We start from the raw sequence: 52,500 nt of genomic DNA on the forward strand, positions 1-52,500 counted from the left end.
TTATTCTGCCCCAGCAAGTTGTCTTGGGTGAGATCTGGGCTCAGACATGAAAATGTACTGCTCAGACACTACCCTGTTTCCCCAAAAATAAGACGTACCCCGAAAGTAAGGCATGTCAGAGGTTTTGCAGAATTTGCTAATATAACGCACCCCCCGAAAATAAGGCGTAGTCAAGTTTACATACGGTACAGTGGAAAAATATACGGTACCATTCAAAGCTGTTCATAGCGGTACCGTAATAATGTGGCGTCCCCTGCTGGCTCCTTCCATCGCTTTGTACCGTCCAGTACCGCAGACACAGTCTGCTGCTGTCTCACCGCCATTACAGTCTCCACTACAGTGCGTAGACTGTAGTTCCTCTGGTGGTTGGAAGCTGCAATAGCGGGAGTATACTGTTGTACCATATAAGTGCCGTCGTTTGTGTGTGTGGGTGCCATACTGACAGGTACCGTACTGTAATCAGTGTACCGTACGGTACACTTTCTTTGGGGGTGTCAGCTTTTCTGCCTGTGAATTTGTCTTATTTGAGAAATATAAGGCACCCCCCGAAAATAAGACGTAGCACAAGTTTTGGAGCAAAAATTAATATAAGACAGTGTCTTATTTTCGGGGAAACACGGTATACTTTTCCGCCCAAACCGAAAAAGAATTAAGGATCAATGAGGGAACACTGATCTTGGGAGAAGAGGATAACCAGTACAGAGAGTCCTGGAGTTGTGACCACAATAGAACCCAGTAGTGGATTCCTACCGGAATAGTAAAGGACGCCACAATGGTAGCAAAAACTGAGCTGTGCAGGCAGCTTCAGGGGACTTGCGTACACGCATATCCTCAGGTGTCTTGTGTGCCTGCGTGTCCCAGTGCATTTTTGGCTTCTGTGCATGTGCAAGAAGCGAAATCTGACAAGGGGATGTGCGCGCGCACTATTTCCGCATGTGCGCAAGCAAAAAAAACATAGAAATCTCACACGCACGCATCCCCACCCAAGATTTTGCTTCCCGCGCATGCGCTGAAGCAAAAAAATGCTGGGACACGCGGGCACACAAGACACCCGAGGATACACGCGGAACGCACCGCTACCGGTGATAGGAGAATCCACCCCAAATTTCCATTGTTAAAATTAAGATGGCTGTTCCGTGAGCTTTGTCCCCGTTGTATGACCTTTCTTGCCGCAGGTCTTAAAACGAATCACTGCGGGTGTTAAGTTAGTAACAAGGTTAGTAAGTGAATCTGGCTTCGGCGTTGGCTTTGTGTATCTGATCGTCACAAAAGGGGATCGGACGACCCCGGAGACATTGCAACCGTCATAAGTAATGAGTCGGTGACCAAACTGAATTTTGATCACGTGACCATGGGGGACGGCCGTAAAGTGCGAAAAACGTGCGTAAGTCATTTTTTTCAATGTCGTTGTAACTTGGGATGGCCGCTAAGTGAACCGGTTGTAAGTTGAGGGCTGCGTGTACACAACGCAAAGAAAAAAGTTGGAAATCACTGCCTATTTTTTCCCCTTTTTTGTTTCTTTATTTCCCCAGGAATAGGACCAGACTATTTCCGAGACCGCCTTCTGCTGCATGAATCCCAGCGACCAGTGAGGTCCCACGGTGTTGGTCTCCTTAGGGTCCCGTCAACCAAATGATGTCAGCTGGCAGGTCCAAGGGGAAGAGCCTTCTCTGTGGGGGGCCCGGCCCTCTAGAATCAGCTCCCTCTGGAGATTCACACTAAGAGTTTAAAAAGACATCTTTGTTGCCAAGCCTGGGATTACCAATTAGATCCCACAGAGTGGGCCTTCTCCGGGTCCCGTCAACTAAACAATGTTGGTTGGTGGGCCCCAGGGGAAGAGCCTTCTCTGTGGCGGCCCCGACTCTCTGGAACCAGCTCCCCCCAGAGATTAGAACTGCCCCTACCCTCCTTGCCTTTCGTAAACTCCTTAAAACCCACCTTTGTCGTCAGGCATGGGGGAACTGAGATATCTCCCCCAGGCCTATACAATTTGATTTATGTATGGTATGCTTGTATGTATGTTTGCTTAATAATGGGGTTTTTAATATTTTAAATTGTAAATTATTAGATTTGTCATGAACTGTTTTATTGTGTTGTGAGCCGCCCCGAGTCTACGGAAAGGGGCGGCATACAAATCTAATAAATAATAATAATAATAAAATAATAATAATAATATACTAGATCTTCCCTCTGACCAACAAATGTTTCCTAGTATGACTAATGGAAGTTTTCAAAATTAGAATTTTTAAAGGATTGTTTTTATGTATATTAATTGGAATGTTTTACTACTGTCTCTTTGTATATGCTGTGAGCCGCCCTGAGTCCTCGGAGAGGGGCGGCATACAAACCAAATTAAATAAATAAATATTTATATTTTCTCTATGCTGTTAAGCGAATCGGGTTTCCCCATGGACTTGGTTGCAAAAGGGGATCATGTGACCCCGGAACACTGCAACCATCATAATGAATTTACATGGGGTCACCCTTAAAAAGTATTCGGAGACTGCAATTAGTCCAGAACACCGCCACGCGAGTTGTAGTATATAGCACCTGTACTCTGCAAACTGCATTGGCTTCCAATTGGTCTCTGGGCGCAATTTAAGGTGTTAGTTATCACCTATAAAGACCTACATGCAGGGGTGGGCAAGAGGCAGAATGGCATGAAACACCGGCAGAAGTGGAGCTGAGCGTGCAGCTCCATCACCGCCGGCTGTGCATGCGCCGTGCATGAGATTCGTCTTCTGCACACGTGCAGCAGCCAAACCTCGCTGCCCCAGAGAGCAGCAACAGTGCTCCCGCTAAGTGTGCCCAGAGAGTATGGTGATCATCCAGCGGGCATGGGGCACTTCTGTCGCTCCTCTGCTGCCGCTGCTGGGTCCTGCCAACAGCCGCAGGGCTGGGTCCTGCTAGGCATGGTGGCGGTCAGTCCCAGCCGGGAGCTGCCAGGAAGGAAGAATTCATCCAGGGCGGGCTGGGTGGGTGGAGCGGGCAGCGGTAGAACGCCTTTCAGCACGAGAAGCTCCACATGCGATGCCTGGCCATCCGCTACTTCAGCCACCTCTCCGAGCAGTTCGGCCAGGAGACGTGCCCACCGCCCCGATGCAGCTGACAAGCTGGGAGACTCGTCGGCTGCGGCGGTGCATGTCTCCTGGCTGAGCAGCTCGGAGAGGTGGCTAATGTAGAAACATAGAAACATAGATGATTGACGGCAGAAAAAGACCTCATGGTCCATCTAGTCTGCCCTTATACTATTTCTTGTATTTTATCTTAGGATGGATAGATGTTTATCCCAGGCATGTTTCAATTCAGTCACTGTGGATTCACCAACCACGTCTGCTGGAAGTTTGTTCCAAGCATCTGGTACTCTTTCCGTCAAATAATATTTTCTCCCGTTGCTTCTGATCTTTCCCCCAACTAATGTAGCGGATGACCAGGCGCTACATGTGGAGCTTTTCCTGTTGGCTGGCATTCTGCCCCTGCCCAGCACCAGCCCTGCCTGCCCACAGGGTGCCCGCCAAGGAGCCACAGGTGTATAGGGAAGAGACCAGAAAAGTGTGGCTGGACCTCAGCCAGGCACAGGCAGCAGGAGGGTCACAGGAAAGCAGGGCCGAGGTCCGGGGAGGGGCAGTTGCTACGGGTGCCATAGACCATGGCTGGGGCGCTTCGGGTCCAGGCTCGGTGGAGAGCTGTGCGCCCAGCCAGGCCTCCAGTTCTGTGCTTCGGGCCACAATTCTGCCCACGTACAGGAATGTAAAGGGTGCACAAACACACGCACCCCACTGTTGCAACATAGAGTCCAGGCTACTGCTGTAAGACACTATTGTTGTCCTCAGCAGATGGAAATGCCTGAGTATAGCCGAAGGGCCATACACAGGTTTAGCCTATGCTCAAGTCCAAACCCCGATGTTTTTCCTTCCCTAAGCACATTCCACACAAGGCATAGTTCAGCAAATTCCTCACTCACTCACCTATAGTGTTGTACCTTTCCAATTGGATGAACTTTGCTGCAGTATTGTGCAATCATTTTGTATTGGGCCTGGCGTGTCACGTGTATCCCATCCTATGTATGCTATCCTCTAGATGTCTGTTTATAATAAAAGGAGGTCCCCTAACCTTGGTTAGGGTCATCTCACCTTGAACAAATTCTTGTCTGTGAGAACCCCGAGGCGACCCACTAGGAGTGGGGGATTGTCTGCACCCCCCCCCCCCCCGCAGAGCGTTGTAGTAGGGCCGTGAATGGCTGCCTTTTACTGCCTACATGGCTTAAAGGGCGGCTTATAACTCTAATAAAATAAAACAAATAAAAAGAATAAATGGGTGTTTACAATGGGGGGAACCGATTCTTGACACATTCTTGGTTTTGTTTTTGAACCTTAGGAAAACTGAGGTAAAAATAATAATAATATTAATATTAGAAAGGAACCACAACTTGAGGAAAAAAATTGACTTGCGGAAGGCCTGGAGTTCGATCTTCAGTGTTTCCAAATTCCAACTTGAGTGTCCCTGAAGAACCACCTGCTGAGCTGTGTTTTCCAAACTTGACAAATATAAGATTGTGGACTTCAACTCCCAGAATTCCTCAGTCCTCGTGGGAGTTGAAGTCCAGGTATCTTAAAGCATGCTGGCTGGGGAATTCTGGGAATTGAAGTCCAGCTGTCTTAAAGCATGCTGGCTGGGGAATTCTGGGAGTTGACGTCCAGCCATTTTAAAGCATGCCAGCTGGGGAATTCTGGGAGTTGACGTCCAGCCATTTTAAAGCATGCTGGCTGGGGAATTCTGGGAGTTGACGTCCAACCATCTTAAAGCATGCTGGCTGAGGAATTCTGGGAGTTGACGTCCAGCCATCTTAAAGCATGCTGGCTGAGGAATTCTGGGAGTTGAAGTCCAACCATTTTAAAGCATGCTGGCTGGGGAATTCCGGGAGTTGAAGCAACTTCAAACTGTCAAGTTTGAAAAACACTTCTGCAGAGGCTAACACTGACTCTTTGCCCCCTCTTGTTTCAATGGAGGGTTGGATATCTCAACCAGGACTCTCTGTTTCCTCAGACATCTAAATTTTATCTTCAGATGGGTTCAAGCCTCCTGAAGTGCAGATCAAAAGACTCCAAACCCTTAAGGTTGGGAGTGATATGAGTCTCCGAAGACTCCAAAAAAAAAAGCAGAACAGTACAGGATAAGGCAATTCCGTGAGCATCACCCAGCCCGCTTTTAAAATTACAGTATTATCATTTCTTATTATTGAGCATGATCTCTTGGGCCAGGATTATCAAAACATTAAAAAAAAATCACACATAACCCCAGTCCATATCTTCCTCTTTCCCTTGCTTTTTCCCCTCTCTCTGTTTTCTTTCATTTTTGCTCTACTGTCCAGACAGTGCAATGTCCATTTATTTGCCTCTGGGCTGAAAGTTGAAAGCTCATATTGGACATCACTCCGATTTCTGCAATTTCCCCTGAAGTCAAGCAGGGAGCAGGGAAGCTCTATCCAATCCCCCAAATCTTGCAAAACAGCCTTTTGGGGATAATTGCTGAATTATCGGAAGCTCCTCTTGGTCCAGCTCAGTCTCCTCGTCCACTTCCATCAGAAAACACAAGTTGGCCCCAGCTCCCAAGTCAGAAATTGAAAATTTGCCCCCACTTGGGAAGCGGGGACGTTTCCTAGGTGCGCGAAGCAAAGTGGTCAGGTCCCTTTCACAGAAGCCAACTGGGCTGTTTAGATCATCTTCATTGGTGGATTGTTTGTTACCAGTTCGCCCCGGTTCAGGCAAACTGGTAGCGGCAACTGCGGGAGGCTCCGCCCACACGCCCGGACGTCATTACGGACAATCTGCACATGCGCAGAAGCGGCACACGCACATCTCTGAACCAGTAGCATGGTGAGACCCGTTGCTGATCATCTCGCAACGGCTTGGCACTTGCTCCACAACGCGACAGAATCGAATGCAACCGGCATGCATCTTAAAAGGGATAATTTCTCAGATTCGTGGCATGCATTGGTGAGGAAGAGGCTTGAAACGTGGTGGAAACCTGGTTTATTTGTGTAGCCACCTCCTACGCTGAGGAAAACCCATCGGAAGGGAACTTCCAGCTTCCTTTGAAATTCCCAGGCCCTCTCCCGCTCTACCTCCAACACGGTAACGGTGAAAGAAGATCGGCTCGCAGTGACCGAGGGACATACCTTGGCCCAAGAGACAAAGAATATCCTGACCTTCTAAGAGGATAGGGTCACGCGGCAAGCTAGAGGTTTCATGCAAAAGATCCTGGGAAGCCCCCTCCACGGACCTCAAACATGCAACACCCATTTTACGGAAACACTGACTGACCTTGGAGGAATCTGCGCAAGCAGAGCAGACCTCCAACCCCTCCCAGTTTGCAGAACAGGAACCGGTACCGGAGAGAGGAAACTTTATGAAATGGGTAGCAAGGAAGTGAGGGGCAGTTCCTTCTCTCCCATCAGAGTGTCCCGCTTGAGACTGCTGCCTTTGTTCACCACTTTGACCTTGAGGGACATTTTCCTCATGTTGCTCAGGCCCAGGCCGTCGAAAAAGAAATCTTCGTTGTAGATGGGGTTGCGGCTGTTCTTGATGATCGTGCTCCGTTGCTTCTGCACCTTGCCGGGGTTTAAATAGAGAGACACACAGCAGTTGATGCTCCTGATGTCACAGTGCTTGTCGTAGAGGTCTTCGGCGGCTACGACGCGCACCCGTAGCCGGGCGTTGGACGGGTTGTACTGGACCACCAAGCGGATGCTGCCTCCTTTGCTAAAACTGAGCACGTGCTCCTTGTGGAATCTGTCTTGGGGGTCCATGGGGGCGAGGGGCTGTGGTTGCGCCCCACCGGTGGCTCCGCCGGTTGGAGGGGTCGCGCAGCGCATGCGGCGCTGGGAGCTGGGACTGGTGTCTGCAGAACTGTCGTCGGTGGACAGGGAACTGTTGCGCGCCACCGAGTGTTTGAGTTTGATGACCTTGGATTGACTCTCCTGGCTGAAGATCTTGAGCAGGGACACCGACCTCGACAACAGTGGGGAACCGAAGGGAGAGGACTCCGCGGAGGAGCAGGTGTCGCTCTCTCCTCCACTGAAGTAGCGGTAGGGATTCATGAGGGACATGCTGATGTCCGAGGGGTTCAGGTGGGCGCTCTCTCCATTGGTCTTGCTCCCTCCTGAGGCGGACCTCCGTTGAGAACTGGGCGAGGAAGACTGGGATGGGCACAGGCTTGTGTGCTCGCTGTGGAAAAGCGATTCCTTACGGCGTGTGTGAGGACTCTCCATCAGTGTCGCGAAGCCGTACGACGTCTGTGCTTTGGGGACGTACGGCAGCGACATGGCCGTCTGGGACTGTGGGTCTGCATTGGTACTGTAGTCCTCCTCAGACATCCATTCATCCGCGCTCTCGATCTGTATGATGTGCCGGCTGGCGGCTTTTAAAAGATTCTTGCTCTCTGAGATGGCCTTCACGGGCAAGCGAGGGCTGCGCGGGGTTTTGCGGGCAGATAAGTTCTGCTCGGAGGCCGAAGTGCCCAGGTTGGGTTTGGCGTTCCCTTCCTCTGCCTCAGGAGGCACCGTCGGCAACTTGGGGGGAATGAAAAAATCTGGGATTTTATCCGGCGTCAGGACATTGCTGTACAAGGGGCCTTTGGACTGCTTATCTGCCGAGTCGTTGCTGCGAGAACCGCTATTGTCCACTGAGCCCCGGATTTTCTCTAAAAGCCACATTCTTAGTCTTTTTCTACTCCTGGTTCAGGAGGAAACCAACAACTGCAAAGGCCTGGAAAATAAAAAAAATAAAAAAATCAGAGTTAATTTCTTACCCGGCCACTTCATCTTTTAATTTCCAAATTAGTAACCACCGAATAAAGAAATAATCTCCTGTTTTTTTTCTTTTTTTAAAAAAATAAATAAATCAGGTTTTATTTGCAGTTTTCTTTTCACACCCTACATATTTTGTGGGCAGTGTATTGACTGGGTCAAATCTTTTTTAAATAGCACTAACAATAATAATACAAACAATTAATCCTACTCTTCCAACTTCAACAATACTATTCTCTCTTTATAATTCTTTATTATTTTTCCCGTTAATTCATTTAAATACAGATAACATGTATTTGCGCCATGTATTTGTAATTCCCTACTAAATTACTAATATTTAATATTTTAAGAATTACTCATTACTCCATCATAACTTCAACATTCCAAATGTGTAGGATTACTAATAAAGGCAAATATTAACCATATGAAATTGATCCCGGGAATGTATCTCAAAATCCCCACAACTTCTAATCCATAATATTTTAAATTCACTGTATACTTTAGCACATTATTAATTAAATTTCCCAATCCTAAACTTCCATCTACTAAGCTTCATTTATTTATTGTTAGAGTTGAAAGGGACCCTGCAGGTCATCAAGTCCAACCCCCTGCCTGAGCAGGAAATCCTATAGCAACCTAGCCAAATGACAGTCCAATCTCCTCTTCAAAGTGTTCAGAGTTGGGGAGTTCACAACCTCCACTGTCAGGCCGTTCCTTATATCCAGGTTGAATCTCTCCTTGGTCAGTTTCCAGCTGTTGTTCCTCATCCGTCCCTCTGGTGCCCTGGTGCCTCCTTGCTGTGGCAACCCCTTAAGTACCTGTATACTGCTGTCACAAAGATAAATAGAGGACTGGAGGCTTAAACATATGAAGAACGGTTGCAGGAACTGGGCACGGCTAGTTTACTGAAAAGAAGGACCAGGGGAGACATCATAGCAGTGTTCCAATATCTCAGGGGTTGCCACAATGAAGGGTGGGGTCAAAGCTATTCCCTAAAGCACCTGACAGGTAGGACAACAAGCAATAGATAGAAACTAATCAAGGAGAGAAGCAACTTAGAACTAAGGATACATTTCCTGAGCAATTAATCCATGGAACTGTCCAGGATGCGAGGGGTCAGTAAATGTTTTCATAGCCCTCTTTTTGACTTGTGCAGTATACATGTGCTCAGTGGAAGGCAGGTTGGCAGTAATTGGTGGGGGGGTTTTTTCTGCAGTTCCGATTATCCTCCAAAGTCTGTGTTAAACCTCTCATCACGGGCTACAAGAATGGTGGAAGGTCTTAAGCATAAAACGTATCAGGAAAGACTTAATGAACTCAATCTGTATAGTCTGGTGGACAGAAGGAAAAGGGGGGGGACACGATCGAAACATTTAAATATTTAAAGGGTTAAATAAGGTCCAGGAGGGAAGTGTTTTTAATAGGAAAGTGAACACAAGAACAAGGGGACACAATCTGAAGTTAGTTGGGGAAAAGATCAAAAGCAACATGAGAAAATATTATTTTACTGAAAGAGTAGTAGATCCTTGGAACAAACTTCCAGCAGACGTGGTAGATAAATCCACAGGAACTGAATTTAAACATGCCTGGGATAAACATAGATCCATCCTAAGATAAAATACAGAAAATAGTATAAGGGCAGACTAGATGGACCATGAGGTCTTTTTCTGCCGTCAGACTTCTATGTTTCTATCCTTCGACGATACAGGAGCTTCTGTCTGCGCATGATGGAAGTCTCCCCGAATTGCATAACAGAACATCTGATTCTATTTGATGAACGCAGCCAAACTGGCATGCAAATACTGTACTACTGGAGGCAAAACACTGGTTGAAAAAAACAGCAGGCCTTTGGATGGCTCAGGCACACGAGCAGAAATTCAGAGGTTGCTTCAGCAATGCTTGGAAATAAACAGAGTTTTTCCCTGGCGGGTTTGCCTGACACACCAAGGGTGGGTTCTGCATTCTTCCACTGTCAGTTCGCTCAGGGATGTTAGCTGGTTTATTTTTCAAGTGTTTTTACATATCTGGCAAATCTTTATTTTTCTTTTTGGTGATGGTACACTTTTATGTTTTTGTTTTCTGTAAAATTATTAAAAAATCAATAAAAAATATATATATAAAAAAAAGCAAATCCAGCTTGATCAAAGGTTTTTTTTTAAAAAAAAGATTTATTTATTAGAGTTTGCAAATTAAATATATATACATAGAAACATAGAAACATAGAAACATAGAAGTCTGATGGCAGAAAAAGACCTCATGGTCCATCTAGTCTGCCCTTATACTATTTTCTGTATTTTATCTTAGGATGAATATATGTTTATCCCAGGCATGTTTAAATTCAGTTACTGTGGATTTATCTACCATGTCTGCTGGAAGTTTGTTCCAAGGATCTACTACTCTTTCAGTAAAATAATATTTTCTCATGTTGCTTTTGATCTTTCCCCCAACTAACTTCAGATTGTTCCCCCTTGTTCTTGTGTTCACTTTCCTATTAAAAACACTTCCATCCTGGACCTTATTTAACCCTTTAACATATTTAAATGTTTCGATCATGTCCCCCCTTTCACTTCTGTCCTCCAGACTATACAGATTGAGTTCATGAAGTCTTTCCTGATACGTTTTATGCTTAAGACCTTCCACCACTTTTGTAGCCCGTCTTTGGACCCGTTCAATTTTGTCAATATCTTTTTGGAGGTGAGGTCTCCAGAACTGAACACAGGATTCCAAATGGGGTCTCACCAGCACTCTATATAAGGGGATCACAATCTCCCTCTTCCTGCATATACATCATCATCATAATCCTTTAGAGATCTTTACCCATTTCCTTATATTTCTTCTTTTACAATTGTTATACCTCTAGCTATGCAGCCAAGCATTCTACTTGCTTTCCCTACCACTTGACTGCACTGTTCACCCATTTTGAGACTGTCAGAAATCACTACCCCTAAATCCTTCTCTTCTGAACATTTTGCTAACACAAAACTGCCAATACAATACTCAGAATTGAGGATTCCTTTTCCCCAAGTGCATTATTTTACATTTGGAAACATTAAACTGCAGTTTCCATTGCTTTGACCACTTATCTAGTGTAGCTAAATCATTTGCCATATTACAGACGCCTCCAGGAATTTCAACCCTATTGCACACTTTAGAGTCATCGGCAAATAGACAAACCTTCCCTACCAAACCTTCTTCTATGTCACTCACAAACATATTAAACATCTGCAAAAGAGTGAGAAGACCACCAAGATGTGACCCAATCAACGGCCCAGCCCATATTGTAGGCCAATATTTATCAACCTTGGCAATTTTAAGATATGTAGGTTTCAATTCCCAGAATTCCCATGCTGGCTGAGGAATTCTGGGAGTTGAAGTCCACACATCTTCAAGTTGTTGAAGTTGAGAAACACTGAACTATAGAAACAATATTGGTGACAACAGTTGGGAACAAAACCAGCAATGATGATGGCATTGGGACATGTCCTGCAAATCCTCATCGAAATAGCTTATGAAGACAATGAAAGATCAGCTTTCAAGGCCTTTAGATACAAGAAGGAATCAGAGATACGTCTGGGTAATCTGAACACAAAGGTTCCAAGGAGGACAAAAGAAATTGTAATTAAAGGAATCCAGAAAGCAACATAGAATATAATTTTAGAGAGGAAAAGTATTAGAAGAGAGGGAGGGAGGAAAAGGAGGGAGGGAAAGAGGAAGGAAAAGGAGAAAGGAGGGAGGGAGATAGGAAGAAAGGAAGGAAGGAGGGAGGGAGATTGGAAGGAAGGAAGGAAGGAAAAGGAGAACGGAGGGAGGGAGATAGATAGGAAGGAAGGAGGGAAGGAAGGAAAAGGAGGAAGGAGGAAGAGAGATAGGAAGAAAGGAAGGAAGGGGAGAAAGGAGGGAGGGATAAAGATAGGAAGGAAGAAAGGAAGGAAGAAAGGAAGAAAGGAAAGAGAGGAAGGATGGAGGGAGAGAGATGGGAAGGGAGGGAGGGAGGAAGCAAGGAACGAAGGGAGGAAAAGGGGAAAGGATGCAGGGAGAGAGATAGGGAGGGAGGGAGGAAGCAAGGAAGGAAGGAAAAGGAGAAAGGAGGGAGGGAGGGAGAGAGATAGGAAGGAAGCAAGGAAAGAAGAAAAAGGAGAAAGGAGGGAGAGAGATAGGAAGGAAGGAAGGAAGGGAGAAAGGATGGAGGGAGAGATAGGAAGGAAGCAAGGAAAGAAGAAAAAGGAGGGAGGAGGGAGGGAGAGAGGTAGGACAGAAGGGAGGGAGGAAAGAAGGAAGGGGATAAAGAAGGGAGGGAGAGAGATAGGAAGGGAGGGAGGGAGGAAAGAAGGAAAAGGAAGGAGGGAGGGAGATAGGAAGGAAGGAAAAAAGGAAGGAAGGAAATGGCGGGGAAGCAGGGAGGAAGGAAAAGAAGAAACGAGGGAGGGAGAAAGGAAGGAAGGAAGGAAAAAGGAAGGAGGGAGGGAGGAAGCAAAATGATCAGTAGGATGAGTATTTAAGAAGAACCCTCCCTGCTTATCAAATTCTTCCTCCTTGCCTTAACCCAAAGTTTTTCAACCTTGACAGCTTTAAGACATATGGACTTCAATTCTCAGAATTCTTCAATCAACCCTGCTGGCTGGGAGAATTCTGGGAATTGAAATCTAAGCATCTTCAAGCTGTCAAAGTTGAGAAAACACTGCCTTATCCTGTTGTACGAATCATCTCACGAAGCATGGGCTAGCAATTGGGTTTTTGAGTAAACACGGTCTTGCGGTGGTTGTTATTAAACAGCAAAATGCAAAAAAAAAAACCAAAACCAAAATCAAAAACCCCGAGACAAAAACTAGAGTACCAACAGGGACAAGGGAAAAAAAAATAAATAGAGTGATTATGTTGCACAGTTAAGAAGGAGGGTCTAGATATATTAGGGTGATATGACAAGAAAGAAAAAAGAAAGGTAATTAAGTGAGAAAAGAGATCCATATAGACTATATATAGCCATGGAAAATTAAGTCAAGCTTGTCATTAAATCTTGATACACATAGTAACACGCTGCTTCATCTTCTCATTTTTGGAAAACAGACTCTTCAGAAATAATTAAGAGGCTCATATCTTGGATGCGTTCCTCGTATCCATGCGGGTAAGTTTTATTCTGGTTATGTAAAATTATCCTCTTGGCAACGTCCCAGGCATAGTGTGTAGCCAAACTCTTCATGTGATGGCAAATGCCGTGTATTAGGAACATAGTTCTAAGATCACCTTGTGGCCCTTAATTATGTTCTCCTCCTCCCCCCAAAAATGATTGACATATGTCAATAGATTTGAAAGCCAGAAAGGCAAGAGCCGAGATAGACCAGATCATCACTGCTCATCTGTCTGGAACCCATACCACATCTCAGACATCAACACCCTTGAAAATGTCCAAAGATATTTCACCAGAAGAGTCCTTCACTCCTCCACTCGAAACAGAATATCCTACGAAAATAGACTAACAATCCTGGGCCTAGAAAGCCTAGAACTACGGCGCCTAAAACACGATTTGAGTATTGCCCACAAGATCATATGCTGCAACGTCCTACCGGTCAATGACTACTTCAGCTTCAACCGCAACAACACAAGAGCACGCAACAGATTCAAACTTAATACGAACCGCTCCAAACTTGACTGTAAAAACATATGATTTCAACAATCGAGTTATCGAAGCGTGGAACTCATTACCGGACTCAATTGTGTCAACCCCTAACCCCCAACATTTCTCCCTTAGACTCCCCACGATTGACCTCTCCAGGTTCCTAAGAGGCCAGTAAGGGGCGTACATAAGTGCACTGGTGTGCCTTTCGTCCCCTATCCAATTGTCTTTCCTTTCTTTCACCTATCATATATATTCTCTTCCTTTCATATCTAAGTTCTAAGTTCACTTTTACCCTTATATATATTACTACATGTCTATTTTTCTTCCTATGTATTTGTGTATTGGACAAATGAATAAATAAAAATAAATAAATAATATGAGTCAAAGAATATTCAGATTTCTGATGCTGACCCTCCAAAATTAAAAAAAAAATCTTTATTAATTATTTACATTAGAAAAAGAAACAATACGACACTGACAGAAGAAAGAAAAATAAAAAAGAAAAGAAAAAGAAAAAAGATACATACATACAATCAAAACAAAATAAAGCATTATGCTTTATACATAGATGAGTTTTGGTATCAGAACTTAATAAACATACCGGCTAGATTGCAGGATAATTGTTTTTTGCAGCTTATTCATTTGTAACAATTATGCTTTATACATAGATTAGTTTTGGTATCGGAACTTAATAAACATACCGGCTAGATTACAGGATAATTGTTTTTTGCAGCTTATTCATTTGTAACAATTTTGGTTCGTATTTGCTAATACACATAAATCTCCAAAATTAATGCCCATCCCTTTTTTTTTAAAAAAACATCCTTTTCAGAAAACAGAATACCGGGATTGGAAAGGACCTGATTATGAATGAGTGTTAGTTAAATGTTTTTTATTATGTGGGGTAAGTAAGTAACTAAGGAAGTAAGTAAATACATTATAAAGTAATAATAACAACAACGAGTTGAAAGGGACCTTGGAGGTCTTCTAGTCCAACCCCCTGCTTAGACAGGAAACCCTACACTACTTCAGACATATGGCTATCCAACACCTTATTAAAAACTTCCAGTGTTGGAGCATTCACAACTTCTGGAGGCAAGTAGTTCCATGGATTCATTGTTCTGTCAGGAAATTTCTCCTTAGTTTTAAGTTGCTTCTCTCCTTGTTTAGTTTCCACCCATTGCTTCTTGTCCTGCCCTCAGGTGCTTAGGTTGACTCCTTCTTCTTTGTGGCAGCCCCTGAGATATTGGAAGACTGCTATCTTGTCTCCTCTGGTCCTTATTTTCATTAAACTAGAGACATACCCAGTTCCTGCAACCGTTCTTCGTATGTTTTAGCTTCCAGTCCCCTAATCATCTTTGTTGCTCTTCTCTGCACTCTTTCGAGAGCAAGGATTCCCAACTCCGGTCCATAGACTGATACTAGTCTGTACACACAACACACAACACAACACACAACACAAGCCAACATCCTGGCTGCACAAACGCACAAAGCTTCATCTATGGAATGCAGGCAACACACAAAATAACACACCCTATAGTCACTGGTGCCTAAATAGTTGGGGGGGGGCACTGTTCTAGAGTCCCTGGTTGACATGATACCAAGAGAGAGAGAGAGAGAAAGAAATGGGGTTTTGGGGTGGGGTAAAAAAATTTTTAAACATTCTCCATACAAACTTTTTTAATACATTTCAAATTACCTTCATAATACAATAAAACAGTATTGAGTTTAGTAAGCCAATTATAAATACTCCTTTCCCCCCAAAAATTTATTAGTTCCCAATTAATTACTTCTGGTATCAATCCAGCCCCCCCCCCCCCCAAACCTTGACCTCAAATCTAATTTCTTTTAAATTATACTGGAATTTTAAAAAGTTTTCATAGTCATTGTAATTGGATTCCAGGTGTATTGTTATGTTTTTTGATACAGAAACCTAGAAACAGAAGATTGACGGCAGAAAAAGACCTCGTGATCCATCTAGTCTGCCCTTATACTGTTTCCTGTATTTTATCTTAGGATGGATAGATGTTTATCCCAGGCCTGTTTAAATTCAGTTCCTGTGGATTTACCAATCACGTCTGCTGGAAGTTTGTTCCAAGCATCTACCACTCTTTCAATAAAATAATATTTTCTCATGTTGCTTCTGATCTTTCCCCCAACTAACCTCAGATTGTGCCCCTTGTTCTTGTGTTCACTTTCCTATTTAAAAACTCTTCCCTCCTGAACCTTATTGAACCCTTTAATATATTTAAAGGTTTTGATCATGTCCCCCCTTTCCCTTCTGTCCTCCAGACTATACAGATGGAGTTCATGAAGTCTTTCCTGATACGTTTTATGCTGAAGAACTTCCCCTGTTTTTTGTAGCCCGTCTTTGGACCCATTCTGTTTTATCAATATCTTTTTGTAGGTGAGGCATCGGACCAGAATATCTCCAGGACCGCCTTCTGCCACACGAATCCCAGCGAACAGTTAGGTCCCACAGAGTTGGCCTTCTCCGGGTCCCGTCGACTAAACAATGTCGTCTGGCAGGACCCAGGGAAAGAGCCTCCTCTGTGGCGGCCCCAACCCTCTGGAACCAGCTCCCCCCAGAGATTAGGATTGCCCCAACCCTCCTTGCCTTTCGCAAACCTCTTAAAACCCACCTCTGCCGTCAGGCATGGGGGAACTGAGATAGCTTCCCCAGGCCTATATTGTTTATGTATGGTATGTTGTGTGCATGTTTTTTAAATTATGGGTTTTTAGTTTTAATTATTAGATTTGTATTATATATTGTTTTTCTATTACTGTTGTGAGCCGCCCCGAGTCTACGGAGAGGGGCAGCATACAAATTTAATAAATAATAATAATAACTGAACACAGTATTCCAAATGGGATCCCACCAGCGCTCTATACAGCGGGATCACAATCTCCCTCTTCCTGCTTGTTATACCTCTAGCTATGCAGCCAAGCATCCTACTTGCTGGTCTCACCACGCTCTGTACAGCAGGATCACAATATGTTGTGAGCTGCCCCGAGTCCTCGGCGAGGGGCGGCATACAAATCCAATTAATGAATAAATAAATAATAAATAAATATCCAGTTGGATCCAGTGAAATCTCTCTTGCTGTTTGTCAAAACATCTCCTTTACCTATCACTAAGCCATTTCTAATAGGCCTTTGCTTCTTCGGGGAGCTGAACGGATTCCTTCCACACTTTCGGTTACTCCCTTCCCACCTTCCTTCTCTCTCGTAGAAGGGGGGGGGCACGGAAAATCGTTGCTGCCTACAGAAGCTATTTGTCAAATGGACAGCCAAGCTGACTTAAAGCCGCTGTGCCCATCCAGCAACACCAGGTCAGAAGAAAAAATAGATATTTTGAGATTGGGGTAGGGGTTAGGAGAATGGAATCCCTTGAGGGGGGGTAGGTAGGATTTAATTTAATAATTTAATTTAAATTAAATTAGATTAAATTAGTCCTCTGAGTCCTCGGAGATGGGCGCCATACAAATCTAATTTTTTATTGTTGTTCGTTGTTGTTGTTGATATTATTATTATTATTATTATTATTATTATTATTATTATTATTATTATTATTATGTCAATGCAACACAGCAAACAAGATCACATAAGGAATAATACAGTGAGTCCCAAGCAGCTGACATTGACAAGTTCTAGCTTGTGTGTTGAGTACCAAACAAGCAAATACCAGAATGTCTGTAGAGATTCGTAGTCATCCAGGTCATGTTTTTCAAAAGTGCTTTTTTTGTAATTTCATTTTTATTTTTTCCTCCTCAATTTCTATTTTATGTCAACACATGTATCTTAAATGTCAAGAAGGAGAAGGAGAAGAAGGAGGAGGAGGAGGAAGGAGAAGGAGGAGGAGGAGGAAAAGAAGAAGAAGAAGAAGAAGATATCATCATCAACAATAACAGAGTTGGAAGGGACCATGGAGGTCTTCTAGTCCAACCCCCTGCTTAGGCAGGAAACCCTGCACTACTTCAGACAGATGGTTATCCAACAGCTACTTAAAAACTTCTATTGTTTGAGCATTCACAACTTCTGGAGGCAAGCTGTTCCACTGGTTAATTGTTCTAACTGTCAGGACATTTCTACTTAGTTCTAAGTTGCTTCTCTCCTTGTTTAGTTTCCACCCATTGCTTCTTGTTCTACCCTCAGGTGCTTTGGAGAATAGCTTGACTCCCTCTTCTTTGTGGTATCCCCTGAGATATTGGAAGACTGCTATCATGTCTCCCCTGCAACTTCTTTTCATTAAACTAGCTATGCCCAGTTCCTGCAACCGTTCTTCATATGTTTTAGCCTCCAGTCCTCTACTCATCTATGTGATAGCAGTATACAGGTACTTAAGGGGTTGCCACAGAGAGGAGGGGGTCACTCTATTCTCCAGGGCACCAGAGGGCCGGATGAGGAACAACAGCTGGAAACTGACCAAGGAGAGATTCAACCTGGATATAAGGAAGAACTTCCTGATGGTCAGAGCGATCAACCAGTGGAACGGCCTGCCAGTGGAGGTTGTGAACTCCCCAACTCTGGACACTTTCAAGAGGAGATTGGACTGTCATTTGGCTGGGGTGCTATAGGATTTCCTGCTCAGGCAGGGGGTTGGACTTGATGACCTGCAGGGTCCCTTTCAACTCTAACAATAAATAAATAAATAAATAATAAAATAAATAAATAAATGTTGCTCTTCTATGCACTCTTTCTAGAGTCTCAACATCATTTCCCTCTGGAACCAGCTCCCCCCAGAGATTAGGATTGCCCCCACCCTCCTTGCCTTTCGTAAACTCCCTAAAACCCACCTCTGCCATCAGGCATGGGGGAACTGAGACATCTCCCCTTGCCTATGTAGTTTTATGTATGGTATGTTGGGGTGTATGATTTTTAAATAATGGGGCTTTTAGACTTTTAATGTTAGATTTGTTATTTTAGACCTTTAATATTAGATTTGTTACTGTATATTGTTTTATCACTGCTGTGAGCCACCCCGAGTCTGCGGAGAGGGGCGGCATACAAATCTAATAAATAATGATAATAAATTGTTGTGGTTGGCTCTGGCCCAGCCCCTGCCCCAGGGAATGGGGAGGTGGATGCAGGGGGAAATTCAACATGTCACAGGACTGTGTTATTGCCGACAGAATCAGATCAGAGTTTAGTTTCCTCGGACAAAGAAGAAGGTGGGAATGACTCGGCAGAGGAGGGCTTGGCACACAGCCCAGGCAGTCAATCTCCCTTATCTTCCATTGATTCAGATGATGACGTTGTGGACCCACGCAAGCGCAGAATTATGCGTAGAAGAGACCAAGTAAGGACATATTACAGAAAATAAGGGAGGCCACCTGTGTTTGGGTGGGGCTCCAGTAATTAGGGCTGCTGCTATAAATAGAAGCATGTGGGTTTGGCCATTGTGGAAGAGTATCTGATTGGAGTTCGTCAGGAATCCTGTGTTTTCTGGACTTTGTTGCTTTTTTCACGCCTTGGAAAACAAAGCAGAGCAATGTGTGTGTGTGTGTGTGTGTGTCTCACTTGGTTGGAAGAAGAAGGGGTGTGAAGTTTCTTCACAGCTGCTAGCTAAGTACTTAATGACTGCTTAAGGGAAATTGTACAGACTACCCGGTTGTTTGGGGGAAGAGTGCTCTTTGCAATACAAAAAGAGTGCTTAGTTTATTTTGAATTTTGTGATAAAGAACATTGTTTTGAATTTTCAAACGGGTGTGTGTCTGAAATTTGTACCCTTGAATTTTCGGAAGGCTCCTATCAGAGAGCCCGGCAGAACAATAAATAATAATAATTTTTGCATTGTGGCGACCAAAACTGAATGCAGTATTCCAAGTGTGGCCTCACCAAGGCCTTATAAAGTGGTATTAACACTTTGTTTGATCTTGATTCTATCCCTCTGTTAATGCAGCCTAGAACTCTGTTGGCTTTTGGGGCAGCTGCTAGCTCAAATTTAAATGTTTGTCCACCAAGACTCCAAGATCTCTCTCACAGTTACTACTGTTGAGCAATGTACCACCTATACTGTTCCTGTGGATTTTTCTTGCCTAAATGTAGAACCTTACTTTTTTCACCACCACTGAATTTCATTTTGTTAGATAGCGCTCAATGTTCAATATTTATACATTTTTGTTCAATCAATCAAAAATCAATGTCAGCCTTTGCACCTATTTTTATCCTGTTCATCAGTCTGTTTTCCTTCCTTTCATTACGCTCCCTTCCTTCTATCTCAATCTCCTCCTTCTACCTTCCTACTCCTTCTCTCCCCCTCCTATTTCCCTCTATTCCTTCTTCCCTTCCTTCACCGTTTTAGTTCCTCATCCTCCCTTTTTACCTCTCCCTGAGTGCTTCTTATCCTAATTCATCTCATATTTAACAGACTGATGACATATGCTGTACATTTTTAAACTAGCAGTGCCTCTTCCATAGTCATTTTATTTATATTTTTTTTGTATATGTTTAACTCCTTCCTTCCTTCCATCCTTCCTTCCTTCCTCCTTCCTTCCTTCCATCCTACCATCCTTCCTCCTTCCATCCTTCCTCCTTCCTTCCATCCTTCCTTCCATCCTTCCTTCCATCCTTCCTTCCTCCTTCCATCCATCCATCCATCCTTCCTTCCTTCCTCCTTCCATCCATCCTTCCTTCCTTCCATCCTTCCTTCCTCCTTCCTTCCTTCCTCCTTCCATCCATCTATCCTTCCTTACTTCCTTCCATCCTTCCATCCTTCCTTCCTTCCATCCTTCCTTCCCCCTTCCTTCCTTCCCCCTTCCATCCTTCCTCCCTTCCTTCCCCCTTCCATCCTTCCTTCCTTCCTTCCTTCCTCCTTTCTTTTCTTTCTTTGATTTTTTTATGCTGCCCTTCTCCTTAGACTCAGGGCGGCTTACAACATGTTAGCAATAGCACTTTTTAACAGAGCCAGCCTATTGCCCCCACAATCCGGGTTCTCATTTTACCCACCTCGGAAGGACGGAAGGCTGAGTCAACCTTGAGCAGGTGATGAGATTTGAACCACTGACCTACAGATCTACAGTCAGCTTTAGTGGCCTGCAGTACAGTACTCTACCTGCTGCGCCACCCCGGCTCCTTGAAGTCCACAAGTCCTAAAGCTACCAAGATTAGACACCTCTGAGTTATGAATCTCAGGAACTGGCTGGAGAATTCTGGGAGTTGTAGTCCACAAGTCCTAAAGCTGCCAAGATTAGACACCCCTGAGTTATGAATCTCAGGAACTGGCTGTGGAATTCTGGGAGTTGAAGTCCATAAATCCTAAAGCTGCCAAGATTAGACACTGCTGAGTTAGATTATGAGACTCGGCAGCTGGCTGGAGAATTCTGGGAGTTGTAATCCAGAAGTCCTAAAGCTGCCAAGATTGGACACCTCTCAGTTATGAATCTCAGGAACTGGCTGGAGAATTCTGGGAGTTGTAGTCCACAAGTCTTAAAGCCGCCACCCTGATCTAACTTAACAGAACCACACAATATACCTACAAAAAACAAACCCTAATCTGCATTAAGACTTAACCAAGCTCAAATAAAAGCAGCCACAGATCCTTAACTAACTGATATTACACATTTCCTCCCGTGCAAATCCCACCGAAGAGGAGGCTGACTTTCTTTTAAAAATAAAATAAAACAAACAGCATTGAATTATAGTCAGAGCCCTGTCGACATGCATGAAAATAAAAGCCCAGTCAAAGCGAAGAAAAGAACAAAGCATCTTATCAATATTCGTTCTGATGAGAATTTGATTAACGGCAAAGCAGCACCAGCGCCCATTAGTAAAAGTCAACACACACATACAAAAACACATATACACACACCACAAAGAGGGAAATCTTAATGTCGTGATCATTCAGGTGGCCACATCTGGAGTGGGTTTGGGGTTTTTTGGCAATGTCTGACCGCCACACAAATCCAACTCGGAGCAGCAGCCAAACCCAGCATGAAATGATTTTTGATGCGAGGATGCAAAGATTTTGACCCCCCCAGACGGAGTTTCTGGAGGCTGCCGAACGCATTGCTAATCAGGCAATGAGGAAAATAGAAAGAGGAAGACGGGTTGAATATCTTCAACACAGTCAGGCGGTAGGGAAAGCAGGTAGAATGCTTGGCTGCATAGCTAGAGGTAGAACAAGCAGGGAGAGGGAGTTTGTGATCCCGCTGTACAGAGCGCTGGTGAGACCCCATTTGGAATACTGTGTTCAGTTCTATAGACCTCACCTACAAAAAGATATGGATAAAATTGAACGGGCTACAAAAATGGTGGAAGGTCTTAAGCATAAAACGTATCAGGAAAGACTTCATGAACTCAATCTGTATAGTCTGGAGGACAGAAGGGAAAGGGGGGACATGATCGAAACATTTCAATATCTTAAAGGGTTAAATAAGGTTCAGGAGGGAAGTGTTTTTAATAGGAAAGTGAACCCAAGAACAAGGGGGCACAATCTGAGGTTAGTTGGGGGAAAGATCAGAAGCAACGTGAGAAAATATTATTTGACTGAAAGAGTAGTAGATCCTTGGAACAAACTTCCAGCAGACATGGTTGGTAAATCCACAGTAATTGAATTTAAACATGCCTGGGATAAACATATATCCATCCTAAGATAGAATACATGAAATAGTATAAGGGCAGACTAGATGGACCAGGAGGTCTTTTTCTGCCGTCAATCTTCTATGTTTCTAAAATGGAAAAACAAGAGCAACAAAATTGGCTTTTGTAGAGACAAGATGTCAGAGTATTGGTTGCTGGCTGTGAAGGACTGTTACCAGGACAGTAAGGTGCTCCATTCTGGTAGCGATTTTGGGATGCGTGCACAGCTGTGTACTCACGACACACGCGTGTGTGCCCCCACGGGAGATTTCGCTTCTGCACACGTGTGAAGAAGCTCGTGCAAGCCATATTTCAGCAATTTTTGGTGATTTTTGCTTCTGCACCTGCATCTGTTATCCTACTGATTAAGGACAAAACCTTCAAATGTTACTGTGCTCCTATTTTTTTTAAAAAATTAAAACTTAAATTGATTTTTATAATAACAATAAAACATTCACACAACACATAACAATGTGCTCAGTGCCCACAACCAAACAACATTACCTATAAACGCTTTAACCATTCTAATCATTATCTAGAACTGAACTTATGTAGCAATTCAAGAAAATTGAGCTTCTTGCCTAATCTGTTATCATACCGAACCTTGTGGGTTCAGGTCAAAACCTTCAAATGTTGCTGCGCTCCTCAACAAATGATGTTGTCTCTCATTTGTCCTTTTTGTGGCTATAATATTGTTTTTTATTATTGTTGTGAGCCGCCCCGAGTCTTCGGAGAGGGGCGGCATACAAATCTAATAAATTATTATTAAATTATTATGCCAATAATGGGACTTAATCAACTGAAAAAGATGCCACATGACCTTTAAGCCACCATTCCTGGTCACATGATTGTCAAGCCATCCCACCTGGTCACATGGCTGGCAAGCCACTCCTGCCTGGTCACATGACCATCAAGCCACACCCACAAAATAAGCCATGTCCACAGGCTATGCTGTCCTATTTAATAACTCACATTTGCGAACCGGTAGGGAAGCGAAGGGAATACCATTCTAGCAACTTTAAGCTGTATGGACTTCAACTCCCAGAATTCTCTACCATGTATGCTGATAAAAATACAGTATATACATATATACTGTATATATATATATGTACACATTGCAAAACAATCAAGTAGCCTGCAAGCTCCAACTACTCAGGATATCATGCCTAATCTACAACCATTAACTAATCAGCATACCTCAGCTACATCAAAGACCCCAGATGTTACCTCACTGACTCACCAGGAAGTTTCTACGCAGCAGGCAATTGCTGAGTCATCAAACCACACCCAGCCACCAGTATTTATAGATGGAAGGCAGCTCAGGTCTCGCTGTGCTCGCCCTAGAACAAGGACAGAAACACCAGCCTGAAGATGACGAGTGGGACCTCATCGAAACGTCGCCAGAAATTTCCAAATCCTACACGGGAAGAAACACGAATATACCAAGACCATCATACCTGTACCCGTGAAAATCTACGAAAACAAATATATATATATATATATATATATATATATATATATATATATATATATATATGTAGATTGTTCTGAGTTCGGGTTTTGCCCTGTGTAATATTTTGCATGTTTATGCGATGTTTCGGTGAAATCACATCCACCATCACCGAAACGTCGCATAAACATGCAAAATATTACACAGGGCAAAACCCGAACTCACAACAATCTACATACATATACCCGTGAAAATTTACGAAAACAAATATATATATATATATATATATATATATATATATATATACTGTATATATGTATATGTATATGTATATGTATATGTATATGTATATGTATATGTCACATGTTTAAGCTGAATTTGAAAATTAAGGGAGACTAGGATAGATCTATTTCGGCCTCATTTTGGCCTCATCAGCTAGCCATACCCACTGGGACTTGAACCTGCAACCTTTGCCTTGTAAGGCAGAGAATTATCCTCTAGGCTACAGTATCCAATCCCTTCAGCTCTGTACCAGGGAAGGGTTACATTTTGTGTCGAATCACCCTGGTATATTGAAGGAACATCACAGCTCCTTTTTTGCCTCTCGGTCCAACCCAGGGCCATATATATATATATGGCCCTATCTCTCTCTCTCTCTCTCTCTCTCAGTTAAAAAAGTTAAAAAAGAAGATAAGACTTCCTCCCTTGTCCAGCACATTAAAAAAACAGGGCACGAGAGCTTCCGGTTTGGCGGTGATCGCGGCGGGACATCCTTGGCAGGGCTCTGCCAAGCGATCCCTTCTACCCCCTTCGAAGGTCGCATTCGCGATCGGATCGGGCTCGGATGGCCCGATCCCAGAACAGGGGGCTCCCCTCTGCCCGAGGAGCCATCGCTGAGACTCCAGAGGCAGCGGTTCGCCCCGCAGCTTCGAAGACGGGAGAACCGATCCTCTTCGTCTGAGAGGACCGGCCAGCGCTTTCTCCCCTCACCCAGCGGGAAGCTGAGAAAAAGCTCTAAATTGAAAGTTCTACATTTATCTAACTGAAAAAGAATACATCCGATAAAGGACTCAAGGTAAAAAATTTCCTCTTTGTTTCAAGACCAAAATCTGAAGATTTGATCGTTCGGAAGCCTCAAGGGAAAGTTTTTTTTTTAACGAGGCGAAAGTGAAAGTTTTTTTTTTTTCTGAGTCTCATCCGCAAATAACAGCCGAGACTAAATTCTCTCATCTTCATTGTTTCCATCTTGTATTTGATTTTTGGAATCTATAAAATATTTTTTCTTACTCTATCCTTTAATAAAAGATTTTGAACTGGAAATGGCTATTTAGAAGATTTCAATGCTTAAAAGAAGTTAGTAAAGATGACTAAAATTTCTTTTTTATAGTCTGTTAAAACATTGTGTTCTGGGCTGACATCTTAACTGCGGAGGAATATAACTTTGTTGCCTTATTTTTTTTTTTCTCTCATCCTGTTGTCTTTGCAACATAATATCATTATATAACAACTTGAAAATAAATGGGAAATAGAAGGAACTGATACCTTTCCTTTGGAATATTTACCTTTGGATTAACCTACTTGGATTACTTGCTGACTGTCTTTGAACTACTTTGGATTACTTGCTGATTGTTTTTTTTCCTTGGGATTATTTTTTCCTCTGAGAACCTTTTCACATCTGCCTGATCATATGAACTTCTGACTTCTAACCTGACTCCATCTTGGGATCTATTTTTTTTGCCTTTGTCTTGAACTTGGAAAAGAACATAGACTCCATTTTAACTACAAGAAAATTATTAATTTGACTTTTTTTTTTTCGTGAGACCTGCAATTGGGATTAAGTACAATTGTATTTTTTGACATTGGGATTCACACTCTTTATTCATCTAATATAATTTCCTGATTTATAAGAAGAACATAACTATACATATTGTGTTTTCTTTTTGATTAATTAACTCTTTCTTTGTTCTCCTTCTGATTTTCCTTCTTTTTATTTCTATTTTTGAAAGAAGTTTGAATTGAAGACTATGCATTGTTAGCAACCCTTGGTTTCCTGCTCTATTTTAATTATTTGAATTGAAATACTCCCCATTTCTTTTTTTTTTTCTCTCCCTTTTTCTCCCTCTTCTTGCTGCCTTATTAAATCTTTTTTCTCTTCTTTTTTTCTTTGTACTTTTTCAAACTTTCCCTTTTTAAAATAGTTATTACTCTTTCTTTGCTGTCATTTATTTTGTCTTTTTATTAGACCATTTATTTTTAACTTTTACTGGTTTTTTATTCCTAAAAGTTTTATATTAGTTTCCTGAGGTATTATATCTTTAAATTTTTAAAGACAATTTAAATTTTTAAAATAATTAATAACAATATATATTGGATTTTGAATTTTGAACTTTCTTGATAATTGAATAGTTATAATTTAAGCGTAACCGCTAATAAAACAGATTGAATAGATTTGGAATTTATAGAAATTTTCTCCTTTTCACTATATATAAATTTAGATTGATTTAAATTAACTCAAATTTTAAACAGCGGATTCAAAATTGATAATGTCAACTTATTCAACCGTTGTTAAAACAGTCAAAAAACAACCTACTGCAACAATCTCTTCTCCACAAGTGTCCCCACGTCCTTCCCCGACACACCAGGCCTCAGCTATGGCTTCCAAGGATAAAGAAAAAGACAAAACAACGCAGCCCAACTTTGCAACATTACAAGAAACTTTAAACAATATGCAGGACTCTATCTTTAAATCTCTAGAGAATGCCACCCAACAAAGAGAGGTTATAAAAGAGGATGCAACACAACAAAGGGAAGCCATAAAAGCAGACTTGGCAGAATTTAAAAAGGAGATGGCCCAACTGAAAGCTGATATGGGCGAGGTGAAAGACCAGATAAAGGAGATCCAACAAACACTACAAGAAAGTGATGATCGAGTGAAAAAGGTTGAAGAGAAATCTGACAAAAACGCAAAAAGAATTGATTATCTCGAAGGGAGAGCTGATGCAAGACACAGAAGACATGATGAATCAATTATTCAGCTGGAGATGCAACGTGCTTCGTATGGACTACGATTTCAGAATATGAAAGAGGAAAAAGATGAAGATTTAAAAATGACTATGGCGGAAACGATTGGAGGTATACTCCAGGAGGATCCTGCTGCGCTAGTGAAAGAAATCGATGAAGTTTACAGGACTTCGAATAGTTACATCCGTCGCCACAATCTTCCAAGAGAGATTCATATCAAATTCACCAGGAAAACTTTGCGAGATGACATACTCCATTGGGCAAGAAACTCCAAACTCCAACATCAAGGAGTGGAAATAAAAATATTAAAACAAGTTCCAAGAAGTGTCAGAGAGAGCAGAAGAGATTACCAGTTTCTTACCAGAATTTTGATCAAAGAAAATATAACCTATCGTTGGTTAATCCCACAAGGTCTTTCTCTGACATGGCGTTCTACAAGATACAAGCTGGAAAATGTAGAACAAGCTAGGTATTTCTTTGAAAATAGTGGCATCAGCCACATGGACTTTTCAGATAAACAACAAGAGGCTCATCAACAACCAGCACAACAGCAATCAGGGGAGATACTAGCAATCCAACAAGAAGAACTATTGGGGGCCACAGCTCTAGCAATAGAGCAGGACCAAGGTGCTATAAGAAGAGTTCAGCCTCAGCGAGAAACCAAAAAACCCACTAAATGACAACAACTAAAGATCTAAAGATCTTTTCGGTAAACGTTAACGGACTTAATGAACCAAGGAAAAGGAAACAAATCTTCTCTAAAATCAGAAATCAAAATGCTCAAATTGCAATATTACAAGAAGTACATATCAAAAAAGATAACCAAAAATTATTGTTGAATCCCAAAATTGGAAAAATGTATGCTGCATTAGCAGATCAAAAAAAAAGAGGTGTGGTGATGTATGTAGAGAATTCTATAAATTCCAAACAGATATATAAGGATAATGATGGTAGAATATTGATTGTACAAGTTGATATTGAACCTAGACCTATACTGGTTGTTTCTATTTATGCTCCCAATGAAGACCAAATGATATTTTATAAAAATTTACATCAAATAATAATAGACTTAGCTATTGAGAATGTATTAATAATAGGTGATTTTAATGCTATTGTGAATAGGCAATTAGACCATTCAGGGGGAGGGAGCCATAATAAAAGGAAAAAAACAAAAAGAAATCTACTACCTAGTACTTTCCAAAAAATGAAAACAGAATTATTGCTAAATGATATATGGAGGGAAAGACACCCCCATAAAAGACAATTTACGTTTTATTCTAATCCCCACAAAATCTGGACAAGAATAGACATGGTATGGACATCAAAAATGGTTGCAGAAGAAATAAGGGAAGTAGAGATAGATGTTAATACATGGGCTGACCACAACCCAATAGTGGTCTATATAAGAAGGAACAACAAACAGAATATTTGGCGGATGAATAGAATTATACTAAATGATAAGAAATATAAAGATTGGATTGAAAAGGAATTAAAAATATTTCTTGAGATTAACAAAACCCCAGACACCACTCCACAGAATATATGGGATACACTCAAAGCTTATATAAGAGGGTTAACAATATCTTACACAGCAAAATACAATAAGGAAAATAAATTAAAGTACGTACAACTAATAAATGAATTAAAACAATTGGAATTTGCATCGCAGCAACACACCAAGAACAGAGACTTTAAAACAGAAATAAATGTAATTAAACATAAAATTAGAATTATAGAACAAAATCAAATAACTGAAAAAATTAAAAGAGCAAAACAACATTATTTTGAACATGCAAATAAACCAGGCAGATGGTTAGCATATAAACTTAGAAAGCAGAGTCAATCCAAATTGATAAAAAAATTAGAAGACAAAGATGGTACAATAAAATATGATACAGAAGGAAAGGCGGACATTGTTTATAACTTTTATAAAGATCTTTATGCCAAAGACAATGTTAGTGAAGATGAGGTTTTTAATTACTTACAGGCTTCAAAATTACCACAAATAACAGAAGATCAACAGACTATGTTGGATGGTCCAATAACAATGGAAGAACTCCTAACTATAATTAAAAAACAGAAAAACAATAAGGCCACTGGTCCGGATGCTATACCGGCAGAATGGTATAAGATAGACAATGAAATAGTAAGAAAATATATGTTAGAAATTTTTAATTCATGTAGACTTGAGGGCAAAATTCCGAAATCTTGGTCAGAATCGCTGACAACTTTAATACACAAATCCGGCACTGACCCACTAAAAATCAAAAATTATAGACCCATATCTTTATTAAATGTAGATTATAAAATATTTATTGCCATTTATGCAGATAGACTTAAAAGAATTATAAATGGAATAATACATCAAGACCAAAATGGATTTCTACCAGGGCGACAAATTAAAAATAACCTTAGAACAGTAATAAATACATTAGAATACTATGAACAACATCCAGATAAGACAGCATCCTTAATGTTCTTAGATGCTCAAAAGGCCTTCGACAACGTTAACTGGACATTTATAAAAATGCAATTAAACAAAATGAGATTTGGCTCAAAATTTGTTAATTTAATAGATACTATATACTCAAAACAAACGACTAAAATAATATTAAATAATAACCAATTACAAGCACTTGATATAAACAAGGGAGTTCGTCAAGGATGTCCTATATCACCATTGTTATTTATTATGACACTTGAAACTTTATTAATTAAAATAAGAGCGGATTCCGAAATAAAAGGTTTAACTATAGGAGACGAAACTTACAAACTCCAAGCTTTTGCAGATGACTTAACGTTTATAATTGAAGAACCGATAACAACTGTCCCTTCTTTATTGCAAACTATTGAACAATTCGGAAAGGTAGCAGGTTTAAAGATAAATAAAAGTAAAACCTCTTTCTTAACCAAAAATATGAATAAAATACAAGAAACTAAATTAGAAAATATTTCTGGAATAAAAACCGTAAAGAAAGTAAAATATTTAGGAATAAATTTAACAGCGAAAACAATAACTTTAAAAAATGATAATTACATAAAATTATTATCAGAAATTAAAAAAGATTTAGAAACATGGAACAACCTGAAAATATCATTTTTAGGAAGAATTGCCACAATCAAGATGAATATTTTGCCTAAGGTTTTATTTCTCTTTCAGGTAATTCCAATAAACCCAGGGGGAACTTTCTTTAAAACTTTGACAAACTTAGTTAAAAAATTTATATGGCAAGGGAAAAAAGCAAGGATAAAAATAAACTGTTTGGAAGACATTAAAGAAAGAGGAGGATTTGGTCTTCCAAACTGGAAATTATATTATCAGGCCGCCGCCTTAACATGGATTAAAGATTGGATAACCTTAGAGAATAAAAGAATATTAAATTTAGAAGGACATGATCTTATGCTGGGTTGGCATGCATTTATATGGTATGACAAGGAAAAAAATCACTCATATTTTAAAAGACACACATTAAGGAAGTATTTACTAGAGGTTTGGAAGGACATAAAGAAAAATCACTTCTTAAATGTTCCAGAATGGATAGCCCCCCTAGAAGCAATAACACATCCAAAATCTATAAAAGACACGAAAATATTTTATAGATATAAAGAATTATTAAATGATCAGATGAAGCTAAAGCTTAGGAATAAACTACAAGAAGAAGGGATAATAATAGATTGGTGGCATTATGCCCAGATTCGATCCAGATACCAGAAGGATATAACTCTTTATACTTTTAATAAAAGTAAGAATTTGCTAAGTCATTTAATTATTAATAATTCAGTAAAAATGATAGGGAAAATATATAAATTTCTTATCGCTCACAAAAATATAGAGTTGACTCTAAAAGATACCATGATAAGATGGTGCAGAAATATAGGCAAGGAAATAGATATAGATACTTGGGAAAAAGTCTGGATTAATAATTGGAAAATGACCAAGTCAGTTTCATTAAAAGAAAACCAAATTAAAATGTTTTATAGATGGCACCTTCCACCTAACAGGATAGCTAAAATGTTTCCTAAAACATCCCCACTGTGTTGGAAATGCAAGAAAGATATAGGAACTTATTACCATCAATGGTGGACATGTAGCAAAGCTAAAACTTATTGGAAGATGATTGAGAAGATATTAAAAGAAATATTAAAATATGACATAGATAACACCCCGGAATTTTACTTATTAGGAATTACTAATCAGACTTATAAGAAGGAAACTCTTTACTTAATTATACACATATTAACTGCGGCTAGAATAATATATGCGCAAAACTGGAAGGGGGAGGAAATCCCCAAGAAAGAAGAAGTTATAGCTAAAATATTAGATTGCGCTGAAATGGATATGATGACAAGACGATTAAACGATCAAGAAGATACAAAATTTTACGAAACATGGAACAACATATATAAATGGTTAGATAAGAAAAAATAAGAGATAGATCTGTTTTTATTTAGGTAATAACAATATTAGATGTATTTGTTGATGATTTTGACATAGTTGTTTACTCACAAGCGATATATTAAAAATTTTGTTTTATGTATGCTTAGTAATTGAGATTAGTTTGAATGTTTGATTAGATGAATATATTACACTTAAATAACACATTAAGCATTTTTACTTATACTGTACTAATATTGCATTTAAGATTTGAAAATTTTTTACTATACTTTTTAACATTCAACAAATGTTTGATTATGTATTCTTTTCTCTATTCGAATGTATACTTTCAAAAGAAGCGGGGAAATACATCCCCATTTTATGTTTAATGTTTGTACGTCTGTATGTCTGTTTTATGAAAAATAATAAAAAAATTGATAAAAAAAAAAAAAAAAAAAACAGGGCACGAAATTGACTTTGAAAAAACTAAATTACTTCACAAAACAGAGAATTTATATAGAAGAATTGCTCTAGAAGCCATAGAAATTGAAAGGAGCCCCCTTTGCATGAATAAAAGAGATGACACGTCTCGCCTACCAGAAATTTGGAAACCAGCCTTAAAGAAAAAAAACACTTCATAAAAATCACCATATCAATCCTTCTAATAATTATGAATTTGGACTTTTGAAATTTGGAAACCAGCCTTAAACAAAAAACACTTCATAAAAATCACCATGTCAATCCTTCTAATAATTATGATTACACCAACCAATCAGATCACTGAAACATAATCACCCAATCTATTTGCTACATTCAAACCAAATCTCCACCCCCATACTATACACTAGGAAGAAATGACAGTTGCAAACATATATATATATATATATATATATATAAAGAGAGAGAGAGAGAGAGAGAGAGAGATTAGATATAGAGAAAGATATAGATAGATAGATAGATAGATAGATAGATAGATAGATAGATAGATAGATAGAGATAGATAGATAGAGATAGAGATAGATAGAGATAGATAGATAGATAGATAGATTGATTGATATAGAGATAGAGATAGAGATAGAGAGAGAGAGAGAGAGAGAGAGAGAGAGAGAGATATTGATTGATTGATTGATTGATTGATTGATTGAATTTATAAGCCGCCCTTCGCCTTGCAGACTCAGGGCAGCTTACAGCCGTAAAAAAAGTATATATAAAAACTTAAAATACCCCAGTACAATACATAACTAAGATTCATAACTAAAAAGAAGTAAAAAAAATAAACCAATAAAACAGCACACAAATTAGAGTTTTTCTAGGAAATACTGTCTTTTTTTTAATCAGTAGTCTGCCAGAGAGGTTATAAAATAACCGCAAAAAAAGTGGGGATAAGGGAGTCTCTTCCATATTGTTTCAATTCTCTTTTTGGTTCATAAACAGTTAATGCATTTCCCACGCATGGGAACAGCTGGAGAAACTCAGAGATAGCCGCCACAATGATTGACTGATTAATGGACTGTTTGTGGCAAATAGGCGGAGTGCTAATTGATCCAGGAGAGAGTATCTCGGCGAGGTTGTTTGCATGCGGATAGTGCATACAATTTGGCCTTTGGGACTGCGACACATGTGGAAAGTTGCCGGATGTACATAGCGTGTGTTCAAATAATTGCCAGAGTTGTTCAAGTAATTCCCAGGGGCCTATTGAGAGTGTTTATAAGGACAACCGAGAATAGAGGACATGAGTGAATAGAACAGGTCCACAAACCTGTACGTGTAAATATTTAATGATGATGATGATGATGATGATGATGATGATGATAACAACAACAAGAACAACTACAAGAACAAGAGTTGGAAGGGACCTTGGGGGTCTTCCTGTCCAACCCCCTGCTTAGGTAGGAAACCGTACATTAATTAATTAATTAATCAATCAATCAATCAATCCACCCAGCCACCCACCAACCCACCCATTTATTTATTTAATTAATTAATTAATTAATTAATTAATTGGATTTGTATGCCGCCCCTCTCCACAGACTCGGGGCGGCTAACAACAGTAATAAAACAGCCTATAACAATACGTAATCCAATACTAAAAACAGTTAAAAACCCATTATATAAAAACCAAACATACACACAAACATACCATGCATAAAATTGTAAAGGCCTAGGGAGAAAGAGTATCTCAATTCCCCCATGCCTGGCGGCAGAGGTGGGTTTTAAGCAGCTTACGAAAGGCAAGGAGGGTGGGGGCAATTCTAATCATGGGGGGAGTTGGTTCCAGAGGGCCGGGGCCGCCACAGAGAAGGCTCTTCCCCTGGGTCGCACCAAGCGACATTGTTTGGTTGACGGGACCCGGAGAAGACACACTCTGTGGGACCTAACTGGTCGCTGGGATTTGTGCAGCAGAAGGCGGTCCCTGAGATAGTCTGGTCCGGTGCCATGAAGGGCTTTCCAATATCTTCTTAAAAACTTCTAGTGTTGGAAGATTCACAACGTCTGGTTAATTATCCTCACTGTCAGGAAATTTCGCCTTACCTGTAGTTCTAAGTTGCTTCTCTCTTTGATTAGTTTCCACCCATTGCTTCTTCTTCTACCCTCAGGTGCTTTGGGGATCAGTTTGACTCCCTCCTCTTTGTGGCAACCCCTGAGATATTGGAAGACTGCTATCATGTCTCCCCTGGTCCTTCTTTTCATTAAACTGGACATACCCAGTTCCTGCAAACGTTCTTCCTATGTTTTAGCCTCCAGTCCCCTAATTATTTTTGTTGTTCTTCTCTGAACTTTCTAGAGTCTCAATATCCTTTTTGCATCGTGGTGATCAAAACTGAATGCAGTACTCCAAGTGTGGCCTTAACCAAGGCCTTATAAAGTGGTACATTAACATTTAGTGTAATCTTGATTCTATCCCTCTGTTGTTGCAGCCTAGAACCGTGTTGGCTTTTTTGGCAGCTGCTGCACACGTCTGGCTCCTATTTAAATGGTTCTCCACCAGGACTCCAAGATCCCTCTCACAGTTACTACTGTTGAGCAAGGTATTACGTATACTGTACCTGTGCCTTTTGTTTTTCTTGCCTAAATGTAGACCTCACTTTTTTCACCATTAAATTTCATTTTCTTTGATAGTGCCCAATGTTTTGTGGCTGGGCTTCTCTAAAGCTGGGCCCTAAAATTGTGTATGCCAGTTTAGAGTAGAACAGAGTAGAATAGAGTAAAGTAGAGTAGAGTAGAGTAGGGAATAGAATAGAGTAGAATAGGGAATAGAATAGGGAATAGAATAGAGTAGAGTAGAGTAGAGTAGAGAATAGGGAATAGAATAGGGAATAGAGTAGCGTAGAATAGAGTAGAGTAGAATAGAATAGGGAATAGAATAGGGAATAGAGTAGAATAGAATAGAATAGAATAGGGAATAGAATAGAGTAGAGTAGAATAGAATAGGGAATAGAATAGAGTATAGTAGAATAGGGAATAGAATAGGGAGCAGAATAGAGTAGAATAGGGAATAGAATAGGGAACAGAATAGAGTAGAATAGAATAGGGAATAGAATAGAGTAGAGTAGAGTAGAATAGAGTAGAGTAGAATAGGGAATAGAATAGGGAACAGAATAGAGTAGAGTAGAATAGGGAATAGAATAGAGTAGAGTAGAGTAGAATAGGGAATAGAGTAGAGTAGAGTAGAATAGAGAATAGAATAGGGAATAGAATAGAGTAGAGTAGAATAGAATAGAATAGAATAGGGAATAGAGTAGAGTAGAGTAAGTAGAGTAGGATACGATACAATACGATACGATACGATACAATATGGAATGGAATGGAATGGGATAGAATAGGATAGGATAGGATAGGATGGGATAATTCTGGCTCACGGCCCTGTGCGATAGGACCTGTTCAGTTTGAACCTCCGAGACCCTCTAATTAAAACCACGCTGCAGCATTTGAATCCTAATAAAATTAGATCTGTCAAGCTGCAGAGCAACAGGAGAAGCCTATCAACAGCAGCAGGAATTACATTGCGTTGTTAAATACCCCAAGGCTCTTACAAGACTGAGAGATCTGTTCTAGAGCTGTTTTCGGTCTGCCTAACGCAGCCTTTCACTTGCTGCTGGGTGGTGAAGGGTGCTACCTCAAGAAGGACACAGCTGAAAAAAATACTTTATAGGGGGTATCCATAAAGGAAAAAAAGATGTCCACCTTCAACCAAAGCACGAAAGGAGACTAATCAAACAGAGGAGCAACCTAGAACCAAGGAGAAAAGCGTTAATGCCACCTTATAAGGCCACACTTGGAATACTGCATTCAGTTTTGGTTGCCACGATGCAAAAAGGACGTTGAGACTCTAGAAAGAGTGCAGAGAAGAGCAACAAAGATGATTAGGGGACTGGAGGCTAAAACATATGAAGAACGGTTGCAGGAACTGGGCACGGCTAGTTGAATGAAAAGAAGGACCAGGGGAGACATGATAGCAGCCTTCCAGTATCTCAGGGGTTGCCACAAAGAAGCTGGTTGGACTAGAAGAATTCTAAGGTCCTTTGCAACTCTTGTTATTCTGTTCTTTGTTTTTCTTTGTTTAGAAAAAGCAAGTAGGATGCTTGGCTGCATAGCTAGAGGTATAACAAGCAGGAAGAGGGAGATTGTGATCCCCTTATATAGAGCGCTGGTGAGACCCCATTTGTACTGTGTACAGTTCTGGAGACCTCACCTACAAAAAGATATGGATAAAATTGAACGGGTCCAAAGACGGGCTACAAGAATGGTGGAAGGTCTTAAGCATAAAACGTATCAGGAAAGACTTCATGAACTCAATCTGTATAGTCTGGAGGACAGAAGGAAAAGGGGCGACATGATCGAAACATTTAAAGATGTTAAAGGGTTAAATAAGGTTCAGGAGGGAAGTGTTTTTAATAGGAAAGTGAACACAAGAACAAGGGGACACAATCTGAAGTTGGTTGGATCAAAAGCAACGTGAGAAAATATTATTTCACTGAAAGAGTAGTAGATCCTTGGAACAAACTTCCAGCAGACGTGGTTGGTAAATCCACAGTAACTGAATTTAAACATGCCTGGGATAAACATATATCCATTGTGAGATAAAATACAGGAAATAGTATAAGGGCAGACTAGATGGACCATGAGGTCTTTTTCTGCCGTCAGTCTTCTATGTTTCTATGTTTCTTCTGGTTAAACCGAACTCTGCCCTTGCTTTAAATCAAGCCTTTTCAAAAACCTGAGATCTGTACTTCTCTTGCAGTGCAAACAGTGAGCTCATCCTTGCTTTCAGGTATGGCTTGAGTGACAAGAGAGGCAAGAATAACAAAAGTCAGAGCCCAAAATGGAAGCTTCAGGGAACTTAAAGACCTCGGTATACTAATAACAAAAGATTTAAGTGCCAAAGCCCAATGCAACAATATAGCCAAGAAGGCTTCAAGAGTTGTAAATCTAATCCTACGTAGCTTCTGCTCTGGCAATCTCACGCTACTCACCAGAGCTTACAAAACTTTTGCCAGACCCATCCTCGAATACAGCTCATCCGTTTGGAACCCATATCGCATCTCGGACATCAACACCCTTGAAAATGTCCAAAGATACTTCACCAGAAGAGCCCTTCACTCCTCCACTCAAAACAGAATACCCTATGAGACTAGACTTTCAATCCTGGGCCTAGAAAGCTTAGAACGCCTTAAACAAGATCTTAGTATTGCCCACAAGATCATATGCTGCAACGTCCTGCCTGTCGGCGACTACTTCAGCTTCAACCAAAACAACACAAGAGCACACAACAGATTTAAACTTAATATTAACCGCTCCAAACTTGACTGTAAAAAATATGACTTCAGTAACCGAGTTGTCAAAGCGTGGAACTCATTACCGGACTCCATAGTGTCATCCCCAAACCCCCAACATTTAATCCTTAGACTATCCACAGTTGACCTATCCAGATTCCTAAGAGGTCAGCAAGGGGCGAGTACAAGTGCACTAGAGCGCCTTCCATCCCCTGTCCTATTGCTCTCCTATATCTCCTATACCTTTCTTCTATTCCTATATCTCTTCTTCTATTCTTTCATTGATATGTTCTATTACTATATCTTCTTTTCTATTCTTTCTTAGATATATTTTACTATGAGTATCTCCTCTATAACCTTCATCATGCATTTTACTATGTGTATATAATATATATACCCACTAAAACCCTCATTGTGTATTGGACAAAATAAATAAATAAAAATAAATAAATAAAAATAAAAAACTTTGACGCAGGCGTTTGAATCTGGAGGAAAACTGAACCAGGAAAATGGTATGACTCAGAGAGTCAGCTTTCTGTGGCCATTTATTTATTTGTTTATCAAAGTCCATATGCATTTATCTAAAATAAGAACCCTAATTACAAAGATTGCCTGCTGGTAAAGGTTCTGAGATCATTCACAGCCTGTCAGATAATGGATTGGGTATCTTCCCATGTCATGAGAAGCGACAGATGAGAATGGAATACACATCTTTATATAATAAGGTGAAGTAACCATAAGAAGGGAAATCAGAACTCAAAGGATGGTGGCATTAAGAATGTTCGAACAATATGGTGATTGGTGTAAAAATAACGTACTGAAATACTAAATAATGGAAGGTTATAACTTAACATAAACATGTGCATTATTATTAGAACCACATGCACTTGGGGAAAAGGAATCCTCAATCTGAGTATTGTATTGGCAGTTCTGTGTTAGCAAAAACTTCAGAAGAGAAGGATTTAAGGGTCGTGATTTCCGACAGTCTCAAAATGGGTGCACAGTGCAGTCAGGTGGTAGGGAAAGCAAGTAGGATGCTTGGCTGCATAGCTAGAGGTATAACAAGCAGGAAGAGGGAGATTATGATCCCGCTATATAGAGTGCTGGTGAGACCATATTTGGAATACTGTGTTCAGTTCTGGAGACCTCACCTACAAAAAGATATTGACAAAATTGAACGTGTCCAAAGACAGGCTACAAGAATGGTGGAAGGTCTTAAGCATAAAACGTATCAGGAAAGACTTAATGAACTCAATCTGTATAGTCTGGAGGACAGAAGGAAAAGGGGGGACATGATCGAAACATTTAAATATGTGAAGGTTTAAATAAGGTCCAGGAGGGAAGTGTCTTTAATAGGAAAGTGAACACAAGAACAAAGGGACACAATCTGAAGTTAGCTGGGGGAAAGATCAAAAGCAACATGAGAAAATATTATTTTACTAAAAGAGTAGTAGATCCTTGGAACAAACTTCCAGCAGACGTGGTAGGTAAATCCACAGTAACTGAATTTAAACATGCCTGGGATAAACATATATCCATCCTAAGATAAAATACAGAAAATAGTATAAGGGCAGACTAGATGGACCATGAGGTCTTTTTCTGCCATTAGACTTCTATGTTTCTATGTTTCTATCAGTCTGTTAAGTGTAACAAATACGATTATTAATATTTTATTTGTAGTCAAAGGAATGACACTCAAAATATAGCATTTGGCACAAAAATAACCTACTGAAATACTGAGTAGTTAAATAATGGAAGATTATAATTTAACATAAACATGTTCATTGCTATTAGAACCACATCAGTCTGTTAAGTGTAACAAGTATGATTATTAATATTTTATTTGTAGTCAAAGGAATGACACTCAAAATATGGTGTTTGGCATAAAAAGAACCTACTGAAATTCTGAGTAGTTAAATAATGGAAGATTATAATTTAACATAAACAGGTGCATTGCTATTAGAACCCTATCAGTCTGTTAAGTGTAACAAATATGATTATTAATATGTTATTTGTAGTCAAAGGAATGACACTTGGAATATGGCGATCGGCATAAAAATAACATGTTGAAATATTGAATAACTAAATAATGAAAGGTTATAATTGAACAAAAAATGTGTACTATTACCAGAATGATATAAGTTGTCAACTGTAGTAAACATGATATTATTTTATTTGTACTAAAATGTAAGACACTCGGGTGCCGCGTTGTTCACGCATCAATATGTTTGTAAAAAATAAAATAAAAATAAAGACTAGTTGAGAGAGAGAGAGAGAGGACAGAATTAAGGGATCAGAGATTGACCCTGGAATGTAGAGCTTTTGATTTTCTACTTTATAATGCCTTGATAAGACCATACTGGGACTACCGCATCCAGTTTTGGCTTCCAAATATATATATAAAAAAGATGTTGGGATTCTAGAAAAAGTACAGAGAAGAGTAATGAAGATGATTAAGGGGTCTGGGGACTGAAACATACAAAGAACGGTTGTGGGAATTGGGTATGTCTAGTCTAATAAAAAGAAGGACCAGGGGAGACACGATAGCAGTCTTCCAGTATCTCAGGGGTTGCCACAAAGAAGAGGGAGTCAAGCTATTCTCCAAAGCACCTGAGGGTAGAACAAGAAGCAATGGATGGAAACAAAACAAGGACAGGAGAAACTTAGAACTAAGGAGAAATTTCCTGACAGTGAGAACAATTAATCCCCGGAACCGCTTGCCTCCAGAGGTTGTGAATTCTCCAACACTGGAAGTTTTTAAGATGTTATATTTTTGGCACACAAACAAGCAAACAAAAAAAGGTTTCCCATCACTGATGTAGAACTAAGGAGATTTCCTGACAGTGAGAACAATGATGGATGGAGCCCCAATAAATTCTAGAGGCAGCCACTGGAACAGAGGTTGCCTTCCGAAGTTGTGAGCGCTCCGTTACTGGAGGCTTTTAAGAAGAGACTGGGCATTCATCAGTTTGAAATGGTATAGGGCGGTGATGGCGAACCTATGGCATCCGTGCCACAGGTGGCACGCAGAGCCATTTAAAAGGCCTGTGAGACGTTGCTCTATGTCAACTCGAGTGTTTGCCAGCTGACTTTCGGCCTTGAGAAAGGCCGCTTCGCCCTCTGGTTGCTTCAGGGAAGCTTTATTCTTATTTATTTATTCATTCATTCATTCATTCATTCATTTGTCAAACAAGTATAGTACAGTGGTACCTCTACTTAAGAACTTAATTTGTTCCGTGACCAGATTCTTAAGAAGAAAAAGTTTGTAAGTAGAAGCAATTTTTCCCATAGGAATCAATGTAAAAGCAAATAATGCATGCAAACCATTAGGAAAGAAATAAAAGCTCGGAATTTGGGTGAGATGAGGGGTAGGAAGAACAGGGGGAGCGCCACCAAAAGGCTCCTCTGGCAGCCCAGAAAAGCCCAAGATGGCTGGAATTAAAGGGGGAATGGCAGGAAACTGGCCTGGCCTTTGTGCAGCTCTCAAATTTCCTGGGAAATTTTTCCAGGCTTCGGTTCTTAAGTAGAAAATGGTTCTTAAGTAGAGGCAAAATAATCTTGAACACCTGGTTCTTATCTAGAAAAGTTCAAGTAGAGGCATTCTTAAGTAGAGAAACCACTGTATTATAGTACATATTAAAGTAACATAACATAAGTAGAATGTAGTAATAGAAAGGATAATAAGACAGTAGGACAGGGACATTAGGCACATAAGTGCACTTATGCACACCGCTTACAGACCTCTTAGAAAAGGGGAGAGGTCGATTGTAGATAATGTAAGGTTGAAGATTTTGGGGTTGGGGGAAGCAACAACAGAGTCAAGGTAATGAGTTCCAGGCGGTGACAGCTCTATTGCTGAAATCGTATTTTCTGCAGTCAAGGTTGGAGCAATTTACATTCAGTTTGTATCTATTACGTGCTCTTGTGTTGTTATTGTTAAAGGTGAAGTACATTATGATGCATGATTTTATGAACAACAGTTAAATTAGTTTGGAGACGACATAGTTGTAAATTTTCTAGATTTAATGTTTGAACTCTGGAGGAGTAGCTTCCCTGAAGTCCCATGGTGGGGAAAAAAAACACCCAAGGGACAAACCAGAAGTTTGGAAAATGCACTTCCGGTTTGCCCGTTGTGGTGTTTTTTGCACTCCGGAGGGTTCAAGGAGGGTGAGTGGTCTGGAAACCATGTTCTATGAGGAACAGTTAAAGGATCTAGGGAGGTTTAGTCTGCAAAGGAGAAGACTGAGAGGAGACTTGATAACTGTCTACAAATATCTGAAGGGCTGTCACAGAGCAGAGGGACCAGCCTTGTTCTCATTAGCACATGGAAGGACTAGAAACAATGGAGTGAAACTGCAAAGGAGTAGATCTAGATGAGATATCAGAACAAACTTTCTAACAGTAAGGGTGATAAACTGGTGGAACAGCTTGCCACAGGAGGTGGTGGCCTCGCCTTCACTGGAGGTCTTCAAACAGAGACTGGACAGTCATCTTTCTGGGATGGTTTGATGAATCCAGCATTGAGCAGGGGGTTGGACCCGATGACTCTGGAGGTCCTTTCCAACTCTATGATTCTATGATTCTGTGATTCTGTGATTCTGTGACTCTATGACTCTGTGACTCTGTGATTCTGTGATTCTGTGACTCTATGACTCTATGACTCTATGACTCTATGACTCTATGATTCTATGATTCTATGACTCTATGATTCTATGATTCTATGATTCTGTGACTCTGTGACTCTGTGACTCTATGACTCTATGACTCTATGATTCTATGATTCTGTGATTCTGTGATTCTATGATTGTATGACTTCCACTGCCACCTTTCCATGAAGTCACTTCCCTCACAACAATGTTCCAAAAACGAAAATAAATTAATCCACAACATTATCCAGCCGGATTCTGAATGTTAGCCAACAAGGAAACGTAACAACACAACCCTAAAAACGCTAATCTGTGTAAGTACAGGCAAAGCCTAAGGGTGATAAACCGGTGGAACAGTTTGCCACAGGAACTGGTGGGCTCGCCTTCACTGGAGGTCTTCAAACAAAGACTGGACAGTCCTCTTTCTGGGATGGTTTAATGTATCCTGCATTGAGCAGGGGGTTGGACTCGACCCTTGAGGTCCCTTCCAACTCTATGATTCTATGACTCTATGATTCTATGAAGTTTCCTGAAGCCCCGGAGTGCAAAAAACAGCACAAGAGCAAACCGGAAGTCAGTTTTTCTGAACTTCCGGTTTGCCCGTTGGCCTGGTTTTTTCACGTCCCAGGCTTCAGTGAGGCCTGTGGGCATGCGTGGGGATCCAGGGGATTGCGCGCATGCTTGGGGGCAGCTACAAAAATGGTGGAAGGTCTTAATCATCAAACTTATCAGGAAAGACTTAATGAACTCAATCTGCATAGTCTGGAGGACAGAAGGGAAATGGGGGACATGATCGAAACATTTAAATATGTTAAAGGGTTAAATAAGGTTCAGGAGGGAAGAGTTTTTAATAGGAAAGTGAACACAAGAACAAGTGGACACAATCTGAGGTTAGTTGGGGAAAAGCAATATGAGAAAATATTATTTTACTGAAAGAGTAGTAGATCCTTGGAACAAACTTCCAGCAGACGTGGTTGGTGAATCCACAGGAACTGAATTTAAACCTGCCTGGGATAAACATATATCCCTCCTAAGATAAAATACAGGAAATAGTATAAGGGCAGACTAGATGGACCAGGAGGTCTTTTTCTGCCGTCAATCTTCTATGTTTCTATGTTTACAAAGAATAATTTTATTCATACAAAGGCTATAATAGTTACTGCAAGTTAAATTGTGTTCATACAAATAGTTTTTTTATCTAATGCTAATTATACATATTAAGGTAAAAAAATTGTCTTATACCTTTTTCTAGTCAGCCATCAATCTTCTATGTTTCTATATTTTTAAAGGTTTGCCACCACTGGTGTAGCATCTCCTGCAGTGGTGGATTGCTACCAGTTTGCATCAGTTCAACGAACTGGTAGCAGCAACAACAGGCTCCGCCCACCCACCTGAACGTCATCCAAAATGCTCTGTGCATGGGCAGAAGCATTGGGTGCATGCGCTCCCATTCCCAAATCAGTGGCAAAAGTAAATGGAACCCACTACCTGTCTCCTGCTTGAGCCGAGGTTTGGATTAGAAGACCTCCAAAGGTCCATTCCAACTCCAATGATGGTGTTGAGACTGAAACCTCTCTTGAACATAGCCAAACATATAATCCTAGGATTAAGAAAGTGTCTGAGCCAGAGGATCCAGGTTCAAAGCTGGAAAAACCACCCTGAGAATGTGGTTCATAACATTGGGGAACAGCAATTTCATTGTCTTAAATCCGTGGCTTGTTTTCAACTAACGTTTGGCCTCTGGATCCAAAAATAACCACAGTTTTTGTCTTATCACGTCAACTTTTTAAGCTACAGGATACCCTCAAAGGTCATACAAAGTGTGCATATAAAGTAAAGTAAAAACTTACCAAATACAGTATACTGTTTATATTTGGGGAAAAGATTAGAAGTAACGTGAGAAAATATTATTTTACTGAAAGAGTAGTAGATGCTTGAAACAAACTTCAAGCAGACGTGGTTGGTAAATCCACAGTCACTGAATTTAAACATGCCCGGGATAAACATATATCCATCCAAAGATAAAATACAGGAAATAGTATAAGGGCAAACCAGATGGACCATGAGGTCTTTTTCTGCCGTCAATCTTGTATGTTTCTATGTTTACAAAGAATAATTTTATTCATACCAAGGCTATAATAGTTACTGCAAGTTAAATTGTGTTCATGCAAATAGTTGTTTTTTATCTAACGCTAATTATACATATTAAGGTAAACATTTTCGCTTATAGCTTTTTCTAGAGTGTTTAATCTGTGGACATTCTCGTTTGATGCTCCAACAATAGTCAGCCATCATATGAAAGTGAACACAAGAACAAGGGGACACAATCTGAAGTTAGTTGGGGGAAAGATCAAAAGCAACATGAGAAAATATTATTTTACTGAAAGAGTAGATCCTTGGAACAAACTTCCAGCAGATGTGGTAGATAAATCCACAGGAACTGAATTTAAACATGCCTGGGATAAACATATATCCATCCTAAGATAGAATACAGAAAATAGTATAAGGGCAGACTAGATGGATCATGAGGTTTTTTTTCTGCCGTCAGACTTCTATGCTTCTATGTTTCTATATGTACATCCCATCTGCCTTGATACCGTGTCTCTACGAACTTCAAATCTTGGTGGAATCGCTCACCCTGCTCATCACTGACTGCAACAAGATTTTCAGGGAAGTTGGCAAGATGGCTATGTAAAAAAATGCAATTTGATGCTCTTGTTGCCTAATTAACTATATTTTATATATATACACTGCTCAAAAAAATAAAGGGAACACTTAAACAACACAATATGGGTGAAGAGTGCAGTCAGGCGGTAGGGAAAGCAAGTAGAATGCTTGGCTGCATAGCTAGATGTATAACAAGCAGGAAGAGGGATATTATGATCTCGCTGTATAGAGCGCTGGTGAGACCACATTTGGAATACTGTGTTCAGTTCTGGAGAACTTACCTACAAAAAGATATTGACAAAATTGAACGGGTCCAAAGACGGACTCCAAAAATAGTGGAAGGTCTTAAGCATAAACTATCAGGAAAGACCTCATGAACTCAATCTGTATAGTCTGGAGGACAGAAGGAAAAGGGGGGACATGATCGAAACATTCAAATACGTTAAAGGATTAAATAAGGTCCAGGAGGGAAGTGTTTTTAATAGGAAAGTGAACACAAGAACAAGGGGACACAATCTGAAGTTAGTTGGGGGAAAGATCAAAAGCAACATGAGAAAATATTATTTTACTGAAAGCGTAGTAGATCCTTGGAACAAACTTCCAGCAGACGTGGTAGATACATCCACAGGAACTGAATTTAAACATGCCTGGGATAAACATATATCCATCCTAAGATAAAATACAGGAAATAGTATAAGGGCAGACTAAATGGACCATGAGGTCTTTTTCTGCCGTCAGACTTCTATGTTTCTATGTTTCTATATAACTCCAAGTAAATCAAACTTCTGTGAAATCAAACTGTCCAATTAGGAAGCAACACTAATTGACAATCAATTTTACCTGCTGTTGTGCACCTTCGACTTTGTACAGAACAAAGTATTCAATGAGAATATTTCATTCATTCAGATCTAGGATGGGTTCTTTGAGTGTTCCCTTTATTTTTTTTGAGCAGTATATAAGGTGTAGAGAAAAAACTTGATGTGGTAGAAGAAAACTAACTACAATTCTGAAACCAGCATCCCTACTTAACTATAAAAAAGCTCGAAAATCAAACTCAACAGAAATTGTGATACAAATTGTTCCCCATTGTGATTGATGATACTAGGTTAGCAAGGAAACATTCTCCTTTTAACTAGAAACAGCTTCAACTAAAATAATTTATCAGCATAGTGGAAGATAGAAGGAAGATCCTTCCTGCATACAGGTAAACTATATCTCCTATACCTTTCTTCTATTCCTATATCTCTTCTTCTATTCTTTCATTGATATGTTCTATTCCTATACCTTCTTTTCTATTATTTCTTAGATATATTTTACTATGAGTATCTCCTCTATAACCTTCATCGTGTATTTTTCTATGTGTATATAGATATATACCCACTAAAACCCTCATTGTGTATTGGACAAAATAAATAAATAAAATAAATAAATAAATAAATCACCTGGAACTGAAGAAAAAATCAGAAGGTTTCCTGCATCTCTGGGGAAACCCAATAATAGTCTCCAAACTACACCCAGGATTTATTCTTTAAAAAAAAAAGATACCACCAGAATTTGGCCCAAACTGTACATTTACCTGTTGGAAAAGAACTATTGACAGCAAATCTGCTACCTGCGCACATATCACCTCTGATTGCCTTTTTGGCAGTGGTCAAATGACACAGCAGAAGTCTTATCCTGAGGGGTTGAATTTCACCAAATCAAAAACTGCAGTTTAAAAGTCAAAACAATTTTTTTAAAAAACAACTGCCCAGCTTCCAAATCTCAGTTTCTCGGTCTTATTTCATAATCCCTTTCCTTTTCCATCCTTACAACTTAAAAAAAACATGATTATTTGGCTCTTTATCTCTCTCTCTCTCTCCTGGTCTCTTTCTCTCTACTAGTATCTTTTCTCTCTCTCTCTGCTACTCTGTCTTCCTCTACTAGTCTCTCTCCCTCTCCCTCTCTGCTAGTCTCTCTTTCTCTGCTAGTCTTTTCTCTCTCTCTCTCTCTCTCAGCTAGTCTCTTTCTTTCTTTATGCTAGTATATTTTCTTTCTCTCTCATAGTCTCTTTCTTTCTCTACTAGTCTCTCTCTTTTTCTTTCTGCTAGTCTCCCCCTCCTTCTCTCTGCTAGTCTCTCTCTCCCTCTCTCTGCTATTCTCTTTCTTTCTCTCTGCTAGTATCTTTTCTCTCTCTCTCCTAGTTTATTTCTTTCTCTACTAGACTCTCGCTCTTTCTCTCTGCTAGTATCTTATCTGCTAGTATCTTTTTCTTTGTTAGCCTCTCTCTCTCCTAGTCTTTCCTTCTGCTAGTCTCTCTCTCTGCTTATCACTCCCTCTCTGCTAGTATCTTTTCTCTCTGCTACTGTAGTATCTTTTCTGTTCGTTAGTCTCTCTCTCTCCTAGTCTCTCCCTTTCTTTCTCTCTGCTAGTATCTTTTCTCTCTCTCCTAGTGTCTTTCTTTCTTTTTCTACTAGTCTCCCTCCCTCTCTCTGCTAGTCTCTTTCTTTCTCTCTGGTAGTATCTTGTCTGCTAAGTATCTTTTCTCTCTGCCAATCTCTCTCTTTACTAGTCTCTTTCTTTCTCTCTGCTATTATCTTTTCTCTCTCTCCTAGTGTCTTTCTTTCTTTCTCTACTAGTCTCCCTCCCTCTCTCTGCTAGTCTCTTTCTTTCTCTCTGGGATCTTGTCTGCTAAGTATCTTTTCTCTCTGCCAATCTCTCTCTTTACTAGTCTCTTTCTTTCTCTCTGCCAACCTCTCTCTTTCTTTCCTCGTCTCATTCTTTCTCTCTGCTAGTCTTTCTCTCTGCTAGTCTCTCTCTCTCTCGTTTCTGTCTGCTAGTCTCTCTCTTTTTCCACTCTGTTAGTATCTTTTCTCTCTGCTAGTATCCTTTCTGTTGGTTGGTTAGCCCCTCTCTCTCTCTCCCTCTCCCTCTCTCTCTCTCCCCCTTCTCCCCAAAGAGAAAGGGTTGTTTTCTCTTGGATACCAATGACTGTAGCAACAACTCTGCTACTTAAGGGTGTGTGTAAGGGGGAAACCCCCAGAATAAAGCTGAGCAAAGAAGGGTGGCAGGTTGCAGTCTGTCCTTCTGCTCTCTGTGTCTACTCAAAAGCCCCAGAGATTTCACCGCTGGGAACTTGTTGAAACAAAGCTGAGCAGCCCTGCTTGCCTTTTTGCGTTGGGGAAAACAATCGAGCCCTGGTTGAACTTTTAAGAAACAATTTGGATCCCAGGGTTGCGATGGCTGAGCCCTCTCGAGAGGGTCCCCGGGGTGCGACCCAATACCGGAGGGCTAGATCAGACCAATAAATCCATTGCAAAACGGAACACCCTACGACACTAGACTTACAATCCTGGGTCTAGAAAGCTTAGAACTACGACACATCAAACATGATCTAAGTATTGCCCACAAGATCATATGCTGCAACGTCCTGCCTGTCAACGACTACTTCAGCTTCAACCACAACAACACAAGAGCACACAACAGATTCAAGCTTAATATTAACCGCTCCAAACTTGACTGTAAAAAATGCGACTTTAGTCATCGAGTTGTTGAAGCGTGGAACTCACTACCGGACTCTGTAGTATCATCCACTAACCCCCAACACTTTACCCTTAGACTATCCATGGTTGACCTCACCAAGTTCCTAAGAGGTCAGTAAGGGGCGTACATAAATGCACCAGAGTGCCTACTGTCCCCTGTCGTATAGTCTCTCCCATATCTTTTAAAATTCTATTCTATTCTATTCTGTTCTATTTCTATTCTATTCTATAGATATATAGAATAGAATAGAATAGAATAGAAATAGAACAGAATAGAATAGAATAGAATTTTTTATTGACCAAGTGTGATTGGACACACAAGGAATTTGTCTTGGTGCAGATGCTCTCAGCGTACATAAAAGAAAAGAGACCTTTGTCAAGGATCATGTGGTATAACACTTAATGATTGTCATAGGGGTCAAATAAGCAATGAAGAAACTATCAATATTAATAAAAATCTTAGGATGCAAGCAACAAGTTTGCATCCGAGTCTGCGGAGAGGGGCGGCATACAAATCTAATAAATAATAATAATAATAAAGTTACAGTCATCTATATATCTTCTCTTCTATCCCTTTATCTTTTTCTGCTATTCTCTCATAGTTATATTTTACTCCTTTATTTTCTCCTCTATTCTCCCTTTAATTACGTTCTACCTGATTATACTCTCTATAACCCTCATTGTGTATTATTGTGTATTGGACAAAACAAACAAATAAATAAATAAAGGGACGGGGGGGGGCAGAGCTAAGAGTGGTCCCAACTCCCAAGGATGCTCCAAACCCCATTTCCCTTGGAAAAGTAGGAAAACTGTACTTACTCCAAACTCCGCTCCACACCTGGGAAGTCGGGACCCCAGCAAAGCCTTTCTTCGCCGCCTTCTCCTCTCGGGCTGCGACGTCGGGCTTTTTATACCGGCGAGGTTCGCCCCGTTTCATTCATCCGCAGGCACCAGGATCCAGCCCTCCGCCGCGGCGCCGTAATCCTCCGAAGACGGGCGCCCTCCGCTTTCTTCTGGACGCCTGGCAGGCAGGCTGGCGCAACACCAACGCACACACACACCCTGGAACGCGCGCACAGGTCTGGCTTCGGTTGCGCTGCAGGAAACGGAGCGAGGCTGCTGCCAGGCTGCAACGGTGGATCCGGGAGATCTGGGGAGGGGGGTTGTCTTCGGGAGGGGTGGGGTTGTTTTGGGGGTTGTTCCCTCTTCTTTTGCTTTCTCACGCACGCAGAGTCGTCTCCCCGGGCTAATCTCTCGTGTGTGAGAGTGTGTGTGTGCGTGAGAGAGAGAAAGAGAGAGAGAGAGTCTCTCTCTCCTTCCCTCCCTCTCTTAGTATCTCTATCTATCTATCTATCTTTCTCTCTCTCTCTCTCTCTCTTTCTTTCTCTCTCTCCTTATATATATATATCTTTCTCTCTCTCCAGTCTTTCTTTCTCTCTCTCCCTCCCTGTCTCTTCTTTCTCTCCTTATCTCTCTCTTTCTTTCTTTCTCTCTCTCCCTGTCTGTTTCTTTCTTTCTTTCTCTCTCTCTCCTTATATTTCTGTCTTTCTCTCTCTCCCCCCCCGTCCCTTTATCTTTCTTTCACTCCTCTCTCTTCTAATATATCTCGCTCTTTCTCTCTCCTCTCTCTCTGCTTGTTTCTCTCTCCTCTCTCTTTCTCTCTCTCTTCCTCCCTCCCTGTCTCTTTTTTTTCTTTCTCTTTCTCTCTCCTAATATATCTCTTTCTCTCTCCTCTCTCTCTTCCTCTGCTAGTCTGTCTCCTAATATATTTCTTTCTCTCTCTCTTTTTCTCTCCTCTCTCCCTCTCTGCTAGTCTCTCTCTCTTAATCTCTCTCTCTTCCTCTCTCTCCCTCCCCCTCTCTCTTCTAATATATTTCTCTCCTAGTCTAGTCTCTCTCTCTTTCTCTGCTAGTCTCCCTCTCTCCTAATATCTCTTTTTCTCTCTCTTTTTCTCTCTCTGCTTGTTTCTCCTCTCTCTCTCTTTCTCTGCTAGTCTCTCTCTCTCTCCTAATATATCTTTTTCTCTCTCTGCTTGTTTCTCCTCTCTCTCTCTCTCTCTTTATCCCCGTCTCTCTCTCTCTCCTAATATACTGTATCTCTTTCTCTCTCCCCTCTCTCTCTTTCTCTGTCTCTCTGCCAATCTCACTCTCTCCTAATATATATCTTTCTCTCTCTCTCTCCTAGTCTCTCTCTCTCTCTCTCTCTCTCTCTCTCTCTCTCTCTCTCCTAGTTTCTCTCTCTCCTAGTCTCTTTCTCTCCCTGCCTGTCTGATCACATCATAAGCCTTAAAAGATTAGACAAAGAGAGATCTGTTTAATGAACTTGGTTAATCCTCCCCCTCCTTCTCTCCTTTTAAGTGTGTGCGTGTGTATGTATATGTATATATGTATTTGTATATGTATATGTTTTCTTTCCGATCTTTCCATAGACAGAATCAGTTTCCATAATGTGTTTATATTATGTGGGGAGGTGTTTCTTGGTGGTGGGGGTTTTTTTGTGTTATGTTTTTGTTTTTCCAGATCCTTGTGTAACACTTGCTCCCTTCCTCCAGCTTGCTGGGCTGAGCGGCTGGTGTAATTCATTTTAGATTTACCTTGTGGCTGTCTGATTAGGCTGGAGGCTTTGCTTTCGGTCTCTGCTGAGAGAGAGAGAGAGAAGCACCAAAGTTGTTCTGATTATTTCCAGCAGGAATGGAAACCCCGTTCTGGTCCCCGATGGAGTGGTAACCTTCTTCTTCTCATTTATGGCTTTTCAATCAGAATTTAACTTGGGGGGTGGGGTGGGCTCAGATGGGAGGACCAACCTGAGGTTAGTTGGGGGAAAGATCAGAAGCAACATGAGAAGATGTTATTTTACTGAAAGAGTAGTAGATGCTTGGAACAAACTTCCAGCAAACGTGGCTGGTAAATCTGCAGTAACTGAATTTAAACATGCCTGGGATAAACATATTTACTTACTTACTTACTTACTTACTTACTTACTTACTTACTTACTTACTTACTTACTTACTTACTTACTTATTGGGTTCGTATGCCGCCCCTCTCCGCAGACTCTGGGCGGCTAACAGCAATAAAACAGCATATTATAATAATACAATACTAAAACTAAAACAGTTAAAAACCCATTATTATAAAACCAAGCAGACATACAGACATACCATGCATAAAATTGTAAAGGCCTAGGGGGAAAGAGTATCTCAATTCCCCCATGCCTGGCGGCAGAGGTGGGTTTTAAGCAGCTTACGAAAGGCAAGGAGGGTGGGGGCAATTCTAATCTCTGGGGGGAGTTGGTTCCAGAGGGCCGGGGCCGCCACAGAGAAGGCTCTTCCCCATGGTCCCGCCAAACGACATTGTTTCATCGACGGGACCCGGAGAAGGCCAACCCTGTGGGACCTAATCGGTCGCTGGGATTCGTGCAGCAGAAGGCGGTCCCTGAGATAATCTGGTCTGGTGCCATGAAGGGCTTTATAGGTCATAACCAACACTTCGAATTGTGACCGGAAACTGATCAGCAATCAATGCAGACTGTGGAGTGTTGGTGTGACATGGGCATATTTGGGGAAGCCCATGATTGCTCTCGCAGCTGCATTCTGCACGATCTGAAGTTTCCGAAGACTTTTCAAAGGTAGCCCCATGTAGAGAGCGTTACAGTAGTCGAGTTTCGAAGTGATGAGGGCATGAGTGACTGTGAGCAGTGACTCCCGGTCCAAATAGATATGTCCATCCTAAGATAAAATACAGGAAATAGTATAAGGGCAGACTAGATGGACCATGAGGTCTTTTTCTGCCGTCAATCTTCTATGTTTCTATGACCCTGTTCACAAGTCAGGTTGCTGTCATTGGAGTATCATGTAGCAGAGCCTCTGAGCAGATGCAAAGAGCTTTCGCCCTCCCACATCTGTTGTTTGAAAGCAATAATTATCAACGCATTTCATTCCTGTTCCGTTCCGGCATGGAGGGAGTGGCTTGGATTTATGTACTACTTTACTAAAGACAGCGAACATACTTAATATTCCTTCCTCCTGTAATTATCCCCACAACAACCCTGTGAGGTGGGCTGGGCTGAGAGAAATTCACAGGCTCCAAGTCACCCAGCCAAATTTCATGTCCAAGGCAAGACTAGAACTCACAGTCTTCTGGTGATTGGCTCAAAGGCACCCAGCCAAATTTCATGCCTTAAGGCGGGACTAGAACTCACTGTCCCCTGGTGATTGGCCCAAAGTCACCCAACCAAATTTCATGCCTAAGGCGGGACTAGAACTCACTGTCTCCTGGTGATTGGCTCAAACTCACCCAACCAAATTTCATGCCTAAGGCAGGACTAGAACTCACTGTCCCCTGGTGATTGGCTCAAAGGCACCCAGCCAAATTTCATGCCTTAAGGCGGGACTAGAACTCACTGTCCCCTGGTGATTGGCCCAAAGTCACCCAACCAAATTTCATGCCTAAGGCGGGACTAGAACTCACCGTCTCCTGGTGATTGGCTCAAACTCACCCAACCAAATTTCACGCCTAAGGCGGGACTAGAACTCACCGTCTCCTGGTGATTGGCTCAAACTCACCCAACCAAATTTCATGCCTAAGGCAGGACTAGAACTCACTGTCCCCTGGTGATTGGCTCAAACTCACCCAACCAAATTTCACGCCTAAGGTGGGACTAGAACTCACTGTCTCCTGGTGATTGGCTCAAACTCACCCAACCAAATTTCATGCCTAAGGCGGGAGTAGATCTCACCGTCTCCTGGTGATTGGCTCAAACTCACCCAACCAAATTTCATGCCTAAGGCGGGACTAGAACTCACTGTCCCCTGGTGATTCGGCCAAAGTCACCCAGCCAAATTTCATGTCTTAAGGCGGGACTAGAACTCACCGTCTACTAATGATTGGGCCCAAAGTCACCGAACCAAATTTCATGCCTAAGGCAAGCTAGAACTCATGTCACCTGGTGATTGGCCCAAAGTCACCCTGCCAGCTTTCAGACCTAAAGTGAGACAAGAAAAATGAAATTCAATGGTGAAAAAAGTGAGGTTTTACATTTAGGCAAGA

The 52,500-nt window shown here is 40.9% G+C and overlaps 1 protein-coding gene across 2 annotated transcripts; it reads right to left on the reverse strand.

Annotated features, from left to right (window-relative positions):
- Nucleotides 1–5,037: 5,037 nt before the first annotated feature.
- C2CD4C (C2 calcium dependent domain containing 4C) lies at nucleotides 5,038–48,757 on the reverse strand. Of its 2 annotated transcripts, none has more exons than XM_070744946.1 (2): nucleotides 48,275–48,757; nucleotides 5,038–7,766 (listed from the first exon to the last, which is right to left on the reverse strand). In XM_070744946.1, the coding sequence occupies exon 2, from the start codon at nucleotides 7,712–7,714 to the stop codon at nucleotides 6,407–6,409; it is 1,308 nt and encodes a 435-aa protein (XP_070601047.1). In that variant the 5' UTR covers nucleotides 7,715–7,766; nucleotides 48,275–48,757; the 3' UTR covers nucleotides 5,038–6,406. The 2 variants fall into 2 exon arrangements, with proteins under 2 accessions (XP_070601047.1, XP_070601057.1); XM_070744956.1 differs by lacking the exon at nucleotides 48,275–48,757 and adding an exon at nucleotides 20,370–20,414 and having other exon boundaries at nucleotides 5,207–7,766.
- Nucleotides 48,758–52,500: the final 3,743 nt, after the last annotated feature.

The sequence above is a fragment of the Erythrolamprus reginae genome, chromosome 1 (genome assembly GCF_031021105.1).
Source record: "Erythrolamprus reginae isolate rEryReg1 chromosome 1, rEryReg1.hap1, whole genome shotgun sequence".
Taxonomy (NCBI): Eukaryota; Metazoa; Chordata; class Lepidosauria; order Squamata; family Dipsadidae; genus Erythrolamprus; species Erythrolamprus reginae.

Excerpts from the sequence above, each read along its gene's own strand:
- C2CD4C (XM_070744946.1), bottom strand. The coding sequence starts at position 7,714 with ATGTGGCTTTTAGAGAAAATCCGGGGCTCAGTGGACAATAGCGGTTCT.